Source organism: Podarcis muralis, chromosome 14 (assembly GCF_964188315.1).
Source record: "Podarcis muralis chromosome 14, rPodMur119.hap1.1, whole genome shotgun sequence".
Taxonomy (NCBI): domain Eukaryota; kingdom Metazoa; phylum Chordata; class Lepidosauria; order Squamata; family Lacertidae; genus Podarcis; species Podarcis muralis.
In genome coordinates this window covers 20,482,256-20,554,105 of record NC_135668.1, presented here as the reverse complement: position 1 = coordinate 20,554,105, position 71,850 = coordinate 20,482,256, and the positions used below count along the sequence as shown (strand labels likewise).

The following is a 71,850-nucleotide window of genomic DNA, read 5'->3' as shown; positions in this document are numbered from 1 at the left end:
GAATGAATATTTGAAGCGAATCCTTTATTTGAAGGCCTGCCTGATCTGGAAACCACAGCAGGGGAGTGTGCCGTTGCAAGGGGGTCCTGCTTTCAGGTTGTCCACAGGCATCGAGTTGGCAACTGTGAGAACAAGATGCTGGAATAGATGGGCTATTGGCCTGATCCTGCCGGGCTCTTCTGATGTCCTTAGAATCTGAGAGAGCCTGCTTTGAAAATCCCCACCCAGCCATGAAGCTCGCTGGGTGTCCATGGGACAGTCATTGTCTCTCAGTCTCACCTACCTCACGTATCGTAATAATTAGAATGATTAATAATATACTTTATTTTTAACGTTGGCAGCACAAAAGCTGAACCACTCTGTTCCCCACTCCCTGCAAAACACATTTCCTTCAGGTTTGTATTGTATTATTGTCTGCAGAAGTGTAGCTGTGCATCTCCGGCATGGCTGGTGTTAGTCCTGCTCAGAGTAGACCCATTTTAATTAGTTGAATATTGCCTATTGAAGTTTTGGTGCCAAGGAGGGGAATGAGACAGTTGTGGGGGATGCTTTAGGGGCCAAAATCACATGGCTGGCCTTGGGCACTCAATACACCTAGACCAGCCTTTCTTAACCTGTGGGTCCCCAGATGTTGTTGAACTACAACTCCCATCACCCCTAGATAGCAAGGCCTTAGCTCAGGGATGATGGGAGTTGTAGTCCAACAACATCTGGGGACCCACAAGTTGAGAACAGCTGACTTAGACTAAGGTAGCAGTACCATTTGCTGCTCTACCTTAGCAAAACAAGTTGGGCTATACCCAGCAGTGGCTGGCACCTGCCCATTAGAACTGGTTGGATAAAAGGCAGGGAGGCCAACAGTAGGTGACGCCAGAGCTGATGACAGAGAGAGCCAGCTGATTCTGGTTTTGTCCCCATCCTCCTTCTGAGGCTGATTGAGGACAACTTGCCCAAAGGTCTACCAATGCTGAAGCCAAATAGCTTTCTCCTGTACCTTCTTCCAACTCTCCATTCCTCTTTCCAAATCTGCTTGTTTCTTATGATCTAAATCCCTTCCCCTGACAGCATTGCCCCCTTGCAGACATGGTGGAGTTCCCCATTTTATTCCGCACCAATGTTTTTAAGTGTTGAGGGATAAATACGTCATGTGAGCTTCTCCAGGACTTTGATCCAGTTTCTGGCAGTTACTCCTAGTGTGGCAGCAACAACGGAGGGGAAGAGAGGGGGAGGGGAGATCGAGTCAACTCATCAACAACAAATCTAATTAACCTACAGCATAATCTCTTAATTTGTGGAAAGTCACTGCAGCCACTCAGCTAGAACCAGCCTGTCCACAACACTGGCTGGTGAGCAAATGGCAGCGGCGCAGCCACCGTGAACACTCTGCCCATGCTCAAGTGCCTTCTGTTTGCCCTCAAGTGCTCCCAATTTTGTACAGCTTGTTCCAGTGGCTGCCTCCATCTGGCATCTCTGTGGGAGACATAGCATCAAGCACCGGCCTTTCCCATGTGGTAATCCCTTCTGATTGTATGGCTGTGTGGGTGTTTTGGCTCAGTCTCGCGTCTTTCAGCTTCCAATTTTTATGATCTAGCAATGTGAGTTTTCTGCTCTGGTTTTTTTAGCTAGCTGTTCCCTACCCTCGTACTCTTCTTAGGGTATCTTTCAGCTTCATAGCACGACTCCAGCCATGTGTGGTGTAGTGGTTAAGAGCGGTGGACTCGTAATCTGGGGAACCGGGTTCGCGTCCCCGCTCCTCCACATGCAGCTGCTGGGTGACCCTGGGCCAGTCACACTTCTCTGAAGTCTCTCAGCCCCACTCACCTCACAGAGTGTTTGTTGTGGGGGAGGAAGGGAAAGGAGAATGTTAGCTGCTTTGAGGCTCCTTCGGGTAGTGATAAAGCGGGATATCAAATCCAAACTCTTCTTCTTCTTCAATCAGGAATCACATAGGATGCTGTCGCAATGCTACATACTAGCCAATTCGATTCGGCTATGTGCCGATGCCACTGTACAGAGCCGACTGCAGTAGAATCATAGAATTGTAGACTTGGAAGGGACCCTAAGAGTTATCTAGTCCAATCTCTGCAATTTAGGAATCTCAGCTAAAGTATCCTTGACCAATGGCCATCCAACCTGTGTTTGAAAACCTCCAACGAAGGAAAGTCCACCACCTCACGAGGAAGTCCATCCCATTGTCAAACATCTCTTATCAACCAGTTACACAGTTGGCTCCTCCTTCTGACTTTTGCTTAATGTTTAGAGATAGGGTAGGGTTGGAGTCACATAGCACATGTATGGTGCATTGGGGATGAGGTCCGTGGCATGGCACCAATTCTTCCCAGGTACTTACAGCTCAACATTGGTTTTCCAAAAGAGATGGCATTTTTGGCATATGTATTTATTAGAGGTGGATGAATCCGTCAGTTCCAGTTTCTCTCAGTTTCTCATTGATTTTCCCATCTTAAAATTCAGTTGTCCACATTTCCACAGTGATCTGCAATTGTTTTTGAATCCTCGTGTAAACCCACGAGTATATATCAGTGCAATTTCCTCCCTGAAGCGCACTTTTTAAAAACACAACTTTGACTGATATGCACATTTGTGCAAGCAATTTCCCCAACGTAGTGCGTCTTGGTATGCTCTTTTCACTAATGCATACATTGTTAATGCACGCATTGGTTGGAGAATGGCATTACAACATTCAGAGGAGGGCAATTGTGTTTGTGTATTTGTTCAGAAAGTGCAAATCGAGTCGTTTATGATTAAAATGCAGACAAAATTAAATTTCTCCCCCATCCTTACTTGCTACTTTGGACCATTTTATTTATTTATTTTTTGTAAAAAAAGAGAGAGAAATTTCTTTCCCCGGGAGTCCACTCTTTCTACTCTCTCAACCCCCCTACTGGACCACAACTCCCAACAATCTCTTGCAGTCATCTGACAGCACCTTTTCACTTGCTAGGTAAACTCCTTCCACAGCTAAGCAGGGTCTCTTGCTGATTTGTATTTCTGCGCATGTCATTGACTTGATGTGTAATTAGAACTCCTGAAGCCTGTCTCATGCTTTAATTGCCCTGACAGGGGCCACAGCATATCCGCTTGTTAATTAGTAAACCACAGTCTCCCAGGGGCTCATTGAGAGCTGCCTTAATTGTATTTCAGCTGGAAAGGAGGGATAATTACCCTTCCCTACCTCTGCTGCTTTTCAATCCCTTTTAAAAGAGAGAGAATGAAAGAGGTGCCTTCTCTTTTTTTAAAAAAACAAACAAACACACACACACACACACAAAGATTTTTATTTAATTTACTTTTCCTTTTTCTGCTCCTCGGGTCTCCTTCTATATTCTTTCTTTAACCAACAATACCACAAGCTGAGGTTTCTCTCTCTTCCTCTGTTTGCTCCTTGAAGTTTTCTTCCCCCTTCTCCTTGTTTAAGTCGCAGAAAACAGAAGTCAGGGGGAGGAGTGTTGGGGAAATAACATACGGATGCTTGAAAGCACATCTGAAGAAGATGCTGTCAGGAAGAAACCTTGTATTTATAGGCATGCCCATCTTCATCCATTTAGGCTGAAACCTAGGCCCATTTGCCTGGCAGGAAACCTCACAGGAGCAAATAGGATTTTGCTATTAGAATCTGAGCTGCCCTAGAGTACACATACCCCCCAAAAAAGAGGGGGGGGGACCTGACCGCTGATGATTTGCATAAAATTTGCCTGAGTCCATTTTATATATATAGATGCTGATTTAGTAATAATGGCTTGTATCCAATGTCATAGGCTCCAACATTTCTCCAATGAAAATAGGGGTGTCCTATTTAATAATAATAATAATAATAATAATAATAATAATAATAATAATAATAATAATAATAATTACAGTGGAACCTCGGTTGTCGAACAACCAAGGCGCAATGGGCGGTTGGCAATTTCAATGGAGAAAACAGAGAAACGCGCCTCAGAAGTTGTTCAACTTCTGAGGCGCATTTGAAAACTGAAGCAATTACTTCCAGGTTTTCGGCGTCTGAGAACCAAAACGTTCAGCTTCCAGGACGCTCAAAAACCGAGGTTCCGCTTATGCTAGCAGACATACTGCCTAACCCCTCTTACACTACTGGAAGGGAGGGCAGGAGATCTCTCCCTCCTGCCCCGTGGCAAAGCTGGGTAATGTAACAGGGGTGCCGTCCCTTTGGGGGGGGGGGGTGTTGTTTTCAGTTTGAGGCGAGCAGTTCATCCTGCCTCACGGACTTCAGTCTTTGACTGTTTCACTTCCCCCCCAAAGAGCCAAATGCTGGATCCCTTTTCTGACTCTGACACCAGGTGCTCTACGGGCCTTGCAGCTGCTCCTCTGCCAGCTCCTTGCAAATTACATTCACTGGAGCTCAGCTGGAGCTGACATTGTGAAATAGTTCAATTAGATGAAAATATTTCCTTGGCTATTTAGCTAAAGGCTCGGCAGAGCAGGAACAGCAGAAAAAATAGCTTCTGTCTTTGTGCTGTCCTTTGGGGAGATTATTATTATTGCTGTTATTATTGTAGGGCATCCCGGGGTCAGCTCTGAATGGAGCTGGTAAAAGTCCAGGATCCTAGGCCTACTGCTTACCACGTTTTGGTCTTTCTCTGTTGGTTTGGTCTTTGGAACAGCCAATATTCAGCAGACACAACTACATTCCAAAGTATAAATCCCATTTTAACCAGTTGAGCTGTAACGCTGTTCCACAAAGTACCGTATTTTTTGCTCTATAAGACTCACTTTTGCCCTCCTAAAAAGTAAGGGGAAATGTGCGTGAGTCTTATGGAGTGAATGCAGGTTGCGCAGCTATCCCAGAAGCCAGAACAGGAAGAGGGATCGCTGCTTTTGCTGTGCAGCAATCCCTCTTGCTGTTCTGGCTTCTAAGATTCAGAATATTTTTTTTCTTGTTTTCCTCCTCCAAAAACTAGGTGCGTCTTATGGTCTGGTGCGTCTTACAGAGCGAAAAATACGGTACCTGGGATTTGTAGTTTGGTGAGAGAATCACCTGGACTGATTCAGATTCACTTTATTCCCTTTCCCCAATGTTTCATTGCCTGATTAGGTTCTATGTTTTATGTGATCTTTCGCGCGGGATAAAAAAACGCTTCTGGGAATCTAGCAGAAGTTTAAAGCTCATCTCCATGCTGATTGGGTACGAGGGGAAGTCTGTTTGAAACCCCATAAATCTGGGAAATTGTGGGAGCTTTGTGCAGTCAGTTCCCCTTTATTTTCATGGGCATGTGACAAACTTTCAAATGGTATTCTGGCATACAGTTCTTGCTTGCCGTCTTCATGGGGGAACATAAATGGTAGCGACCTTTCCAATGACATCCACTACTGTGTCACACCACGGATGTGAATGACATTTAGGGGGATGTGGCGATATATGCAGTGCTATTTTTCTAGAAAAAGAGGTGCTAGAACTCTCCATGAACAACACCCTTGTTCTCTCAGAATGGCAATGGTGCCCAACTGAGAGGTGCCCAACTGAGTTCCTATGAGTTCCCCCGATAAAAAGCCCTGGGTATATTGATCAAAGGGACGCAGGTGGCACTGTGGGTTAAACCACAGAGCCTAGGACTTGCCGATCAGAAGGTTGGCGGTTCAAATCCCCGTGACGGGGTGAGCTCCCGTTGCTCGGTCCCTGCTCCTGCCAACCTAGCAGTTCAAAAGCACGTCAAAGTGCAAGTAGATAAATAGGTACCGCTCTGGCGAGAAGGTAAACGGCGTTTCCGTGCACTGCTCTGGTTCACCAGAAGTGGCTTAGTCCAGTGTTTCCCAACCTTGTGCCTCCAGATGTTTTTGGCCTACAACTCCCATCATCCCTGACTAGCAAGACCAGTGGCAAGGGATGATGGGAATTGTAGGCCAAAAACAGCTGGAGGCACAAGGTTGGGAAACACTGGCTTAGTCATGCTAGCCACATGACCCGGAAGCTGTACGCCGGCTCCCTCAGCCAATAAAGCGAGATGAGCACTGCAACCCCAGAGTCAGCCATGACTGGACCTAATGGTCAGGGATCCCTTTACCTATATTGATCAAAAGGCCTCAGGTCCATAATTCAACAGTGTAAAAGAAATTATAGAAATCAAGGCAGAATTGCTACCATTCCAACCAGGAAAACGAATCCAATAATCTCTACATCTGAGTGTACTCCAAAACTTTACTTGCGATCTATAGACCTAACCCTTCCATCAGTTCTTGGCTAAAGGTTCAAGGTTTCAGTAGGCTGGTTTTAATTCTACCTATGGAAAAGGTATGAACTGCCTGTAGAAATCCATTGAGATCTCCCTTCCTCCATAGAAAAGTTTGAGCAGGCATGTTTATGTTCCATTGTTTGCCTCCATTGTTTTGTGATTCCAGTACCACCTGCAAGCCTATCTTGCATTAAGTGGAACATTAAAATAAATAAAAAAGAAGAGGTCGCAGCATTCAGCTTTCTTCATTTGCTTGAGCCCTTGACGGAATTTAGAGGTTGCACAACAGTGGAATCCACTGCACTAGCCGATCCTTGTTGTGCAAGAGTTGTGCAATCTTTTGTGCAACAATCGTTGAAATGTACTTGTGTTTTCTCTTGCACAGTGCCACCAGTGCAAAAAGTATACCGTTAATTAAGTGACTTTAGCTGGGTGCCATATTGGCACTACAAGCCCTTGGTTTTGGCATTCAGCATATACCTAGCAGTTCCATCTCCACAGGGTGAGTTACACCACTGTTTTCACTATTTCACAAGTCCTGGAAACTCACAGGTCCTAGTTGGGTGATTTAGGGTGTGTGCATACCCACCAACATTTCTCCAGTAAAAATAGGGGCGTCCTATTCCATCATCACCATCACCATCACCATCACCATCACCATCATCATTTTATTATTTATACCCTGGTCATCTGACTGGATTGCCCCATCCACTCTGGACAGCTTCCAACAAATATAAAAATACAATAAAACATTAAAAATTAAAAAGCTCCCCTCTACAGGGCTGCCTTCAGATGTCTTCTAAAAGTTGTATAGTTACTTATATCCTTGGCTTGGGGTTATCACATAACTCCATACCCTCCAACATATCTCTGATGAAAATAGGGGCGTCCAGGACATTCCGGGATCAAATCAGAAACTGGGTGGCTTCTGTAAATTCAGGACTCTCCCTGGAAAATAGGGACACTTGGTGGGTCTCTCTCTCTCTGTGTGAATGTAATCTAATTTTCAAACTTCCATACTTCTGTACATGCAAGGAGTCCCCCAATTATGTAGAAACCACTCCCTTACTTTTGCATGAGCCGCCACTCCCCCCTCAACTTTCCCCCTAATTTAAAGGGACTTTAATACCACTGGAATTTGCTACTGGAAAAAAAACATGATAAAGGTGGCAAAAATCAGATGTGGGGATAGGCAGTGTGGGAGAGCTGTTGCCTTCATGCCATTGTTGTTGCATTAATACATTTATTCATCACTTACTGCATAAAATTCCTCAAAGGGACTTACAATGATAAAAGCATACATAACGCAAAAATGTAAAACATATGAGTTGTGGGCTTCCTAGATTTATCTGACTGACCACTATTGGAGACAGGATACAGGGCAAAACCAACCTTTCGTCTGATCTAGAAAGACCGTTCATAGCATCTTGAGATGCCTCCACAACATGCTGCCCCTCCCTTCCCGTATTTGGTGCCTCAAATGAAGATTGCCCTCATCTTTGTGCTGCCAGGAGGGATCAGGTCCCATTTCCGCAATTCTCGCCTCTTTCTCTTTCTCTCTCTGGGCCTTACGGTGGTTTGGTCCATCTGGAGGTGACAGGGAAATGAGAGACGTGAGATACAGTTAAATGTCATCTTTGATGGCTGTCATAGAGCATGTACCTCGAGCCCAGTACGGCACTCAGCATCAAGCAAGGGACAGAGAGCCCCTGCTGCTGTCAGAACATAGTAATTTTATTTCTGCTGGCCCCCCCGCCCATTGCAACTTCCATGACGCATTTTTCTAATGGATATATGCAGGTGAATAACAGCTTTCACCGCTGGGCTGTTAAATTTGAGAGCAAAAATGGATTGGCCCCATAAAGACATTTCAGAATCTTCCACTGCGGATATTGATGTTGTGCATCTGCCAAATATTCAGTACTGTACCCAATATCACTATTTGACAAATTTGTGTATTTGTGTATGCATGAGCTGCTGCCTGTGATAGAGGTATTAGGCAGAATTGGGGTGCATATTATTAATTATAACATCACACCAGTCCTCCAGGGAGCTAATATCCACAGTTTCCTCCTTACTTCCGCTATCCCACTGCCACTTCACATTTTGTCCACACAAGAATCCAGTGAGGTAGGTTATGCTGAGACAGGAATTGGCCTAAGATCATCCACTGAGCTTCTTGGTTGAATGGGGATTTGAACTTGGGTCTGCCTGGTCCTGGTCTGGCCTGGTAACTGCTATGCTTCTCTCTCTCTCTCTCTCTCCTCCCTCTCCCTCCTCCTCCTTCTCTCTCTTTATAGGACCCCTTCAAACATCCTTTTTAAAAATGTGCATTCAAGGTGATTTGGGCTGTGATAAATGTTGTGTCAAAAGGACGCAGGTGGCACTGTGGGTTAAACCACAGAGCCTAGGGCTTGCCGATCAGAAGGTCAGTGGTTCGAATCCCCGCAACGGGGTGAGCTCCTGTTGCTCGGTCCATGCTCCTGCCAACCTAGCAGTTCAAAAACACAAAGTGCAAGTAGATAAATAGGTACCACTCCAGCGGGAAGGTAAACGGCGTTTCCGTGCTCTGCTCTGGTTCGCCAGAAGCGGCTTAGTCATGCTGGCCACATGACCGGGAAGCTGTATGCCGGCTCCCTCGGCATAAAGCGAGATGAGCGCTGCAACCCCAGAGTCGGCCACGGACCTAATGGTCAGGGGTCCCTTTACCTTTACCTAAAAGTTGTGGCAGTTATCTGCGATTCCACTTTCAATACTGTTTGGACCTGCAGAAGTTGCAGGGTGGACGTGCTGTTTTGTTTCCAGTTGGGTGTATAACTTTCTGCTGAAATCCATCAACTTTCCATAACACAAAAAAAAGTTCCAGGTGGTGCTGTCTTTAAAACAAAATAACCCTGCCTTGGTTGTGCTATAGTGCAAGGGTTCCCACCAGATGGCAATAATGCAGTAACATTGGAGCAGCAGTGCTGAGCAACTAATAAAAGCAGAATGATGTGTGGGCGGTTCAGTATAAATTCACCACTAATGTTCTATTTTATGACATCGATGACATATTGCAGAATATACCTGCAAAAAAAAACACCCCACCTCACCAGTCTGGGTGGGTCCATATTGCCAGCATTCCACAGAGGAAAAGAGTGCCTATCTTTTAGTAACCTTATTTTCATGCCAGGGATAATTTGGTGAGCTCCATCGGTAGAGCATGAGACTCTTTAATCTCTGGGTTGTGGGTTTGAACCCCGCGCTAGGCAAAAGATTCCTGCATCGAAAGGGGTTGGGCTAGAATGATCCAATTCTATGATTCTATGACATTGTTGAAAGTTCTTCATGCTGTCCAGGGCACCGCATCCATTTCATGTCCTCCACAGATTGAAAAAGGTTGATAGGTCTTTTGCTTAAGGAGATAGTAGGACACTGGGACGTGGGTGGTGCTGTGGGTTAAACCACAGAGCCTAGGACTTGCCGATCAGAAGGTCGGCAGTTCGAATCCCTGCAACGGGGTGAGCTCCCGTTGCTCGGTCCCAGCTCCTGCCAACCTAGCAGTTCGAAAGCACCTCAAAGTGCGAGTAGATAAATAGGTACCGCTCCGGCGGGAAGGTAAACGGCGTTTCCGTGCACTGCTCTGGTTTGCCAGAAGTGGCTTAGTCATGCTGGCCACATGACCTGGAAGCTGTACGCCGGCTCCCTTGGCCAGTAAAGCGAGATGAGCACCGCAAGCCCAGAGTCAGCCACGACTGGACCTAATGGTCAGGGGTCCCTTTACATGAGTCCTCTGGGGGTATGTATGGAAATTTAAGGAACTGTCATGGGGATCTCAAAATATAAATTTCACAGGGGGAAAACGGATGGTTCTCAGAACTGCCCTAAAACAGGCAAAACACTTCCGCACACTCCAAAACAAAACAAAAAAGCGGGCAGTCAAGAAAAAGGCCAAAAACACCCAAATCAAAAAGTTTTTAAAATGAAGAGGGCAGAGAACTTTGGAGGGTGCAAAGGGAGGGGTGTCCGGGGGTGGGACGGGGACTGGTGTGTACAGACACCACATTGGGGACCCCAGTACTAAGAAAACAACAATGGTTATCAACTGTACCCAGATATGCCTGCAGTGTGCATTACTATCCAGGTTTTGGTGGGCATAAAAATTTGCAAAATGTCAAAGCGTTAAGCGAAAGAGATAAAGCACCCCCTTCTTGACCCCACTTTGGATTTGTCTGCAGGGGGTTTGAACAAGTAGCTGTATTGAAATCCCCCCACCCACCCAATATTTGTAGATTATGCATCCTCGCGCTAAGATGGAGTGTTGTTTTTTCTTAAGCTTTCAGGTATGTAGGATTAAATATCTAATATGGGGGAGGGTGTGATTTGGACAGCTTTTTTTTTTAAGGTGAGATGGCTAAAAGAAACATTTCTGTGGTCTGCTGGAGTGATTTTGATTTGGATCAGGACCACAGCACATGGGGGGGGGGGCTAATTTTTCCTTTCCCAGCAATGATTCTGATCCCAATGGATCAGGGCATGGGGAAGGGGCATGCAGCAATTACATTTAGGGGGATGTTTCCATGGAGACCAATCAGAGTCTCTCCCCCCTTCCCAATATATATATATATAGAGAGAGAGAGAGAGAGAGAGTGGTGCTGCTGCAATTGTGCCAGATCTGAGACTGGAAGAGGAACTGAGGCAGCTGGAGTGGAAAGTCTGATTGGGAAGGGCAGCCGACAACACTTAAAAAAGAAAAAGAATCCATTGTCTGCCACATCCTAAAAAGTAAGTTAAGTCTAACCAGCCCCAAACCTGCAAAATTCTTAGCAATTTTTCTCATCTTATTTCAACCCAACACCTTCCCAACTTTCAAGGTGGTTTCTTAAACCTCTTTCACCAGCCGTGAATGGTCAAAAAGAGCTAGGCTGAAAATAACTGGCTCAGATCTATTTTGAACTAAAACAGAGAAAGAGCCCTCAAACCTTTGGGAGATCTGATCACATGCCAAAACAGAACACTGAAATGCATATTTGTTTAAACAGATGTTTTGTCTTGATGTGCTATTTTTCTGGGATTTTTGTGCAGCAAAATTCTTGGACGGTCCAGAAAAATGCATAATTATATCAAGTTATTGGGGAGTGGGGTTCCCCCCAAATGTATGCACATGCAGATGTGCAAAGGTGCAAATCTACATCAGACATGCAACTTGAAATTCATTTGAAAAATGTTTCTTCCCTCCAAAAATTCTGGGTCCTGTACGTTTGTTGAGGGTTGTAACTCGGGGGTGTGTGGGGGGGTGTAAACTACAGTACCCAGAATTCTTTGAGGAGGAAAATGTGCTTTGAATGTGCTTTAAAAGTATTTTGCATACAGCGCCTGTGTGGGTGCAAGGGAGGATCATGCTGCCTACTGCAGATGGCTGAAGAATCATTTTGGGCACACGCAAATACATATTTTATAGAAATATGTATTTAACTTCCCCATCAATATAAGTGACCATCATTTCTGATTTGTGGAGTGCACCATCTCTCCCTCTCCTGCAAAAAAGAGAGAGAGAATACATCCTTTGCTGAACTGTCTTTATTATTATTTATTTTGTGGGGAAACCTGAGTGTGTAAGGAGAATTACTTGCTCACAGGAGCTCATCCTCCCCCACAACCCACACACTGGGTGTTTCTATGCAACTGGCTTTTCTGGGCATGCCTTCTGACAGGAAGGAAGTGATCCCAGAGACACTTGATTCATGCAGAGATGGAACAGTTGTTCTTATTAAAAGAGGATTAGATGAATTCATGGAGGATAAAGCTATTGATGGCTGCTGCCCACAATGGCTATGTTTTACCTCTGCTGCCAGGGACAGTGTATCTCTGAATTGAAGCTACTGGGAATCACAAGTAGGGAGAATGCTCTCGCACTCAGGCCCTGCTTGGGGGCATTTGGCTGGCCTCTGTGAGATAGGATGCTAGACTAGATGGGTTCGTTTCCCTGATCCAGGCTCCTCTTAATGTTCTTAACGGGTCTTCCTCTAAGGTGGTTGTGCCCAGTGGCGTGTGCTTTTGAATCGACCCTTCCCACTTGTTCCAGAGACTGCGCCAAATTGCCTGTCCGTGATGGAGGCTGATTGGAAATGGTCTCGCCTGTGTGGCACCTTTTTGAGGCTTGAATTATTGTGCTTATTTTCTCAGTAATGCAAGCGCACAGCTCGGGGACTGGTGTGTAGCAGGCATATAGCCCAGTTCTCTTGCAACGAACATCCATTCGCCCCATCTGCTGCAAAGCGTCCCGAATGGAGGATGTGTGTGTCTGAGAGAGAGAGAGATCAGCCCTGCCCCCCCCCCCATTTAGGGATATCAGGGTAAATCTCATTAACAAATGCAATTAACAGAAGGTGGCCTTCCTTTTCCCACCCTAGAAAGAGACGTACGATGTTAAGGGGGTGGGGGAAATATACAACTATTTATTGAACAGCGGGCGCACCCCGGCTTATCACGGCAGACAGGAAATTACAGCTCGGAGCTGTGCGTTCCGCTTATAATAACTTTGGCAATAAAAGGGTTTCGTCGAACGTGGCCAAGCCGGAGCGATAATGAAGCCTGAAAGGCCCATAATTGCAATTCATTCTTCCAAGGTTAAGCCAGTTAAAGGTGTGAGTGGAGCCTTGTGGGAATCGGTCTTTCAGTAGTAGAGGCAGTGAGGCTCCTTTAGGCTGGATCCTTCTGTCTTCAAAGCTTCATGGGGGGCTGGGGAGGCTGGGGGGGGGGACTGGCCCAGGAAAGCAAATGGGTCACTGCCCCATCATCCTCAGTCTGCCTTCAGCGAGCTCCCACCTGCCTGTCTTCTTACTCAAAATCAATCTGGAGGGTGGCCCTGCCTGCCTTCCTCCTCCCCTTTGGTCTCAGGCCACAGCCACACCAGACATTTAAAGCATCAGCACTTCAAACAGTTATTGCTTCCCCAAAAGACTTCTGCAAGCTGTAGTTTGCTAAGGGTGATGAGAGTTGTTGTTGTTGTTTAGTCGTGTCCAACTCTTCGTGACCCCATGGACCAGAGCACGCCAGGCACTTCTGTCCTCCACTGCCTCCTGCAGTTTGATCAAACTCATGCTGGAAGCTTCAAGAACACCATCCAACCATCTCGTCCTCTGTTGTCCCCTTCTCCTTGTGCCCTCCATCTTTCCCAACATCAGGGTCTTTTCCAGGGAGTCTTCTCTTCTCATGAGGTAGCCAAAGTACTGGAGCCTTAGCTTCAGGATCTGTCCTTCCAGTGAGCACTCAGGGCTGATTTCCTTAAGAATGGGTAGGTTTGATCTTCTTGCAGTCCATGGGACTCTCAAGAGTCTCCTCCAGCACCATAATTCAAAAGCATCAATTCTTCGGCGATCAGCCTTCTTTATGGTCCACCTGGAGCAGGAACCGGCAAGCCACTCCAGTATCCCTGCCAAGAAAACTCCATGGACAAAGACAACAGGCATATGAGAGTTGTTAGGAAGCCCCTATTTCCCCGATGGAGCTACAAGTCCAGGAGCAGACTTAACAGACTACAGCTCCCAGAATTCTTGGGGGGAAGCCATGGCTGTTTAAAGTGGTGTCATAGTGCTTTAAATGTATGGTGCCATACCACTCAACTGACCTTTTGGTCTGGCGCTCTGCCACGAACAGCTGACTCATGCAAGAACCCCAGACCATTAGGCGTAGATCAGCAGCGGCGCTCTCCTTGTGCAGCGCCCTCCCATCAGATGTCAAGGAGATGAAAAACTACACAACTTTTAGAAAACATCTGAAGGCAGCCCTCTATCGGGAAGTTTTTTATGTCTGCCATTTTATTATGTTTTTATATGTGCTGGAAACTGCCCAGATGGGTGGGGTAACAACAACAACTATTATTATTATTATGTGGTTATATTTCTTAGGCAAAATTTCCTCTGTTCACCTGCGACAGGGAGATCACCAGATTGCCATTGTCTTGATATTGTTATCCTGCAGAAAGTGGCTAAACACCAGAGAAATTTTTCTGTCACTGACAAAGACCACAGAAGCGAGAGAGGGATAAATATCTAATGCGCTGCGATGCACCAGCTCCGCTGGGCTCTGCAAAGTTAACAATCCCGGCTTCTTGCTAATCGCTTCTCAAGGAGACAAAACGAGACATGTCTAGGCTGGGGCTGAGAAATGAGGCATTTTGGAGTCACATCAGGAACGTGCTGGTATCATTGGAGGCCTCGGCTCACCGCATGGCTTCCCGGGCAAAGAGAAGGCATTGTTATTCAGCATTAGGGCTCTCGGGGACTTTACCTGGAATTACTGATCCACATTCATAAACATGATTGTGTTAATTGTCTGCCAGAACAGTAGCTCTCATCTTCCATTGCCCTCCCTCGCAGCGCTGGGCCATCCGCCACATTCATGTCCCTTTGCACTCCAAATGCTGAGATGTCTTTATTCCACATCTGGCTTTGATTAGAAGAGAAGGCTGGGAATAGTGTGAGAGGGAGGGAGAGAGAGACAGGCAGGTGAAGGCTGTGGAAGGAGCAAAAAGTAAGGAAAGACAATGAAATCAAGAAAGCTACCAGAACAGAAGGGTCATTGATCTCTTGACAGCCTCATGGAGGAGTTCTAAACACCCATTTTTGGTAGCCTTTCCCAACATTTTTGGTCCCTCCCGAAGACGTCAAAAGTGGGAGAATAAATGGATTGTGATCATTGCATTGGTCTTCTTCACCAGCTCCCTAGGATTCAGGATTCAGGACCAAGTTGCTTGTGGTCCACCATAGAGGCTTTTTACACCCAGCTGCCTACGATAATTTGTTGACTGTTGTTGCTTGTTGAGGAAGTCGGCAAGGAGAAGGAGGGGAAAAGATGGAGCAAATGGAACCTTGGATGTAGAAAAGGGGGATCAGAGAGATGAGATGGATAAAAATCTGTTGATCGATGGGTGGTGGGAGAAAGGGAGGGTGTGGTGCCGACAGATGAGAAAGCCCTATGAGAGCAGGGAGAAGAAAGGGGGCTAGTACTGGTTGCAGCGTAGGAAAGAGGGAGAAATTTGATCCAGTTTGCATTCAAAAGCAACCGTACCTAATTTGCACTTTCTGAATCTGTACGTGAACAGGAACCTGGCCATCCTTCGAAATTTCCATCTCTCCAAATTTTGCAGCACAGTTCTCCAGCCATTAAATGCATACAGAAATGCACACACTAGCATAAAGCGTGCATATAAAGGTGTACATTAGTGAAAATAACTTACAAAAAGGCATTATACCAGGGAACATTGATTTGCAGAAATGTGTTTACTAGGCAAAATTGCATACGAAATTAGAAGTAATTTGCACAAACATGCTGCCAGGTTTTGATGAGGACTTTAATAGTAATTATAATTCACAAACTGATGCTAAAATTTTGGGAGCTGAATTGGGAGAATGAGAAACCGAGGGCAACCGAAATCGACCTACGTAGTTGCCCAGCCATATTGCAAAGAGACCAGAAGAGTAGGGAAAGAAAGAGGGCAGAGATGAGGGTACAGAGAGAACATGGGGGACTCAGGATTGCTATCTGAGCTGTTGCACCTTCCTCTGTCCTTGGTGCTTTGAACACGGCAATACCAGTGTTCCAGGCACCCTGGGAAATATAGATTTCCCAGAGCACCTGAGTACAGATACCAGGTGCCACACTCTTCCTCCTCGTCAGACTCTTCAAAAATCTCACTGTCACCCAACTTTTGCATTCAAACCCACCTGTTCTCAAGTAGCCTAAGTCAGACCTCTGGGGAAACAGGTGGTTGATGGAAGTCACGATACCAGCAGAGCTGCAGGATCAGGGCCACAAATTGATTTAGCGTGCATGACCACTTTTTGCATAATTCACGCCCACGTTTTTGATGCAGACAGATGGCCAGGCAGCTGTATTTCCACTTCAAGGTGGAATGGGGAGTGGGGAAGGAAACACCCCAGAGTCCTTATTGGGATATAAAACTGGACAAATCTATCAAGAGATAGCCTGCTGCTGAAAAATAACTCAGAGCAATTCTTAATAAGAAATTACTATCGAGAATCCGGAACAAAAGTGAAGGCTAGCAACAGCAAAAAAAATAAATGAACTAAACTAAAGCGGGGAATGGAATCTTTTGCATTAAAACGTTCCAATTTAAAGCAAATTTGAGGCAATTTATACTTTTCCTTTCCTGTCTAGAAGTGGGTTGGAAAGCAAGTCAGCAGAGGGGCGGGGCGGGGGGAGGGATCAACTTCTCTAGTGTTTCCTTGCATTTGAAACAGCAGCTCTGGAAAACAAACCACGTTTTTTCCACGGTCTGTACGGCATCAAGTAGAGGAAGTGGGTTCGAAACCTGACCCCCGGGAAAGTGGTTGATTAATGATGTAATGCTATACCTGTCTATTCAGAAGTAAGTCCCAATGAGTTCAACGGGGCTTACTCCCAAGGAAGTATTTTTGCCAACCTGGTGTCCTCCAAATGTCTTGGACAGTGAATCCCATCACCCCTGACCATTGGCCATGCTGGCGAATGGGAGTATTAGAGTCCAACAATATTCGGAGTGCTGGAGATTCAGCATCCCTGGCCTAGAGTAATCTCACTGCCATCAGCCCCAGCCAGGACGTTCAGGGATGATGGGAATTATTATCCAAAACATCTGGCGGGCACCAGGTTGATGAAGGCGGGTGTATAGGATTATGGCTGAAACCTTTTTCTGTTCTACATTGCTGATGCATGATAGGAAAATCCCAAAGCAGTTAACAAGAGTGAATTAGGGGTGGGGGGAAACCACCCACCAACAATTAGCAATTAAAAAATATTTTAAAAATAAAGCTGCAATTGAAAGGCAAATCGCAGCAGGGAGAAGCAGCAGCAGAGACGCAGGGTTTTGGGTTCCATTTCTGTAAATTGTCATGGAGATATGAAGACATGAGAGTACCGGGTACTAAGTGTATCTTGATAATTTCCTAATGTGCTATCTATCTATCTATCTATCTATCTATCTATCTATCTATCATCTACCTGGTTTTTTGTGATGGTACTGAGCAGTACGGAATACTGGTTCTTTTTGCTGCCCTTAGCAGCCAATATGTGCTGGCATCTACAAGATGTGAGTAACAACACCTAATCCCACCCCCCCGGGTGCTATTAATTATCTGTATTTGTTTTATAACCAACACTCTCTTTGTGTAAGGGCAGAAGAAGTTCCCAAACTGTGGTCTACAGACCACCAATGGTCCATGAGTTTCAGCCAGGTGGTCTAGGCGTGTCTGTGGGTTTGTGGCCTGATGACGGCCCATGAAATAGTCATATTGATTTTCCATTCATTGTTATTTGAGTGGTTTCTTTTATTCCTTATATATTGCACTTTATTGTACTACAGTTTTAATTTTATGGAATATGGTTGGATAACATGTGTGCATGCCTATGGAGGCACTGTAACAGAAATTATAATCCCGGGGGCCCCAGCTTGGTGTTGGCTCTTAATTTTTTTAATATAAATTTCAACAGTTTACAAATTTAATACAAAATACATACTTTCCCATTAATATTCAACTACTATTTGACTTCCCATCCACCATAGTTTCCCCATAGTTTCTAATATTGCTGCATATTTTAATTATTCTATGCCCTATCCTTTCCACTTACAGTGGTACCTCGGGTTACATACGCTTCAGGTTACAGACTCCGCTAACCCAGAAATAGTACCTTAGGGTAAGAACTTTGCCTCAGGATGAGCACAGAAATCGTGCTCCAGCGGCGCGGTGGCAGCAGGAGGCCCCATTAGCTAAAGTGGTGCTTCAGATTAAGAACAGTTTCAGGCTAAGAACGGACCTCCGGAACAAATTAAGTACTTAACCCGAGGTACCACTGTATTCACAAATGCATATTTACTGCTCTTTTTCATCCAGATCCTACTTGTGCTTTAACATGTTTACAATAACTCTTTTAATATTCTACAAAAGGTTTCCAGTCCTCCTTAAAATCTGCCTCTTCTTGATCGCTAATGTTCACAGCATGGTGGTGGCTTTTGGACACAGCAGCTTCATCTGACATGCTGCCTTGGTCTCTGCCAAAGCCCCATAATTTTTTGAGTCACCCAGTGAGCTCCAAGATTGTTAAGGATTTGAACTCAGCTCTCTCCCTAGCCTGACACTCTGCCCAGCCTTTGCCAGCTCTCTCCAGATGTTTTGGACGGCAGCTCCCATGCCAGCTAGGTCTGATAGCAGTTGTAGGCCCAAACATCTGGAAAGCTCTAGGTTGGCCAAAGATCTCTAGCCACTAGACAACACTGCTTCTCTTTGTTGCAGTACACTGCAGAATGACAGCGCGCCACAACGGATGCAATAATTCTGTCTGTGTTTGGTTGTGTTTTTTTCCAAAAGGTTTGCTTGACACAGTCGACAGCTCCTGCTTTTCCAAAGACAGATCGCTTGAAGGAGAAGCTCGTCTCTCTTGCCTCAGGAATTCTCTCAGGTACATTAGCTGTACTTTTCAGGTCACTGAAGGGGGATATGGCAATATGATGAAAAGGTCAGCAAATGCTACCAACCTGATCTCTCCACGTGAACTGGAACTCGAAGTAACATCAGTGGGCAGGAACGAGGGGAGGGAGGAAGAGTGAGGGAGATGGGCCGGCTCTCAAATTCTTTCCACTCCATAAACTGCTCTTCTGTGCAAGGAAAATCTCCCCCGTGCATGCAGAAAAAATGCAGTGAAACCTCACTCTGTTCTGGGTTTTCTCAAAGTCATTCCCAGTGTCCCCATGATAGTAGGGCTGTCCACATAGCTAGGCTTCAAGATTGCATCTGAAGCTACGATGTCCCTGTGTTTGAGTCAACTCTCCTTTATTTCACTTGGGCTTGTACATAACAGATTTCGGGTAAACTGAGGCCCATCCCATGCCCTGATTTTACTTATTTTTATCTACTGCACTTCTAAGCTGCCTTATAATTAACTTGGGAGCTCCCTGCCTAAATAGGTCTTTCTTTCCCCTTCCTTCATTATCTTTTGCCACTATTATCAACCATGACTTAGCACAAATGTTCTGGAGCAAAGATTGTCCTCTTGCTTCTGTGCTACCCAGGTTTGGCTTACTGTTTCATCCAAACCGGGACTTGTTGTTTGTCTCCTTTCCAAACCACCAGCTATTGCCCAGATTTGTTCTTGGTTCACCACTCATTTTTGTTTTGGGGGAGACAAGCCACCAGCTTGGGTTTTGATGTAATGCTACATGGCTTAACTCCATGGAGCACAGCAGCAGCAGGAGGACCTGAGCTAAAATTCCCAGAGTTCCCTAGGATGAGGGATTGATTGATAAACCACTCTGGGAACACACACAAAACTCCCTAGGTGTAACAGATTTGCTTGCTGCTACAAAGGAAATGAATTTTGGGGATCTCTACATTCACTTCATTTTCAGTGGACAGTGTCTTATTTCATAGCCAGAACGCTCCTTCCAAACAATTTGGCAGAACAACCCAGGGCTTAAGATCCCCCAACAAACGGAACAGGGATAATTACCTCCCTGTGGTTTTGCCATGCATAATAAACAAGATTAGAGCTTTCCTATAGAAAAGAATGACCTTCAGTGGCCTCCTAGGAAGCTAATGTGAAACGTTTTTAAAAGACTCATTAATGGAAGATTAATTAGCTTGGTACTAGGGCTGCAAGGGAAGGAAAATGCTTGGATTTTTTTGAGGTGGTGGCTGTCAGGGAAGAGATTTTATAGCCATGAAATTGGGGGTGGGGTGAAATTGTGGTTTGAAGACAATCGCTCCCTTCAAAAGAATAAACACACCCTTAGGCAGTGGCGTAGCGTGGGTTGTCAGCACCCGGGGCAAGGCAAGTAATTTGCGCCCCCTAACCCGTGGATTTTAGCACTCGAGCCAGGTAGGGGCAGAGAGCTGCGAGTGCGAGCGCGCGCCCCCCAGATGTTGCGCCTGGTGCGGCCGGCCCCCCCTGCACCCCCCACGCTACACTGCCCTTAGGTGGCTAAAATGGGCAAGTCGCAAAGTTTCCAAACTATTGGGCTACAGTCAAATTTCAAAAAGGTGGGAACTTTTGGTGATTGAAATGGTGGAAGAGTGAGAGAAAATGCATTAAATGTTGACAGTTGTATCCAATTCAGGGCCAATTTTGACCCACTTAGCTTGTGGCACTGGCAGAAATTTCTTGCGCAAGGGAAAAGGCAAGCACATCGCAGAAGATCGTTGTGCAACAGATTGCACAACGAGGATCAGCTGTTGCAAAAGGGAAAATAGAAGTACATTACCAAAGATTGTTGTGCAACAGATTGTACAACAAAAATCAGCTGTTGTGCAACAAGCTTCTGCTAGCATAGCTGTTAGATTGGATCACTTTGTTGCGCAATCTTCAAACTCTGCGGGGGCTCTTGCGCTAGCAGATGGAGAACAGTGGATACGGCCCCGAGGCCTATAAGAGATCGGCAGGAAAAATCCAGATTTGAGAGTTTATTGCAAACCTCTTTGGGCATCAGGAGTGGAAATACATTAGACATCTGATGGGAAATGAGCTGATTGGCACTTCTGCACCAACATGCCGATTGGAATGCAATTCTCTTTCAGATTTTGCCATTCTCCAAATTTTGCAATGCAGTTCTCAACTCCCAAAAGGTACAAAAATGCATTGAAATGTGCATTTTCAAATATATTTAGAAGTATGGACATTCAATTAAAATTTCCACGTGCATTTTTTTGGGAGGAAAGTGATTAATGCAGAAACAGGATAAATAAATGCATAGGAAATTGACATGGAGTAGAAATGAGATTGAGCCATGCCTATGGAAAGGTGGCAAATATCATGAGGGAAATGTAAGCTGATAAGTTAATGTATATAACAACTGGTTGTTGTGCAAATTCCCCAAGTCTTGTGGAGAATGTACACATAATCCACCCATGAAGAGGGCATTGTGCTGTGATGTTATTTTTGTGCATATGACAAATGCTTAAAGTAAGTTCAAAAAGGGGGTTAATATTCATTTTGATATGGCGACCACACACCTAATTTCTGGAGAGGGTGTTAAGATAAATTTTGGGTTCTGATTCCGGTGAATGTGTGTAGTGGGGAGCAGAATCGTGTCCATGCTCCGTTCTGCGGACCCAGTGATGAGTAGTCAGAATGTTGGCCCAAGACATGTGGGGACCAGAGGCAGAGCAACAAATGTTTCCCCTCCTCCAGTCAAGATACAGACTGGCCATGTTATATTGGCACAAAAAGCACATAGAAAATCCCACAAGTATCATCCTAGTAATAAAAATACAGTAAATTTTTTTAAATAAAAAAAAGCAATATGCTGCTCAAAATCAGCCACCTGAGGCAGCTGCCTCACTATTCCTAATGGTAGAGCCAGCCTGATGCTGGAATGGGAGGGCGGGTTATTGGCCATTCAACCACTGAAGCACACTAGATTAGGTAAGATAAAAGGTAAAGCATCCTTGGACGGTTAAATCCAATCAAAGGCAATTATGAGGTGCGGCGCTCATCTTGTTTCAGGCCGAGGGAGCTGGCGTTTGTCCATAGATAGTCTTTTGGGTCATGTGGCCAGCATGACTAAACCTCTTCTGGTGCAACAGGACACCGTGACGAAAACCAGAGTGCACAGAAAAGCCGTTTACCTTCCCACTGCAGCGGTACCTATTTATCTACTTGCACTGGTGTGCTTTCGAACTGCTACGTTAGCAGGAGCTGGGACTGAGCAACTGGAGCTCACCCCGTCGCAGGGATTCGAACCACCGACCTTCTGATCAGCAAGTCCAAGAGGCTCAGTGGTTTAGAGTCTAGACCAGAGCGCCACCCGCTCCCTCTACACTTACACTAGGTTACCTTGAGGCAGTCACTATCATCTACTGCACAAGATTGTTGAGAGAATGAAATAAAAAGGCAAGGTAGGCTAAATGTGAAATAAATATGCATACAATTGGACACATGTAGCTTCCGTAATAGAGGTAATTGGGAGACCCCACTTTCTGCCATGTTCCTGGTTGTGTGGAGATAGCTTCCATGTGTGCAGTTGGCACACTCTGAGACTCTATTCATGCCTTTTGCTAGATGCATACAGAATTCACCAGCAACACTTACAGAACTGACCCTTTAGTTATGCACGGAATGATTTCTGCTGTTGCCCTCCCAACAAGACATACAGTGGTACCTCGGGTTAAGTACTTAATTCGTACCGGAGGTCCGTTCTTAACCTGAAGTTGTTCTTAACCTGAAGCACCACTTTAGCAAATGGGACCTCCTGCTGCTGCCGCGCGCCAAAACACAATTTCTGTTCTCATCCTGAAGCAAAGTTCTTAACCCGAGGTACTATTTCTGGGTTAACGGAGTTTGTAACCTGAAGCGTATGTAACCTGAAGCATATGTAACCTGAGGTACCACTGTACTGCATTTCTGCTTTAAGTTATAGTTATTTTTCCAAATGTCCATCTATCCATAATGTTAGACAAATTTCATGCAAATCTGTCTTTTCTGTTATTGACGATAATACATTTTCTCTTTTTTTGGTGCTACATGAGTGACTCTTACTGGAGCCTGGAGTTCCTTGGTATAAGAACCTTTTCTTCCCCATCACATTCCTCAAGAGGAAAGGGGGGAAAGGAAGGACTGATGGTATTCCAGGTGGGTCTCATCCAACTTCAGTCTTCCTAGTATGGATGGTTGAGCTACTGACTGGGCATCCTGCATTTCTGTTGGGCATTGTTCTGTTTACAAAGAAATGCTTATACCACTCTTCACCCAAAGGGTAGTCTACACCATAAAAAACCCAATGTACCATACATGTAACATAACAAAACATCCGTAAAGTGCAAAAGTCAAAAAACAGTTGTGTCAATACAATTCATAATAAGCAACAACATCAAATTGTTCATATATTATTTCAGGCGCTGATCTCGTAATCTGAAAGCTTTCTGGAAGGAGGTGTGTCTTGATCCTTTTTCTTAAAATAAAAATAAATAAAAAAATGGTGTGGTTAGTGTATTCCACACACGTGGTGCCACTACTGAAAAGGTCATGCCAGAAGCCCAGGCACTAGGTGCACATCATTCCGCACAGGGACCACCAGTTTGGCCTCGTCTGGTGAACCTGAAGATCTGAGACGCTGAGGAGTCAGCATTGTGGGGAATGAATCCCACATGAAACACACTTGCCCTGCTCCTTATGGAAGACTAGTGATTTTGTTGTTCTTTATCTCATGACAACAAGTCACAGTCTGCCTTACGAAGCCTGGCTTCTGCTTCAGTGATGTCACAGAAACCCCTCAACTCTGTCTATGGTCCCGTTAAGCTTTCCATCGTCGTCTTTGCACACAGTGTTCATGCGGGATGCATAGCAGATGCATGAAGGATGCTGAGTCACCTCCTGTTCCTCTTGTTTCTGATCACCTCCGTCGTTGCTTTTGTGAGCGCTTGAGAGGAAAGCAATGAGAGGGCAGGTCCGAAATGCATTTTGCCGTCTGCCCAAAGGAGAAAACGTTGGCAGCTCTCACCAAAAGTTTCTGCAGAACAGGACGACGCCAGAATTCAGTGCCAGGTGAGTTAGCAGCTAAGCCAATAGCTGCAGGGATGGGGAACCCTTTTTCGAGGGCCACCTTCCCATCTTGGCAGTCTTCTGGAGGCCACATGCCAGTGTTGGGCAGAGCCAGAAGGAAAAGGGGGCAAAGCGATCAGTGTAATTTTGGCTAGTATTTGTATCCACACACCCCTTTCTTCCCTTCCCTTCAGGCAAGATAGATGCATTAGAGTTCAAGGACACATTCAAGCTAGGCAGAAACAGGGATGGTGTGCAGCAGGGAGGGCGTGGCCTTGGGAGATGACATCACAGAAAAGGGGTGTGGCCTGGAGAGAGTCCCAAGGACCAGGCAGAGGTCTGGAGGGCCACAGGGCTCCTGAACCTGAGGTTGTCCATCCTTGCAATTGTGCACGCTGAAGTAGTAGGAACCAACTCACTAGCAAAATAAGCACGCTTGGACAGCTGCCTGAGGCCAGACCCTGACAGGACGCAGCAGCATTGATGCCTTTCTTAGGTCTCTCCCCCCCCCCCCCACACACACACCAGCCAGCCAGTGTCAGAGCAGCACCAGGCAGCTGAGTCTAACTGCCATTTTAATTTCCCACAATGCCCCTGATGTAGCATCACACTGGGGCTTTGTGGGAAATTAAAATGGCGGCCCTCACCCATCTGATTCTGCTAAGAGCATGGTTGCCTGCTGAGCACTGAGATCATCTGGAGGACCACTGTGTTACAGAGGCCCAAATGTCTTCCACTAGAAGTCAGGCATTTAGGGACACCAGCCCCATGCTGTGAAAACACTCTTGCAGAAGAGTTGCAGCAGAAGCATCCTCACTTTTGACTTTCAGACATTTCTTTATGTAGACACTGCATTGTGTAGCTGTGTTTTGAGCAGCCAGCAATTTAATTATCTTTAACTATATGAATATATCTAAAGAGCTTTAGATTTTGTTTTGTTTTTTTGCTGGTTTTAAAGCATGTGTTCTATTTTGTTGTAAATTACTTTGAGCTATTCTTGTTTAAAAAAAACTAATGTGTTTACTAAATTACATGCACATCCACACACACAAATATAGATTCATCTACACAGCACAAGCAACCAAGGCCTTACTTTCAATTCTCAGAGAGAGAAATACAAGAGTTATCATGCATCTCCCAGCCTCCTCCTTTTCCAGAAGCACATCCACCTTCCCTGGTCTATCTGTGATCTCTTCCCCTCTCTCCGTCTCAACCCCACTTGTCTGAGCAGAGAGGAGAAAGCAATCTGATATCGCTCCTCACCGTCTTTTGCAACTGCCCTGCCTCCTATCATCCCCACTGCCAAAGAAACCAGCAGGTGTCTGGTCCGTATTAGAAATCTTATTTGCACAAGAGGAAAAGTGCAAATTAACATCTCTCCTCTTCTCCACGCTGGACTTCCAGGGGGTTGGGGGACAGAGGGAGGACACAGGTTGAGAATTTTGGCACAATGGAAAGCTTCCAAAATTAATGAGGAGTGACCAGGTGGGAGGGGAAGAGACAACAGGCAGCAGAAAAGAAGATGCTGTTGCAGCTAAGAACCATTTCATTTGTGACCTTAGCTAGCTCTCTTAAATAATAATAGAACGAATGATGAAGGAGGCGATGGTTTGCCATAAGGAAGGGCTGTAGCTCCATAGGAGAGTAAATGCTTTGAATGCAGATGGTGCTGTGTTCCGTACCAATCATCTCCCAGTAGGAATGGGACAAACTTCTCTGCCTGGAACCCTGGAAAGCCACTGCCGATGGGTGCAAGAGGGGGTGGAGTCATTCTGAGAAGAGGTAGAGCTGAGAAGAGAGGCGGAGCCTGAGAGGAGTGGCTAGGGGTACAACTTGAAAGCTTGCTGGACTGCACCCAGCCCACAAGCTGCCTGTGTTATGGGCTACATGTGGCTCCATCTGGCATGCAGGCCAACAATTCCCTACCCTGGTGCAGGAAAGAATGAGCTACATAGACTAGTGGACTGACTCTGCACAAGGCAAAAGTCCTATGTTTTTAACACGCTGTTGATGATGCTGCCTGGTTGTTGCTCACCTGTGATGGGGACTTTTTGGTGGCAGCTCCCCATTTGTGGAATGCTCCCCGTGGTGAGGTGCATCCATTTCCCTTAATACTAACATTCAGGAGAAATTTTAAAACATCCCTGCTTGTTGGCAGAGATAGACTGTCCCTGGCCAACTTTTTAGTTGTGAGAATATGTGACTTGTTTGCATTTTAAAAATAATTTAAAATGCATTCACTTATGGGTTTTTTGGGGGTGGGTTTTTTGTTGTTGTTATTGTCCTGGGCTCTCTCTTCTGGGAAGAAGGAGGGGGTGGAAATTTAAGGGAATTAAAAATCTTCTTCTTCTTTGGAGATCACACATAGCCAAGTAAGATTGTCTTCCATAAATAAGGTTTTAACAATGAGTCCGTAAGTGACTGTGGAGGCCAATTCTGCATCTACACGTCCTTCCATAGTGGGGAAATTAGTTTCCGGGCATCAGTTGATCACAGTGTGGATTTGCCAAGTGTGCTTTCCTCTTAGCACATTTCTCCCTTGCGTCCTGAGTTCGAGTGTCTTCAAAGCCCATGACACCTTTGGTAAAGGTTGTTCTCCAGTTGGAGCGCTCTCAGGCAAGTGTTTCCCAATTGTTGGTGTTTATACTACATTTTTAAAAATTTGCCTTGAGACAGTCTTTGAACCTCTTTTGTTGACCACCAGCATTACGCTTTCCATTTTTAAGTTTGGAATAGAGTAGTTGCTTTGGAAAACGATACTCAGACAGAAGCCTCCCTTTTCAGACAAGAAATCTGTATTCTGAAATTGCCCCCCCCCCCCCAAAAAAAACCCCTCCTCTGGTGAGAAATAGATGAAACACAAAATAATAGATTTCCCTGAGCCTGAATCCATAGACCAGCAGTCCTTAGCTTGAGGGGGTACAGGAAGCGAGGGGGATCAGAGGCAGCGAGTTGTTGTCTAACTTGAAAGTTGGATCTTCTCAGCATCGAGACAGACATGTCCTGTGCAGGGCAAGATGGGGAACAGCAAGCCATCAGACTAATTTGCCGGGGTTCTTCCCTTTGAAGAGCTGGCGGAAGCCATCCGTCAGACTATCCTGCCTCTGTCCCCCGCTAGCCAAGCCACAGGGCAGGGGCGTTGGCTTTAATGCAAAGTCTGTGCATGTGGCCTGGAGCATCCAGAAACTGCCCTCTGCTGGGGGACCGAGAAGGCAGGAAGAGACAGGAAGAGCTCACGCACCATCGCAACCAATTTCCAACCCTTCTGATGCAGACAGAGCTGCTAATGAAAAGCCCTTCCAGAGAGGGAGAGCATGCTGTGTGCTGAAACCATGTGCTCAGGAGTTTGAGCAAACACACAGATTCTGTTAAAGGGCCAAGAAGACACTGCTGTTGTTAGTTAAAGCTATTCCCTGCCCCCCTTTTCTTTTCATTCCTAGTTAAGGTTGGGGAAAGAGCTGTAGCTCCCTGATATAGCATCACCACTTGCACGCAGAACATCCTGGATTCAGTCCCAAGCACATCCAGGTAGAGCTGGGAAAGAGCTTATGTTTTTACTGGCCCTGCTCTTATATGTCTTCATTAGCAAACCCAGTACAGTGGTACCTCGGGTTACAGACGCTTCATGTTACAGACGCTTCAGGTTACAGACTCCACTAACCCAGAAATTGTACCTCGGGTTAAGAAATTTGCTTCAGGATGAGAACAGAAATTGCGCGGCAGCGGGAGGCCCCATTAGCTAAAGTGGTACCTCAGGTTAAGAACAGTTTCAGGTTAAGAATGGACCTCCAGAACGAATTAAGTTCTTAACCCGAGGTACCACTGTATGAGGAATTTAAGGAGGTGACGTTCTTCCCAACACTGTTGAGTTTCATGCCTGGAAAAACTTTCCCTCTTTAATTCCTTGCACATCAGGCTGCTCTTAAGAACAGCAGGAGCTTTTCCTAGAAAAACAAGTTGTTGACTGTAGTTGTGGGAAATGCAGGGCCACCCCCCCCCCCAACTTGTGTATTTTGCATTGACACAATAATAATGCATTAGCAATGGGTTTATACTGGAGCTTCTGTGCTGCATTCCAGTTTATTAGTTGTTCTGGGATTCTCCCCCAAGCCTGCCCACCCCTCATTTAGGGAGGGTGGGAGAGGGAGGATTAATTTGCGAACAAATTGTTCAGATATTGCAAATACATTGTTGGCAACTGTTTTGTTTTCTGTTTTTACTTATTGGATTCTCCCAGAATCCATATTAAAGGGTTGAATGCAGGATGGCATTGGGGGGGGGGGGGAGAGCATGCATGAGCAACAATTATCCCACAACAAGTTCATCTTGGATCCCCCACTGACTCTCTGCAGAACAACAGTAAATGCAGCAAAGGCTCTTAAAGCTACAGCTCTTTACACACTTCTTTGGGAGTAAGTCCCATTAAACAAAGGGACACGGGTAGTGCTGTGGGTTAAGCCACAGAGCCTAGGACTTGCCAATCAGAAGGTTGGCGGTTCAAATCCCCGCGACGGGGTGAGCTCCCGTTGCTCGGCCCCTGCTCCTGCCAACCTAGCAGTTCGAAAGCACGTCAAAGTGCAAGTAGATAAATAGGTACCGCTCCGGCGGGAAGGTAAAGGGCGTTTCTGTGTGCTGCTCTCGTTCGCCAGAAGCGGCTTAGTCATGCTGGCCACATGACCCGGAAGCTGTATGCCAGCTCCCTCGGCCAATAAAGCGAGATGAGCGCCGCAACCCCAGAGTCGGCCATGACTGGACCTAATGGTCAGGGGTCCCTTTACCCATTAAACAAAGTGGGTCTTTTCTTACCGAGTAAACATGTCTAGGATTGCCCTGTTAAACTACTGTTATTAAATATTTGCAATTTACTTCTGAATATACCCAATAGGGGTGGGTGTAAACATTGAAAATAACACACACATCAGCCTGAATGTGCACATACATGAACAACCTTGCCCTCAAAGTCTAAAATGGCAGAAGTGGACTTACAGCACTTTTATCTTAGTTTACAGATAGAAAAGGGTTAGTCTCATGAAATATTTTCGGCAAGTTTTCCACTCTTCTGACATTGCACCCTGTCCCAGGGCCACTATTCATTTGTTTATATCTAAATACCATTGTTTTCCTCCCCATTTTAATCCTCACAACAACCTGTGAGGTAGGTTAGGCTGAGAGACAGTGGCTGGCCCAAGGTCACCCAGTGAGCTTCACAGCTGAGTGGTGATCCCTTGTCTCCCTGGTAATATTCCTACATTAACACAGGATGTGCTTTGCGTATTCAGGCAAACCACTTCCACAAAGGAAAAGGTGTGAGTCACCCTGAGTTATTATTGCATGCATGAGCATTTCGTTTTTGTTAATAATTTTTATTGTTTTGCTTTACGTACCTCCATAGAAAGTTTCCATCCAAAGTTCAAACTAAGACTAAAAATGAATACATAAAAATACATAATAACTAAATATCTTTCCCTCCACCAATTACCCATGATTATTACTCTGAATTATCAAACCTAGGCACTCTATAGTCTTTTGAGTTGACTTCCGTCCACCACCTCAATTTGAGTCATTCTTTTCTTTCCTTAACTGCCTTCTTTATATGTTTTTCATTTCTTGGTATTAACTTATTTAATTATGATAACTGTTTTGTCTTTTGCAAAAATTAATCAAAGCATAGTGAAGGTTTTATTTGAGAACAATGTTTTTCTAGGTGATTTTTATAACACTCCCAGTCCTTACTGAACCTTTGGCTTGTTCTTTTCCTAATTATTTCTGTCATTTTAGCCAGCTCCATGTATTCAAATAACTTTCTTTGCCACTCTTCCTTTGTTGGAATCTCTTCCCCCTTCCATTTTTTGGCAATAAGTATTCTTGCTGCTGTAGAGGCATATAAAAATATCCTTATAGCTTGGGGTATCTGATGATAGTAAACCCAAGAGAAATGCTTCAGCTTTTTGACGAAAGTTTGTTTGAACTTTTTTTTTCAATTCTTCATAAATACTATCCCAAAAGTTTCTAACTTTCTTACATCCCCACCACATATGTAACATTGTCCCTTCTACCTGCTTACACCTCCAACATGTATTTGAGTTTGTTTTGTACAACTTTGCTAGTTTACTAGGTGTTAAATACCACCTGTAAAACATATTCATAATACTTTCGTTTAGTATGTAGCACGCCATAAATTTTAAATCTCTGATCCACAAATTTTCCCATGCGTCCATCTGTATCATATGCCCAAAATCTTTTGCCCATTTAATCATGACTTCTTTTACCTCTTCAACTTTTACTTCCCAATCAAGTACTGTAATAATCTATACATTTTGGATAACACTTTGCTTCTATTTTGTATTAATTATTTTTCTAGTTTTGAATTTTCTGTTGTGAATCCATTTTCCTTATCTAATTTAAAGGTTTCATTCAATTGATAATATTGCAGCTAGTCTGTCACATAATGCTAAATTTCTTCAAATTTCTTTAACTTCAATTAATTTGCCTCCTCTTCCAATAATTCTTTGTATGTTGCCCAATTCTTTTCCACATTTTTTTTCTTTACTGAAATGGCTTCTAATGGTGAAAGCCACCAGGGGTTTTCCTGTATGTATTTAGCCCATACTGCGTATAGTGCTTTCCTTATTATATGGTTCAAAAAGCCCCAGTGAACCTCCACCTTTCCATAGCATAAATAGGTGCAGCACCCAAATCTGTTGCCCCATCCTTCCAAATCAAATAGTTCCGTATTTTGCAGAACTAACCATTCTTTTAACCAGCATAGACATGATGCCTCATAATAGATCTTCAATCTGGCAGGGCAAAACCTCCTCTTTCTTTAATGTCTATAAGTAACTTATGTTTTGTTCTTTTGCCAGATGTAGTTTGATAAGTCTCTCTTCCATTCTTTGAAGCAACCTGCCCCGCCTATCACTAGGATCGCCTGAAATAGGAACAATATTTTGGGCAGCACATTCCTTTTTATTGTGGAGATTCTCCCCCAAAATGAGAGCTTCAATCTGTCCCATTTTAATATTTCTCTTTTAATCTCTTTCCATGTCCTTATGTAATTATCATTGTCTAAATTTATGTCTTTTGCAGGCATGCACGTGCATTTTGCTATATGAAAGACTGTCAACTTTTAAAAGCATTTAAACAGCCATGCTGCTTATAGTAGTGCGACACTGAGAAATGCAACTAGTTAAGGTCACAGCCACACCATAGGGCTTCTCCGAAAGAATCCTGGGAAGTGTAGTTTAACCCTCACAGAGTTATTATTCATAGCACCTGTAACGAAATCTGGTTCTGCAGATTCTTTGGGGAACACCATGGTGTGAATGTGAGCATCTTGAGGCATGCCGTTGAAACAAGTTTAAGTTGCTTCATTTCTATGCATAAGGCTTCTGTTAAGACACAGGAGCAGGACCGGCAAAAGTGTTGACAACCTTATTTGAGTGAGCACATACACTCTCTGGGAAGCCTTGAACCATCAGTTTCCCCGTACACTCATATGCCGTGAAACATACACGTGTGCAGTTGTCACGTGGGACAATCTATACTTGGGTGTTCTGCACGCCTAGTGCCTAAGCACAAAGTGCCACTAGTGTAAGAACTTTTGTTACATCGAAAATAAGCCCAGCGTTCCCTGAAAACTTTTTGCATGCAAATGGAAATATGGAACGTCTGAATCCAACCGATGGGGGGTAGTTTATCCTGAGCCAGTTCTTAAGAAAGGGAATAATGCCGGGAGAAAGCTGCAAGGCTAAATACACGAGAGACGCGGGTGGAACTGTGGACGCGGGTGGCGCTGTGGGTTAAACCACAGAGCCTAGGACTTGCCGATCAGAAGGTCAGCGGTTCGAATCCCCGCGACAGGGTGAGCTCCCGTTGCTCAGTCCCTGCTCCTGCCAGCCTAGCAGTTTGAAAGCACATCAAAGTGCAAGAGGATAAATAGGTACCGCTCCAGCGGGGAGGTAAATGGCATTTCCGTGCGCTGCTCTGGTTCGCCAGGCCACATGACCCATGTGGCCAATAAAGCGAGATGAGCGCCGCAACCCCAGAGTCGGCCACGACTGGACCTAGTGGTCAGGGGTCCCTTTACCTTTACCTCCCTATTGCACTTAGTGGGGTTTACTTCCAAGTAAACCAGGGCAAGCTTGGGATGCACTGCTAGAATCCTATGCACAATTTTCATGGTGACTAGCAGCCCGATCTTCTCCACCTTTGCTCAGAGAAGTCCTATGGGTCCTACTCCCAGGATTGCAACCGTAAACTCCCATTAGACTCAGAGAGCTTTCCGACAAAGAGGAAAGAAATAAAGATTACAATCAGGCTGCCCTGTACATAATTACGCGGGGGTTAAAATCCAGCCTCTTAAAACTGGACGCAAGCGGCATCCGACTTGAAGGGCGACTTCCTTGCTCGCGGACAGCGAGGCGCCAGCCAGCAGCCATCCCAAGCCCCGCCCATTTATGCAGATAGCCTCTCCACCGTCTTGGCTAAGGCAGCCAATCAGAGGTAGGGGGCGCGTCCGAAGCGCAGGACTTGCCCGGGCATGCGAGAGTCGCCAGATCAGCCTTTGCTTCCGGGAGCGACACGTGGGGATCGGGCTTGCTTAGGTAAGGGGGAAATCGGCAAAAGGGTGGGGCGGGACACATCCTTAAAAGTTGGGGGTCGAGGAAGTAACTGAAGGCAAGTGAAAAAGTGGGGCTTTAGGAGGCCTTGGGAAGTTCCCAGGCCCCGTGAGGGGGTATTATAAAAGATGGTCCGCATACCTATTTTGGATTCCCCATTATCTATTTTTAGAAGGGGGAATAATTTAAGTGAAACTGGGCTAAATCGGAGTGGGACTTGTAGATTTCATAAGCTGTTTTTTAGCTGAGTAGTGGTCTGATTGAACTTTTTCCTTTTTCGGGCCTTGATAACAGGGTTTGTTGCTCTTTTAAGTTTTCAAAATGTTACATTTATTTTTTCTTCCTTTGGGCTGATTTTAATTGTGAGTTGCCTTGGACGGGTATTTGCCCATAAAGCAGCCTAAAATGGTTAAAGTAAATAAATAAAACTCCCCCCCACCCCATCCCACCTCACCATATGGGAAGGAGGAAAGTTGGGGGGGGGCATGTAGTTCCTTATGCTGTCCTTATTTGTTTATTTATTCAATTTGTATACAATCCTTCACCCGAAGATCACAGGGCTGCTCACAAGGTAAAAATACAAAATGAGACCACACAATTCAAAATAAAACAATAACCCCCCCCCTCCTCCTCACAGTAGCCAACCAGATACTAATAAGAGGAAGCTGCCTTACTGATAATAGGAAGCAGGTTCATCTAGTATTGTCTGCACTGACTGGCAGCAGGAATTCAGCATCACATAATCAAGCTTACAGGTTCATCGATGCAAAAAATCTGCTCCTGGTCCCCCTGCTCCCTAGCATTCTTTTTTCAGCCATTTTAAAGGGCTGGGCAGAAATGCTTCCTGATATACTTCAGATTACTTAGGGATATGGGACGTGGGTGGCGCTGTGGGTTAAACCACAGAGCCTAGGGCTTGCCAATCAGAAGGTTGGCAGTTTGAATCCCTGCGATGGGGTGAGCTCCCGTTGCTTGGTCCCTGCTCCTTCCAACCTAGCAGTTTGAAAGCACGCCAAAGTGCAAGTAGATAAATAGGTACTGCTCTGGCAGGAAGGTAAACGGCGTTTCCGTGCTCAGCTCCGGTTCGCCAGAAGTGGCTTAGTCTTGCTGGCCACATGACCCGGAAGCTGTACGCCGGTTCCCTCGGCCAATAAAGCGAGATGAGCGCCGCAACCCCAGAGTCGATCACGACTGGACGTAATGGTCAGGGGTCCCTTTACCTTTTTACTTAGGGATATAGCAGTAGATTCCCATCTACCTGTTTCGCACCCCAGCCTAGGGAAGTAACATTGTCAATTATCTTCCAAAAGCAGGGGCTGTCTTGTGGTGGCCTCAGAGTTATGTAATGCTCTCCTGTGGATAGTTCTTCTTTGGCCTCTCTCTGTAGGCACGTGAAGATTGCACACACATACCCTCATAAGGCACTGAAAGCTAGGTTCTGTTTGTTAACATTTGTTACTCATATGTAGCTTTAATTTATTGTTTTATAGTGTTTATAAATGGGTTTATTTTATGTTACAATATGAACACATTGTTGTTGAAAGGTGGACCAGATACCTTTCATGGGATCATAAGACCAGAAATATTTTTAAAATAAATAGAACAATACAATAAAGTTTACTTACTATCTACATTGATCAGGATTGTCGCCGTTTTTAAGCTAAAGACCCAACATCAATTTAAATCATTTTCTTTTTCCTCTTTTTTTTTTTGCCTTTTATTGGCTTTGCTTTTTAAGATTATAAACCTGAGAGCAGAGCTTCCACCACCCAGCAATTGTAGGCACTTTGTAAGTAAGAAATAAATAAATATATAGAAGAATTATGTTTTTAAAAAATCTCAGATGAGGTTTGGGGCAACTGAGGCAGGAAAAATAAACCGACCTTTCGGAAAGGATAGGGTTCAATATATTTCTGAATGATTAAAATGAGCCGGCAAGACCACTACCACCCCTTGCAGGGATTACCAGAGGTCATTGGCATGATCAAGACCATACTAGAACCCTGTGGTCCTTCTGCTGTTGTACTGGCACAACTGCCATCACCCCCAACCATTGGCTAGCTCATTGGGGCTGTTGGGAACTGTAGTACAGCCAAGATCTGGAGAGCCACAGGTACCTCATCCCTCGCCTAGGACAATCTTACCAGCCTTGGTCAGCATGTCCAGGGAGTGATGTGAATTGTCTGGGGAGGAGTCCTTGGGTGAAGGCATTCTTTCCAAATGTCTTTTGCTGGACAACCTGAAAACTTTCCCTCAGGGTGGATTTGATTTAAATCAAATCGATTTAAATCACAATTTAAATCACTAGTCAGTAAGACATGGTTTAAATCAGTAAGACTCAATTTAAATCATTTTTTTATTTTTTACAGAAAGACTCATTCTTGCTGGTAATATTCTTAATATGTACAACCAGATGAAGGTTTCATTTTTGGAATAATAAATTTTTGAGAGTCTTTTTTACAGTTATATCAAAAATTACTGATTTGGTTACACTATTAGAAATACATTGACAGATAATTTTGAAATTATTGTGAGATTTAATAAGTTGACTGTTTATATTTAGGCAACTTTTCTGCTGTACTTTATTGGCAGGAGAAAAAATAATCATTAATAGCAATTTAAATGTAGTTAAATTTAGTTAACCAAAACAATAACATTATAGCATATGTATCCATGTTTGTTAACTGATGTGGTTAAACAATTTTTTTAAAAAAAACCTTAGAGTTTTAGCACACATGAAAAACAAATCCTTGTTTCCTGATGAATAGCCTTTCGACTATAATGAAACTTAAATAGAAAACTATCTTTAGAAATACTTTTCTTCCAAAAGCATTTTATTTTTAAAATCTAATCTAAATTTTTAAAATCCAATTAAGAAAAAATCTTTGATTTTTATCCACCCTGCTTTCCCTGTTCCTGAGTGGAGAGGCGGGATATCACCATCCCACAAGGAGATAGCGCCTTATTTGCTCTCCCCACCATGCCCCTCTCTGTCTTCTCGTGTTTGGGTCAGCCTTTCCACCCAACCTCCCATTCCCTAAGTCTCCCACATCATCTTCTTCTTCTTTTAAATAACTTTTAATTCAAAATTAAAACAAAACATATTATCCAGAAACATATTATCCTTATTCCCCCCCCCCCATTTTTCCTCCCTCCCCCCACAGAACCCACCCCCCACCCCCGACTTCCCTCAGTTCCAGTCTTTGATTTCTCTAAAAATGCTGTTTTCTGCATGTTACACAGTTGTAAAAAGGTAAAGGTAAAGGTACCCCTGCCCATCAGGGCCAGTCGTGTCCGGCTCTAGGGTTGTGCGCCCATCTCACTTAAGAGGCCAGGGGCCAGCGCTGTCCGGAGACACTTCCGGGTCACGTGGCCAGCGTGACAAAGCTACATCTGGCGAGCCAGCGCAGCCCACGGAAACGCCGTTTACCTTCCCGCTAGAAAGCGGTCCCTATTTATCTACTTGCACCCGGGGGTGCTTTCAAACTGCTAGGTTGGCAGGCGCTGGGACCGAGCAACGGGAGCACACCCCGCCGCGGGGATTCAAACCGCCGACCTTTCGATCGGCAAGTCCTAGGCACTGAGGCTTTTACCCACAGCGCCATAGATCCTCAAACTATATAGCTGATTATTATCAATAAAAAGTTTGTGAATGTTTATGCAAAACCAGCTAAGGAGTCCAGTTCGCTTTGTTGCGTCTTCAAATACTTTGTAAAGGGTCCCCATTTAATCTTTAAAGTCACAGTTATCCTTGTCCCGTAGCTTGTATGTCAGTTTTGCCAGTTCTGCATAGTCCATCAATTTTTCTTGCCATGATTCTTTAGTTGGGGTTTCTTCTTTCGTCAGGATGCCGTCTACCACCAGCTGCTCGCCAGGTGGGATAACTCCGGCGCAAGCGGTCCAGGTGGGTAACTTGGGGATGGATGATGAGCAGGACCTTGGGTGCCTCTGCCCTAAATGGGGTCCGGGTCACGACAAAGGTTCCCGGGATGCCGAAACCTCCAGCCAGAAAAAAAAGAAGAGCCGCCGATACCAGCGGTTTATGGCGCGGAGGGCAGTGGAGCAGAGAGGACTGCAGGGAAAGCCCCTGCCGACGACTTCAGGCAGCTCAGAAATGGGTGGTGCGCTGAGATCCTTGCCCTGTGAAGCCAGCCCTTGCGGCCAGTTGTTCCAGGAGGATGTAGCAGGGGCTCCTAGGGAACCTTGCCTGCTCTGTCCGGTTGCACCAGGCGCTTCAGTGAACCCAGTCAGGTGGCCGACATCTTCCCAAAGTCTCAAGGATCAAGTAGCCTCCCCTGGCGGGAAGGGCGCCGGTTCCTTATCCCGTGCGACGCCCAGGAAATGTGTGGCGCTTGACTGCGAAATGGTGGGCACGGGCCCCGCTGGGAGGACCAGCGAGTTGGCGCGGTGCACAGTCGTGAACTACGACGGGGACGTCATCTACGACAAATACGTCCGGCCGGAGCTCCCGATTGTCGACTACAGGACTCGGTGGAGCGGGATCACCCGGCGACACATGGAAAAGGCCACTCCTTTTAAGGTTGCACGGAGCGAGGTAAGCAAAGGAGGGAGAAGAGGGGTTGAGGATTGGAATCCATGCAACTGGAGAATTAGATGCTTGCTGCAGAATTAGTGTGGTCTAGTGGCGAGAGGGTCAGACTAGGACCCAGGAGATGGCAGTCAAATCCATGAAATTCCATGAAGGCTGCTGCTGCTGCTTTTTTGACAAAAATTGCAAACTGATGTGGAAAATGCAGAGAACTGAACTTCCAAGATTTGAAAAATGAGAAACTAAGAATCAGTGTGGTATAGTGGTTAGAGTGTTGGACTAAGACCTAGGAAGCCAGGGGTTAAATCCCTGCTTGGCTGTGAAGTTCACTGGGTGATCTTGGACCAGTCACTGCCCCTCAGCCTAATTTACCTCACAGGGTTGTTGTAGGGATTAAATGAGATATTAATAATAATAATTTATTGTTTATACCCCGCCCATCTGGCTGGGTTTCCCCAGACACTCTGGGTGGCTCCCAATAGAATATTATTATTAATAATAAAAAAGTGAACATCAAACATTAAAAACTTCCCTTAAACAGGGCTGCCTTCAGATGTCTTCTAAAAGTCTGATAGTTGTTTATTTCTTTGACATCTGATGGGAGGGTGTTCTGCAGGGCGGGAGCCACTACCGAGAAGGCCCTCTGCCTGGTTCCCTGCAACCTCACTTCTCGCAGGGAGGGAACTGCCAAAATGCCCTCGGAGCTGGACCTCAGTGTCCGGGCTGAATGATGGGGGTGGAGACGCTCCTTCAAGTATACTGGGCCGAGGAGGGAACCATGTATGCCAGCTTGAGCTCCTTGGAGGAAACAGGGAGATATAAATGCAACTAAATAAATAATGTTATCGCTACTAATAAGCACCTGTATTCCTTAGATACTGCACTGTACATTTAAGAAGAAGGAACGATCATGTCCGCCAGCTTGCAGTAGCCTAGAAGGATTCGGAAAAGCACAAGCCGGTTTTAGGAACATAGGAAGCTGCTGAAAAATGAGTCAGACCGTCGGTCCATCTAGCTCAGTATTGTTTGCACTGGTTGTCAGAGGGTTTCAGGCAAGGGGCATTTCCAGCCCTACCTGGAGCTGCAGGCACCTTCTGTGTGCACCCTTAAACTGTAGTTCCTGGACTCTTTAAACATTGGTATGATACTGCTTTCAATGTCTCGTGCAGGTGGGGCCCATCTCCCACTTCATCCCTTATTCCCAACATGCACACACCTGCACCTGACGTTCAAGAGACCCTCCAAAATGACATGGGGTGTTTGGGCCGGGACTCCAGTTTGTGATCTGCAATAATCTTGTGGGCTCTTGCCCAATCGCACCTTTTGCAACTACTTCAAACCTTCGGTTTCCCCGCAACACTGACACCTCTGGATTTTTTTGTCGCTCACCCTAATTTGGCTCCACTTCTCTTGGCACTCAGCACCTGAGTTTGCTATTAAAGAAAGTGATACATTTTAACCTTCCTACTTTATTGCGTCCTTCAAAATTACAATCGAGAAAATTTAAAAGCTCGTAATGCTCCCCTCACCCTTGTCGCTCGTTCTTTGAAGGCTAATGGTGCCTAGGTTAATTAGTACATCTTTACCAGTTCGTTTCAAGTCTCTGAATACAAGCCTTTTAATGTTGCATTTGATTGGCTTACCACATTTCACAGGGGTCGGTTCCAGGTGAATAATTGCTGGCTACCTGTCTGTTGCAAAATGCTCTGTTCTCTTGTCTCCATTCCTGGGTTTGTATTTGCTGGCTGAACTTATCCACTTCCTTTCTGTTGATGTTTTAACACGTGCCCCCCCCCCCCGGTGTGCTATGGCTGGGCATGCCACTATCAGAAGATCAGGGTTTAATTTTTTTTATAGTTGTGTCCCATTGATAAAACCCAACAGCATTGCTAATGGGTTGTGGTATACCTTGTGCTTTGTAATTTGCACAGATTTTGAGTCCAAAAGGTTTTGCGCTTTTTGTACAGAGCCATCGGGAATACAGTCATACCTTGGAAGTCAAACAGCTTAGTTCCCGAACGTTTTGGCTCCCGAATGTCGCAAACCCAGAAGTGAGTGTTCCGGTTTGCAAACTATTTTTGGAAGCCGAATGGATGACGGGGCTTCCTGCAGCCAACCAGAAGCCGTGCTTTGGTTTTTGAACATTTTGGAAGTCTTAACGGACTTCTGGAATGGATTTTGTTCGCCTTCCAAGGTTAGTGTGATGGTTCTAGGGGTTGCTTGTGTGTAAATCAACGCCACCCTTGGCTGGTTGCCTTAGTGAACCCTTTCTGTCTGGACAGCCACGCGCCCGTGGCTGTCTCAATCGCTGGGAGAATCCGTTAGTGGGCGTTTCTTGAACTTCTTCCAGCAAAGAAGCTCTTTGACGCCTAGTCTCCGCCTACTTTCTCTGCGCGGAAGCCTTCTGCGCAGGGAGGGTGTGGGCATCAGAGGACCCATGCTCTCCCCGCTGGTCCCCGGCGAGGAGTCTTGGAGCCACCTCGCCGATTCCCCCATCTGCCCCCCTTCTCCACTGGTGCTACGCTGATTTCCTTCCCCAGAAGACGTGCTGCTTCTCTCCCTCCCGGGACGCTCTTCGGAATCCCTCTGGAGCCCTCCCTCTCCCTCTGGCTCCGATGGCAGTTCCCTGACAGTTAGGGTATTATGATATCATCCTTTATTAATCGCCTTCTAAAACAACGTTTCAACGTGCTTTATGTGTAAGATAAATGAAAACAGAAAAATGAAAAGTCCGTTGGAAAGTTTGGTTCCTTCCAGAAAGTGCAGATAGGGGGTGCCTTTTAGTATCTCAACAGGAATGCTCTTCCACAGAATAGGAACCTTCCCCTTGTGTATAGCTGTACAGATTTTCATATTATTGTTATTTTTACATTTATAGCCCACCTTTCCTCCAAGGAGCTTAAGGGAGTGTACATAGTTCTCCCTGCCATTTCATCCTCCCAGTAACTCTGTGAGGCAGGTTACGTTGAGAGGGAGTGACTGACCTAAGGTCATACTCACTGACCCATCATGGCTGAGCGGGGATTTGAACCCTGGTCTCCCAGGTCCTAGTCCATCACTCTCACCGTTACACCATACTGGATCTCTTTATTTTTTCTGTCAGTTTGTATTGTCATAGTCTCACTATCACAATTCGCTTTGTAGCGGGTGTTCAGACCCCCATAGGAAATGGGCCAGGATGAAGAATTTAATGGCTCTCATATCCACAGGAGAAAAATCAATAGATAGGTTTGTTGTACTTTTGATACAAGCTTCTTTTTACAGTACAGTGCTACCTCAGGTAACATACACTTCAGGTTACAGACTCCGCTAACCCAGAAATACTACCTCAGGTTAAGAACTTTGCTTCAGGATGAGAACAGAAATCTTGCAATGGTGGCGCAGCGGCAGCAGGAGGCCCCATTAGCTAAAGTGGGGCTTCAGGTTAAGAACAGTTTCAGGTTAAGAACAGACCTCCGGAATGAATTAAGTACTTAACCTGAGGTACCACTGTATTTATTCTTCTTTTCACATAGAAATCTTCAAATCGGATCTCTTCTCCTAGACCTAGTCCCAGGCTAAAGAATCCCATTCAGCCTCTGCCCCAGACCCACTAACTGCTGTAGCTCACAAATCCCCAGGATTCCAAGCAAATATCCCCTCAAATCCAGTCACGCTACATAACATGGTTTGAAACACTTTTAAAATATTTCTGACCCACTTATGTTCAGTCCTTTAAAAACGCAGGGCACGGCCTATCCTCGCCATCTTCCTAAGGCCCTCTATGGCGGCAGGTAGCTAAACGGCCTCTTAATTCTCGCAGATCCTACAGATCGTGAGGGACAAGATAGTGGTGGGGCATGCCATCCACAACGACTTCCGAGCCTTGAAATATTTTCACCCCCATGCCTGGACACGGGACACGAGTCGGAGCCCCCTGCTGAGGAAGAAGATGGGGCTCCCTATGAAAGCCAGCGTCTCTCTCAAGAGCCTGGCTAGTGAGCTGCTACACAAGAATATTCAGGTAATTTAAGGAGATGCCTTCCTCTCTCAGATCCAGATCCAAGTACTCTTGGAGGGAACTCTATTTTTGAGATCCATTTCAGTCGGGCTTTAGGTCCAGTTTTGGCACAGAAACTGCTTTGATTGACCTGTATGATGACTCCTGTCAGGAGAGAGACAGGGAAAACATGTCTCTGTTAATTCTCTTTAACCTCTTGGCAGCATTCTGTGCCATCAGCCACGGTTTCCTCCTGGAGCGGCTGTCTGAATTGGGGTGGGCAGCAGTGCTTTGCAGTGCCTCTTGACCAACCTTGGTGGTCATCTCCAGGGGGGTCATGCTTGGGTCCTGTGGAACCTGCCTTCAATGTGGGGTTCCTCAGGGTTCGATCTTATCCCCTAATTATCTTACTGTGGAATGCTCTCCCCAGGGAGATGCACCTGGACCCTTCATTGCATATTTTTAAGTGCCAGACAAAAATCATTCCTCTTCTCCCAGGCGTTTGGATAATCGAACAATCCATGGCTTTTTAAACTGGGGGCAGGGTATTATTTTGTTTGTCACTATGTTATGTATTTTTATATTTATAAACCTCCGTGTTGGTCCTCTGATGAACGGCGGGAAAGAAATTATTAAATAAATTAACTTGTTAGGCAACCCTGATAGGATTCAGAGATAGAGTTGTACTGCCGTTGAGCACAAAGGTTCATTTCCACTATCATGGGTTATCTTCCTATATACATAAAAAGGCAAGGCTGTCATCATGCAGTCCCCTGTTGGAGGATTTGTAGTGCTGCATCACAGTCCTGGATTTGCACGAAGACAGGGCAAAGGAGGCGAGCAAAGGAGAAGTCGGGTTTGGAGATGTTTGAACAACATCATAGGTTTAAGTAAAGCAGGGGTGGAGGGACACTGAGGGGCTGTGAGGATGTGGTGGAGGGGTTGAAGGAGCTGGGAGGATATTGGGGATGTTGGATGAAGTGGTAAATGGAGGGATTGAGGTTGGCGGGGTGAGCAGGGATGAGAACCCCAGTAGTAGAATTCAGTGCTATTGGACTGGCTATGATGTACTTCTTAAATAGGAAAACTTAGGATTGTTCACTGCAAATATATACTTTATAAGAAGTTGGTAGGAGTGGTTGGCTTTGGTCAATGCTGCTAGATGGCACATCTTGAGGACTAGAATCTTACACACAGTTTGGTTGTTGTTTTTCTCCTTTCCCATCTGTTAGGTTAGCCGAAATGGACATTCATCAGTAGAAGATGCTCAGACGTCTATGGAGCTTTACAGATTGGTGGAGGTACAATGGGAACAGACACTGGCCAGTAGCCTCCCGCCAAGCCTTCCAAACAGCCCTCCAGATAGCAGCTGGGAGAGTGTTTGCTACATGGATGACCAGTATTGGCCCAAGGACTTTGACGCAGGCTGCACATGAAGGTGCAAACTCTAGAACAGCTTTCCCCAACCTGGTGCCTTCAGGTGATCTTAACTCTATCACGACTAGTGGTGAGGGACAATGGGAGTTGTGGTTCAAAAGATCTGGAAGGCACCAGGGGCAGGGATGGTGCTCTAGAATGTGTACTCTGGACTGTCACTTGAGGAGTGAGGAGGTCATGATTCTGAACCTAATGTAGCAACTTTATTTATTGCCAAATTGCACAACCCAAGAATACACAATTCTACTGGTGATGAGAGGACTTCTGTGTTCTTCATTTGATCGAAAGGGGCTTTCTTTAGGATTCTTCTTCTGAAGTAAGAAAAGGGGAAATCTTCCAAAAAGATAAACTGCCTATACTGGCCCTTTAGTTTGTTTTGACCATAGAGAAGAGGTTGACCCTAGATGATGATGGTGATAATTTATTATTTATACCCCACCCATCTGGCTGGGTTTCCCCAGCCACTCTGGGCAGCTCCCAACAGAATATTAAAAACATGATAAAACATCTAACATTAAAAACTTAGCATCTGATGGGAGGGCACCACTACTGAGAAGGCCCTCTTCTGCCTGGTTCCCTGAAACTTCGCTTCTCACAGTGAGGGAACTGCCAGAAGGCCCTCGGAGCTGGACCTCAGTGTCTGGGCTGAACAATGTGGGTGGAGACACTCCTTCAGGTATACTGGGCTGAGGCTGTTGAGGGCTTTAAAGGTCAGCACCAACCCTTTGAATTGTGCTCAGAAACGTACTAGGAGCCAATATGGGTGTTATGTGGTTTCAACGGCCGCTTCCAGTCACCAGTCTAGCTTCTGCATTCTGGATTAGTTGTAGTTTCTGGGTCACCTTCAAAGGTAGCCCCACATAGAGCACATTGCAGTAGTCCAAGCAGGATATAACTAGAGCATGCACCACTCTGGCGAGACAGTCCACGGGCAGGTAGGGTCTCAGCCTGCGTACCAGATGGAGCTGGTAGATTGCTGCCCTGGACAGAATTGACCTGCGCCTCCATGGACAGCTGCGAGTCCAAAATGACTCCCAGGCTGCGCACCTGGGAGAAGAGAGAAGAGGTCAGCAACATACTGTCCTGTAGATTATATACACCCACCAAGGCCTTTTCTTTCCCCATTGACCCTTTTCTTTCGGAAAACCTACAGGTAAGTTGCACGACAAGGTGGGATTGAACAGTGGGATTTGGTGGAGTGGGTGCACCTCTGAGGCCCATAGGTTGCTGGTCCCCACCATAGAGACCTAAACACAGATTTCCTATCTTAATTACAAGGGTGAGTTAGAACTAAGCTCTGATTTATTATTGCAAAAGGGTTTGGACACTTGATTAGTGTGCGAAGCCACAACTGGTTCCTGTACCATTTTTCCTCTACATGCAAGCAATCCAAAATCTCATCGGGAATGTTCTTGCACAGGGAGATGTAGCATGAACCGATAGCTCATGGGTGCATCTAGAAGCGATTTCTGTGACGTTAATAGCTGGGGAAATTGCTGGTGTGGCCAGCCATATCTGTGACCGACTGATTTGCACACCTTAAATTTTCCTTGAATGTGCATGGACAAAGAGTGTTCTGGGCTACTTGTGCAATTTGCAGCAGGCATTTTTGTGGGTTTTCCCTTTTGTACAAGCAGTAGTTGAGGTCATAAAGCTGTCCTTGATTGCATTCTGCCTGAAAATACAGGATTGCAGGACTGGATGTCCCTTGCGGATAATGAGCACATAGACACACTATGCACATTGAAAATATGGTATCAGAGAAGAGCTGTAGTCTTACCTTCTCCTTAATATGGTTTTTTAAAAAAAGAAAAGTGTAAGGAACATGCAACGCCCCTGCTAGTGGTATGAAATGGCACAGTCCAGGACTCAAGTTTCATTGCTTTATCTGCTGTTGGTGAGAACAGAGACCGGACTTAGCTTTCCCACTGTTCCATATTGTTACCAAACTGCTCTTGTGAACATAGACCTGGGACCAATAGCCAGTTCCCCATGCTGATTACTTAAGAACCTGTGGCCTTCCAGATGTTAGACTCCATCTGCCATCATCCTTGACCATTGGTCATGCTGGCTGGCGCTGATGGGAGTTGGAGTCCCTGCAATATCTGGAGGACCAGAGTTTTACACATCCCTGACTTAAGAGCAATACTAGGCCCCAAAGCAATTCCCCTTCCTGCAAAGACCTTATGCCCTAGTCCTTTGCAGATCTTTCACAGCGTCATGGTTCGTTCCTGCCAATAAGGACTGGAGCATTTTAAGGCTCTTCCCAGCACTCCCCCTTTGCTAGGACTCTCTTATAGTAGAATATTTTTTCAGCAGCGGCTGGAGGTCTTTGCTTTCTGCAGATCCTGGCTCAGGAACAGCACCATATGTTAAGAGCAATGTCTCCTTTGTTTCTTGAGCTTCTGGGACATCAAGATAGCGGAAGCTCTTGCCGTATCCCATGCAGGACCTGTCTGCCACACATCACAGCGGTCTGCAGCTCTCAAGCTAACTAATAGCTGTGCCTTCTGCACCGGATTGCAGGTAGCGCCTTGCTTTTGATGCAGCTTCCAGCTGGCTGGACTTAACAGGCAGCACACCTGGCTTGCTATCAGATGGACAGCTGGCACAGAAAACACACTGGGCTTGCCATCAGACAGGAGATTGCTGGCTCTTTCCTGGCACAGGGCACAAGCCGTTTGAGATTCCTTTGTGTTCTGAGTGATGCTGGACATCTAAGCCCTTGCAAAGACTACCCGCCCTCCCCAGCCTTCTGTGACTGGGCTGCTGCTGATAGATGAACAAGTACTTTGCTTCCCTTTGTAGTGAGGAGGGTCTCATCCGCAGTATTATTTGGAGCCCAAACTTGTTTTTCTGCTGCTTCTCCACGGCCTCCTGAGGTCTAGCACCTTGCAGAGGGGTTGGCTTCAGAATAATTGCTTTTGGAGACCATATTGAGCTCCCTGGAGGAAAGATGGGACGCAAATGGAAGCAATAATAATAATAATAATAATAATAATAATAATAATAATAATAATAATAATTACTCTGGGAAATTGTGAGCATTTTACAGCAATTCTTGCAAAAGCCCAGATGGGTGTCACACCCTCCCCCCCAAAAAACCCCACCGTTCTTCCTAATAGTAATAATGATAATAGTAAGCTTAAATAAGGGAAGTGTCACCTTCCTGACCCTCCCTGCTTCATCAGATTTGTAGTTTTCAGACGCCACATCCCAATCAGTGTCGCTTTCCAGTGCTGAGGGAAGAGAATTATTCCTGATTAGATTCATTGGTTGCTGGTTCTCTGACTGACTGTCATTTAAAAACATACATTGTACCATTAAAAACCAATAGGAAACGTTAGCATTGTCCTACAAGCACATACAATTCACATTCACACACTCCTTCATTAGCACGCTAACAGGAGAACAAAATTGGCTCAGTCCACCTAAAGCCAGGGGATGAAAGGTAAGTCTTGCCATATGCCCAAAAGATGACAGTGAAGGCGCCAGACAGACCTCCCTTAGGAGAGCATTCCACAGATGAGGAGCCACAACTGAAAAGGCCCTTTCCATTGCCACCAGCCACCAAGTCTCCTTTGGAGGGGAGGCCTATAGATGGGCCTCGAAAGAACATCTGAGGCTCCAGGTAAGTTCATACCAGGACAGGAGTTCCTTTCCTGACACTGATGGGGAGCCACAACTGTCTAAACCACTGAGCCTCTTAGGCTTGCCGATTGGAAGGTCAGCGGTTCGAATCTCCTTGATGGAGTGAGCTCCCATTGCTCTGCCCCAGTTTCTGCCAACCTAGCCGTTTGAAGCATGCTAGTGCAAGTAGATAAATAGGTACCACTGTGATGGGAAGGTAAATGGCATTTCCGTCCGCTCTGGCTTCTGTCACAGTGTCCTGTTGCACCAGAAGCGGTTTAGTCATGCTGGCCACAGGACCGAGAAAGCTGTCTGTGGACAAACGCCGGCTCCCTCGGCTTGAAAAGTGAGATGAGCACCGCAACCCCATAGTCACCTTTGACTGGACTTAACTGTCCAGGGGTCCTTTACCTTTTTAGTTTTTCACCATAAACTTCAAAGGTAAAACAGGGCAGACCCGCAGGATACATGCAAAGCACATGGGGACTGTAGTTTCCCTATCCACACTTAGAAACCACAGTCTTCTTGGCTACAGTTTCCAGGATTATTGGAGGTGCAAGTCATGTTTTAAATATCTGTGTGGAGTTGCTCACAGTCATGTCAAATTTTCCCACCGCATCTAAGGAAGGGGTAGCTAACTGGCCCTCCAGATGGTAAAAGTAAAGGGACCCCTGACCATTAGGTCCAGTCGTGACCGACTCTGGGGTTGCGGCGCTCATCTCGCTTTATTGTCCGAGGGAGCCGGCGTACAGCTTTCGGGTCATGTGCCCAGCATGACTAAGCCACTTCTGGAGAACGAGAGCAGCGCACGGAAACGCCGTTTATCTTCCCACCGAAGCGGTACCTATTTATCTACTTGCACTTTGACGTGCTTTCGAACTGCTAGGTTGGCAGGAGCTGGGACCGAGCAATGGGAGCTCACCCCGTCGCGGGGATTCGAACCGCCGACCTTCTGATCGGCAAGTCCTAGGCTCTGTGGTTTAACCCACCGTGCCACCTGCAACTCCCAAAATGCCTCTGCTTTGCATGCAGAAAGTCCACATTCAATCCCTGACATCTCCTGGTTGGATCAGGAGAGAAATCTTTCTGAAAACCCAGAGAGCCTCTGTCCGTCTGTGTAGACAATACTGAGCTAGATGGACCGCTGGTCTGACTCATTATAAGGCAGCTTCCTATGTTCATTCACCATTTGTCAAGATGTATTCTTCCACCCTCTTCCTTGCGCTTCCCTCCATGGTGCTTTCCACAGTGGGTGGGCTGGGGAAAACTGTGCCTCCAGCGAGGTTGCCCCAGCTGCCTGATTCTCAGCCTTGCTGCTTCTGAAAATATCTTTACAGACAGCAGGGAGGCTTCCTTGCTTGCTCCCTCCCTCGAAGCTGCCTCACCCGCCCCGCAAATAATCGTCTGGCGCAGTTGTGGAAATGATGGTAGCCTTCCTTGAAGCGAAACACTCATCGGGGAAGGACATGCAGAGATGACGTTTCAAAATGCCAGCGAAATGTATTATCATTTCTAAAGATGTGACTCACTTAATGATTAGCTTTCCAGTGGGGGAAGAAAAGGGAAAGCAAGCCTCCCGTGGGCTGCAAAAGCATCAGATGTTTTTCGTTCTGCAAACAGAGTAGTTAAATCGCGAGTCCCTCTTGGTCTCTAACTGGATGGATTCTGCAAGCCTCGGAGGTCTGTGTAGGATTGGGCCTTCCTAAGCCCCTGAGTTCCTTGGCCCCTCGATAAGCACATTTCATTCATTTTTTTTTTTTTTACGTAACAAAATACCCATACCACTTGATTGTAAGAATACCTTCTAAGCAGTTTACAAGAAATTATAAAAGTCTATGCGAACACAACTGTGAATGAAATAAAGCCAAGAATTAGCAATATATAATCACCGGTACTAGGAATCATAAGATGTGAAAAAGCAGGGAATCCATTTTATTGTGGGATCAGCCCTTGGAATGCTGAGATTCTTCACTAGCAAGGGAGGTGTACTGAAGTACCTGCACTTTATTCTCCGAGGCGCACAGCTTCTTAGCTCATGGTTTCACGCCATGCCTTCAGAACTTCTCTGCTACCCCTAGGCCTGATGCTTTCCCTACAGCTTGGCTGCCCTTTCTCTCTTTCAGCATTGACACCAAAGAGGAACTCCTTCCACCGTCTCCTTAGATAAGACTCTGCTCAGGAACGAGATCAAACGGTTTGTTTATTGCATTTGTCCCATATTTCCCCCCCAAGGAGTTGGCGTACATGGTTCTCCCCACTATTCATTTAATCCTCACAACGACCCCATGAGATAGGATGGTCTGAGAGCAGGGCTGGATTTAGGTTTGATGAGGCCCTAAGCCATCGGTAGGCAAACTAAGGCCCGGGGCCTGGATCCGGCCCGCGAATGGTACGGGAATCTGCATGTTTTTACATGAGTAGAATGTGTCCTTTTATTTAAATTGCATCCCTGGGTTATTTGTGGGGCATAGGAATTGGTTCATTATTTTTTTTCAAAATATAGTCTGGGCCCCCACAAGCTCTCAGGGACAGTGGACTGGCCCCCTGCTGAAAAAGTTTGCTGACCCCTGCCCTAAGCTACTGAAGGTAATGGGGCCCTTTATATGTCCAGCTGTCCTATGTCAACAACAAATTGCCACTGTTTTTGTGTTGAATATATACTATATGGTAATTTATGGAGCTAATAGGTCCATACACAAAACAAAACACTGTTGCTGTATGTAGGTTTTATTTGTTTTTTATATTAAGGAAATGTACATCCAGATTTTTTTCCTTTAATTTTTTTTTGGGGGGGGCCCCAAGAGAGTGGGGCCCTATAGCTTATATATAAATCCGGCACTGTCTGAGAGGCAGCGGCTGGCCCAAGTTCACCCAGTGAGCATCATGGTTCAATGGGGATTTGAACCCTGATCTCTCAAGTCCTGGTCCTGCCTTTCTCAACCTTGGATCCCTAGGTGTTGGACCACAACTTCCATCATGGCCATTGGTAGGATTATGGGAGTTGTAGTTCAAAAACATGTAGAAGCACAAAGTAGAGAAAGGCTGCTCTAACCACTGTGCTACACTGGCCCTTACACTGTTGCATTCTCCCACTCCCCCTCTGCTTCTTCGGCCACCCTGAATCCAAAGAATTATTATTATTATTTAAATGAAACCCTGGAGAGCTGCTACTGTCAAGAATACTGAGCTATATGAAGCCTGCAGTGGGTCTGGGGGTTAACCTGAAGGTTGGTGGTTCGAGCCCACCCAAGGACTAGATGACCCTCAAGGTCCCTTCCAGCTCTACAATTCTGTGATTATAGGTGGAGCAACGGTCTGGCTTAAAACAAGGCAGCTTCCTATAGATCACTCATTCATTCACACACACACACACCCTCTTACAATTTTCGAACAGCTCCTGTTTTTGTACAGAGAGTCAAAGCAAGTCAATTTTGTGTGTGTGTGTATGTTTTACATTGAGCTGAGCAGATGGGGAAACTCTGCTGGTTCTTTGCAATTATTTCCAACAAGTTTGCAAACTCAAGTTTTCAGAAGCATGTTTCCGCCTCGCTCGACATTCTCTTACCAGCAGCACGCTCGTCAATACAGAGCTGGATTTCTGAAAGGGCGTTTGAAACGAGGACGCTCTCAATCGATGGCTGCTAATCAGAAGTGTCTATGAAGTTGGGGCCCCAAAGCGCCAGGGAGCCCCCACTGGCACAATACAAAGGTGAGCCATTATCACCCCCAGAGCTGGGAGAGATGTCACCTCGCCACCATCACTTGTGACCCATTTCCAGCAAAAACAGGTTTTTTTCCTGTACGCTGAAAAGCCGAGGGGTGTCCTATCATTCAGAGCCACAGTATCCTCAGACCCAGCCCAAGATGTTTTGCTAGCCTGGGGCAAAGGACGAGATAGAAGCTGTCGCTGTTAACCCCATTAGTGGAGAGTGCTGTTGTATCTCAGGTCCTGCGTGCTAGCTTCCCAAAGGCATCCGGCTTTCCGCTTTGAGTACAGGATGCTGAGCTAGATAGGCCATTGGCCTGATCCAGTTCATATTATGTTCATGACCCCTCTGCCCTCCTTTCCATGCATAGAAAACCAAAGGATTGGCAGCTGAATCATTCAATGCAACCAGCTAGCTTAAGGGTCTCAGGGCAGGAAGAAGGGACACAGAGCTCTGTCCTTTACTGCTGGAAATTAGGAAGCTGCCTTAGCGTTAGGAAGCTGTCAGACCATTGGTCCACCTTAGATCAGTATCACCTGCACAGACTGGCAGCCTCTTTGTCGCAAATATTAATACAGTGGTACCTCGGGTTAGGGACGCGGGTGGCACTGTGGGTTAAACCACAGAGCCTAGGACTTGCAAATCAGAAGGTTGGCGGTTCGAATCCCCGCAACGGGGTGAGCTCCCATTGCTCGGTCCCTGCTCCTGCCAACCTAGCAGTTCGAAAGCACGTCAAAGTGCAAGTAGATAAATAGGTACCACTCCGGCGGGAAGGTAAACGGTGTTTCCGTGCACTGCTCTGCTTCACCAGAAGTGGCTTAGTCATGCTGGCCACATGACCCGGAAACTGTACGCCGGCTCCCTCAGCCAATAAAGCGAGATGAGCGCCACAATGCCAGAGTCAGCCACGACTGGACCTAATGGTCAGGGGTCCCTTTACCCTTTACCTTTACCTTGGGTTAAGTACTTAATTCGTTCCAGAGGCCCGTTCTTAACCTGAAACTGTTCTTAACTTGAAGCACCACTTTAGCTAATGGGGCCTCCTGCTGCCGCCGCACCGCTGGAGCAAGATTTCTGTTCTCATCCTCAAGCAAAGTTCTTAACCCGAGGTACTATTTCTGGGTGAGCGGAGTCTGTAACCTGAAGCGTTTGTAACCTGAAGCATATGTAACCCGAGGTACCACTGTATAGCACAGTTTGAACTGGAAATGTAAGAACTGGCTCCTTTTGGAAGCAATTGTTGTCCAAGCCCATACAAATATTACAGTTGTACCTTGGAAGTCGAATGGAATCTGTTCCGGAAGTCTGTTCGACTTCCAAAACGTTTGGAAACCAATGTGCGTTTTCTGATTGGCTGAAGGAAGCTCCTGCAGCCAATCGGAAGCCACGCCGGTCATTTGGATTCCAAAGAACGTTCACAAACCGGAACACTCATTTCCAAGTTTGCAGCATTCGGGAGCCAAAGTGTCTGAGTACCCAGGCGTTTGGGATCCAAGGTACGACTGTGTTCAAATTTTCACTAGCAGAACTCTTCAAAACAAAACAGAATAGTACATCCAAAACATCCATACAATGTCTTCTGCTGTCCAGCGCAGGCTCACCATCTTGGGACTGGAAGGGCAGAAGTCAGGGAGCCTACCAGTAGAGGGAGCCAGAGTCAGTGACAGGCAGAGCCAGGTAAATCTGTCTGATGTTGTCTGCAACTGTCTGCCTGATAAATGGAACACTGAAACTAAGGAGGAGGAAGCTGACAGACAGTACATCCCCCAGGCTGGTTGAGAGTAACAAGACAGGCAGGTGGGGGCTGGTGGAGGGCAGACTGAGTTAGGTAGGGTCGTGCCCCATTCACCCTCATGGATCAGCCTCCAGTTGGTGAGTCTTTTGCTGATGGGTTGCCCAGTGCCGATCCCCGAATCCAAACCCAGCGGTATTCATCATCCAGTGAAAAGTTTCACATGATTATTTCGACCAGTCACAATGCTGAAGGCACAGGATCAGTCCTGGTCAGTTGGCAACCTTAGCAACTGTTGTACCCAAAGTTAGTCCTACCCAGACTAGACCCTCTGAATTTAATGGATGTGACCTATTAGGTCTATGAATTTCATTGCACCTACTCTGAGTTAAAGGGACGCGGGTGGCGCTGTAGCTTAAACCTCAGAGCCTAGGAATTGCCGATCAGAAGGTCGGCGATTCGAATCCCCACGACGGGGTGAGCTCCCATTGCTCGGTCCCTGCTCCTGCCAACCTAGCAGTTCGAAAGCATATCAAAGTGCAAGTAGATAAATAGGTACCACTCCAGTGGGAAGGTAAACGGTGTTTCTGTGCGCTGCTCTGGTTTGCCAGAAGCGGCTTAGTCATGCTGGCCACATGACCCGGAAGCTGTACGCTGGATCCCTCAGCCAATAAAGCGACATGAGTGCCGCAACCCCAGAGTCGGCCACAACTGGACCTAATGGTCAGGGGTCCCTTTACCTTTACCTTACTCTGAGTTAAAACCTAGTTGGACACAACTCAATATATAGTGGGATAAATTACAGGGGTGATAATGCTAGCTTGCTTTATAGGGATGTTGTTAGAACTGTACCAAGCTAATCCATATGTAGTGCCCTGTGCATCTGAAAGCAGCAGCAACAACAAAAGAGGCATCATGGAAATATGGTTTAATTTGTGCAGAAGTGTCCAAGTCACAGATCTGAGTTTTTGTTAGCACATAATTTGACTGCCCTGACAGAGAACATATTTTTTTCTAAGTGCAAAGTAGATACCACCCTCATTTTTCATCCACATTATTTTTTATTATTTTTTCAGATTATTACGAATCAAACCAAATTAAATTAATTTAATAGAATTTCTTAAAATCATGTTTTCTGCTCCTGTTTTGAACATATGTGAAGGAGCGTGAGGGAGCAGGTGCTTTTCCGACTCATTTCCCTCAGACCTGCCTAATAAAATAGCATGGTAATTTCCTTTTTGTAGTGAGGGCACCCTGAACTTCAGCTTGGAAAGGTTTCGACTGCCATCGGGTTTAATGCATGCAGCTTTTGTGCTCAAGGCTTTCGACGGTCTGATCTCTATTGCAGGTGGCTGAGCCCTTCTGCTAATTCAAGCCTTGAGATGCATACAGTATCTCGGAGCGGAATGCGCTGGTAAATGTTTTGTGAGCGCTGGGTTGTGCTTAGCAAGATGGGCAGGCTGCGATGGGTGACTATTAGTCTCCTGTGAACTGATCTACGGCTCCTGGAAAGTATGGGGAAGTCTGAGGCTAGAACCTGCAAAAAACAACGATTACACCTAAGAAGCAAAAGCAATTGCTCATGATACATATAATTGGGTTCTGTATGCCATGGGAAGGGTCATATCACGATGAACACACCTTCATTAAGAGCACGAGAAGAGCCAATGTCCCATCAAACCCTGCATCCTATAATGTTATAGACTTCTATCACATCAGCCCTTACTTTCCTCTGAACGGAAAGTCCCAAATGCTGCAACCTTTCCTCACTGGGGAGTCCAAAGGTGGCACACCCCACCAGTGGCATGCAATGAAATATTTTGTAGGGGAACATTTAGGGCCAGAGGTGCCAGATTTCAAGGGCAATTGGGGTGGAGGGTGATGTTGCCTGCATGAGCATCACACATTCCTCCTCCTGGGACCGCCTCTCCTGGTATGCCCCATGGAGGACCTTAAGGTCCACAAATAACAACACTTTGGAATTCCAGAGCTGCAAAGTGGTTAGATTGGTCTCAGCTAAGGCCAAGGCCTTTTCAGTACTGGCCCCGACTTGGTGGAATGCTCTGTCACAAGACACCAGGGCCCTGCGGGATTTGACATCTTTCCACAGGGCCTACAAGACGGAGCTGTTCCACCTGGCCTTTGGTTTGGACTCAGTCTGAGCCTTATGTTTCCCTCCCCTGATGGTTTTGATTTATGGGCTACTACTAAAATGAGGGGGACGCGGGTGGCACTGTGGGTTAAACCACAGAGCCTAGGACTTGTCCATAAGAAGGTCGGTGGTTCGAATCCCCACGACGGGGTGAGCTCCCGTTGCTCGGTCCCTGCTTCTGCCAACCTAGCAGTTTGAAAGCACATCAAAGTGCAAGTAGATAAATAGGTACTGCTCTGGCGGGAAGGTAAACGGCGTTTCCGTGCGCTGCTCTGGTTTACCAGAAGCGGCTTAGTCATGCTGGCCACATGACCCAGAAGCTGTACGCTGGCTCCCTCGGCCAATAAAGCGAGATGAGCGCTGCAACCCCAGAGTCAGCCATGACTGGACCTAATGGTCAGGGGTCCCTTTACCTTTACCTTACTAAAATGAGGCTGCATTTTAAATTGTATTTTAACCTGTATTTTAATTAACTTTTTTTCTATTACGTTTTATTGTAATTTTATTGGTGTTAGCCGCCCTGAGCCTGGTTCTGGCCCGGGAGGGTGGGGTATAAATAAAAAAATATATTATTATTATTATTATTTACTAAGCTTGGCAGAAGCTTCCCGGGCTTTGGGAAGGAGGAGCCAGACTTTAATACTTGAATACTCTAATTTACCAGGAACATATAGGGGACTAGCTTAGTCTACTGACTGCATGCCATTGCATCCCATTTTGCTGCTTGAGGAGAAAAGGCAAGTGCGCCACCCTGTCTCTGCCTCCACTGCCGGTGGAGAAGTGGTGCCGGTATCAACTCTGATTTGTGGCAAGATCTCGCGAGAGAGGTTGCAGAGCGGGCAGGATGCTTGTGGGAGCGCTGCCTGAGGCAGCTGCTTAACCCTGCCTCATAGGTGGGCCAGGTCTGAGGGAGGCAATTTATCCCCTTGGTCATTTTGGTTTCCCCCACGGATTAGGGCCACCCCTATATTAGATAAATAGGGACCGCTTACTGGCGGGAAGGTAAATGGCGTTTCCGTGTGCGGCTCTGGCTCGCCAGATGCAGCTTGTCACGCTGGCCACGTGACCCGGAAGTGTCTCCGGACAGCGCTGGCCCCTGGCCTCTTAAGTGAGATGGGCGCACAACCCTAGAGTCTGGCAAGACTGGCCCATACGGGCAGGGGTACCTTTACCTTTACCTATATTAAATGGGGAGTAGAGAGAGAGAAATGCAGGCTGGCATTTTGTCGCCAACCGCGTTGTGTGTGTACTGCAAGGGTTACCAAGCACCTTCGATGGAGCGTGCTTAAAAGCTCGCTGATCATACAAAGATCAGAAGAGCATTTTGGAGACAGGGCTTGTGGGCTTACCGCTGCCACTAATTTAAGCCTTTGTGTGTCCATGTGAATGCCTGGGCAGGACTTCTAAAACAAAAGCCTGCCAGAATCAAAAAGGGCTTCAGTAACTGGCGAGACGCGGGTGGCGCTGTGGGTTAAACCACAGAGCCTAGGACTTGACGATCAGAAGGTTAGCAGTTTGAATCCCTGCGACGGGGTGAGCTCCCATTGGTCAGTCCCTGCTCCTGCCAACCTAGCAGTTCGAAAGCACAAAGTGCAAGTAGGAAGTAGCAAGTAGCTCTGGTTCACCAGAAGCAGCTTAGTCATGCTGGCCACATGACCTGGAAGCTGTATGCCGGCTCCCTTGGCCAATAAAGCGAGATGAGTGCCGCAACCCCAGAGTCGGCCACAACTGGAGCTAACAGTCAGGGGTCCCTTTACCTTTAACTGGCGAGAAACAGGAAGGGAAGTGACCAAGGCATTCCTTAATCTGCAGCCCTGAGAAGCCAGGGGGAGGGATGTAGCTCAGTGGTAGCACATGTACCTTGCATGCAGAGGGTCCCAGGCTGGTATAAAATCCCATCTGAAGCCAGAGAGCCACTGCTAGTCAATGTAGACAATATTAAGCTAGATGTCCCAATGGTCTGAGTTGGGATCAGGTGGCTTCCTAGGTTCCTAGGGCCCTATGTCCTGCCCCAGCATGCTTCCAGATGGGCTAGGAATGGCTCAGAGCTCCAGGCCAGAACAGAGGAGGCAGGGACCAGGGCAGGCATCAGCAGTTGCCCCTGTCAAAGTGCTGAGGCACTGGCAAGTCAGCGCCAAGGATGTCAGGCGCTGATGCCAACCCTGCCCCATGCGTGTTCACTGCACTGGCTCTCAGCAGGGATCTGCATTAACAAGCCACAAGATTGCTTGTGTTTGACCACAAAAAGCAGGGCACCTCTATTCCTAATTTATTGTTTCCTCTGCAGTATCAAGTGCATTGCTTGACCAGATGACTAAAATTGATTTGCATGAATATGCATTGATTTTTATGCAAATATCGATGCTCTTTGGGTTTGCGCGCACAGGGCAGTTTCCTAGATATTTGTTAATAATGAAAGGGAACAAAGGTGGGCGAAAGGAGCTTTTATCATCCAGAAATATTGCCGCAGCTGCTGGGGCTGATAACTGGCGATGATGTCACGGAAGTGACATTTCTTTCCCCACCAATGAGGGAAGGCTGGCTGGTACACATTCATTTGCTTTCTGTCTAGCAACAACCTTCTTCGTGAGAAACAGGCAATGTTTCGAGTTGAGGCTTCAACCCAGCGTTTCACGGTGAAAGAAAAGCTTGCAAAACAATAAAACAATAAAAAATGAATTTGCTTGTGGAAGATGATTCCTTGAACTTATAGTCACCTCTGGCAGCTGTTGTGTTGCCGCCACAATTTTCTTAGGAAGTCAAAAGAAAGGCGTAAGCAGTAGGGACATCAAGGCATCCTATTGTCTGTGGCTTCTGTTTTGCAGAAGAAGAACCGCAGATCCTTATCGCGTTCATCCCCACAACCTCCATCTTTGCCTGTGTAATCTTGCTTAACTTTCTAGCACCTCTTGCCGTCCCAAGTGCTATTCCCAAAGGGTGTGTGCTGATAACAAACCTCATCAAACCTAAAGGACAGAGAAACCCTGTGGTCTGGCTTCACATCCTAGGTGATCCACCGCTACTTTAAACATACTGTTCCTGGATAATGGCCTGGCCATACTTTTTCTCAGGGAAATGACCCAGAAAGACTGGTTGATGCTGTCTCAATGGGAGCTAACAGTTTGAAACAGCTAGAGAACTCTTTCAAGCAGGGTTTTTTGTGCGAGTGCGGGGTGGGGGGGATGAAAGAAGCTTCTCGGAAGGTAGCACATGCAGAGAAACACATAAAGAGGAGGGAGCAGGTAGAATTAGAGAGTTGAAAGGGGACTCAAAGGTCATCTATCCCAACCCCAAGTACTACAGCTCTCGAGTCTGCTGTCTGAGGCCAGGGGCAGACTTTGGACATTCAAATTTCAGTGATGCCCCGTGTGAGGCAAAAAATGTGCCCCCCCTCGCCTTCTGTTCTGCTCAGTTCACTATGTCGTAGTTGGACTAGGACCTGGGGGAGCATAAGAACAGAAGACGAGCCCTCCTGGATCAAGCCAATCACTTATCTCAGGCATCCCCAAACTTGGCCCTCCAGACGTTTTGGGACTACAGCTCCCATGATCCCTAGCTAACAGGACCAGTGGTCAGGGATGATGGGAATTGTAGTCCCAAAACACCTGGAGGGCTGAGTTTGGGGATGTCTGGCTTATCTAGTCCAGCCTGCCCACCTGCAATTCCCAGTGGAGGTAGAACAATAGCCATCATGGCTACTAGCCATTGATAGCCTTGCCCTCCATGAATCTGTCTCATCCTCTTTCAAAGCCATCCAAGTTAGTGGCCATCCCTGACTCCTGTGGGAGTGAGTTCCATAGTTTAACTATGTGCTGTGTGAAGAAGCACTTTATTTCATGTGCCCCGAATCTTCCAACGTGGATCTTTGATGGATGTCCATGAGCTCTAGAGTTGTGATGGAGAAAAACTTTTCTGTATTCACTTTCTCACCAGATGACCTTGGACCTTATACTGTCTCTCAGCCTAACCCACTTCACAGAGTCTTGAGGATAAAAGGGTGGGTGGGTGGGAAACCCACAAATGCTAACTTGGACCTGCTGGTGTAGCTCAGTCGGTAGAGCATGAGTCGCTTAATCCCAGGGTTGTGGGTTTGAGCCCCACATTGGGGGCTCAGGGGATTGGGCTAGATAATGCTTTTGGTTCCCTCTCCAAGTCTACAATTCTATAATAAATCTATAACATGAGCTCCTTGGAGGAAAGAATATAAACAGAATATAATAACAATATAACAATAACAACAACAATAATAATAATTTATTATTTATATTCGTCCATCTGGCTGGATTTTCCCAGCCACTCTGGGCGGCTTCCAATAAAATAGTCCTTCAGATATTAAAAGCTTCCCTAAACAGGGCTGCCTTCAGATGTCTTCTAAAAGTCTGGTAGTTGTTTTTTCCTTTGACATCTGGTGGGAGGGTGTTCCACAGGGCAGGTGCCACTACCAAGAAGGCCCTCTTCCTGGTTCCCTGTAACTTCGCTTTTCACAGTGAGGGAACCGCCAGAAGGCCCTTGGAGCTGGACGATGGGGGTGGAGACGCTCCTTCAGATATACTGGACCGAGGCCGTTTAGGGCTTTAAAGGTCAGCACCAACACTTTGAATTTTGCTCGAAAATGTACTGGGAGCCAATGTAGGTCTTTCAAGATCAGTGTTATGGGGTCTCGGCAGCAGCTCCCAGTCACCAGTCTAGCTGCCGCATTCTGGATTAGTTGTAGTTTCCGGGTTACCTTCAAAGGTAGCCCCACGTAGAGTGCATTGCAGTAATCCAAGCAGGAGATAACCAGAGCATGCACCAATCTGGCGAGATGGTCTGTGGGCAGGTAGGGTCTCAGCCTGCACACCAGATGGAGCTGGTAAACGGCTGCCCTGGACACAGAATTGACCTGTGCCTTCATGGACAGCTGTGAGTCCAAAATGACTCCCAGGCTGCGCACCTTGTCCTTCAGGGGCACAGTTACCCCATTCAGGACCAGGGAGTCCTCCACACCTGCCCGTCTCCTGTCCTCCAAAAACAGTACAGTGGTACCTCGGGTTAAGAACTTAATGCATTCTAGAGGTCCGTTCTTAACCTGAAACTGTTCTTAACCTAAGGTTCCACTTTAGCTAATGGGGGCCTCTCGCTGCTGCCGTGCCACTACCACATGATTTCTGTTCTTATCCTGAAGCAAAGTTCTTAACCCGAGGTACTATTTCTGGGTTAGTGGAGTCTGTAACCTGAAGCATCTGTAATCCGAGGTACCACTCTCTTTTCAGGATTCAACCTCAATCTGTTAGCCACCATCCATCCTCCAACCACCTCCAGACACACGACTCTGGGGTTTTGTTTTTTATTGAATTGTGTCTATCATGCATAGCTGTGAATGATATTGGACCATAGAGAAGTCAGTACACTATCTTTTGGGGGAACAAACCAAATCTGAAGTGATTACACCAGTCTTGTTCTTCTGTCATGGTGCTAGGAGATTCCTCCAGCATATGTAAGTCTTTAATGAAATGCAGAAACTGAACATGAGGTCCAAACCGCCTCCTTTCTCAAAGCCGTTCTCATTCCTGATCTAGCCATTCATCCCTGACTTCCCCTAAATAAAACGATGATTGTCTGTGCTCTCTGCTGATGTTTAAAGAAACATCCGCCCACATTTGAGAGTCAAGTCACTTCCCCAAATTCGAAACCACCGACTGCATCTATTTATTATATTTTGACCAGGCGCGGATGTGGGGCTGCAAACTGATGTAGCATTTGCAGAGTGATTTTATTTTTCACATTTTACCAGTTGAAGGTACTGGAGAACGACATGGAATGTGAAGCAATTTCCTCTTCACCTAGACACACGCACAAGCATGCATGCCCCTGGCTGCTTATAAACCACACATCCTCCTGCCCAATGCATTTTTTTAAAAAAAGAAAAGGAAAAATTAGGGAGCTTTATTCACTGTCTTGGGCACCCAGAGAAAGTGTAATAGATGCGTTGCAAGCATCAAATGGATAAGGTGAGCAACCGCTTGTTGCTATGTGTGCATGGCAGTGAGTGGAGCCTCGCTGACTTCTGATTGGTTTAAAATGGATCCCGGTGAACCAATGGAAGGCACTGGTGTGTCCTAGTAACAACATTTCCCTAATGAACACCAAGACATTATGGCTCTATCTGGGAAATCAAGGGAGGCAAGTTCCTCAGAGAGAAAGAACTGGGTCCTGCATTGACAAAATCGAGTGTTTTAAGAAAGCAGGAGCACGAGGATAACAACATTGTGCAAGTGCTTTTGTGAAAAATAAAAATAAAAAATATATAGACTCCTCCTCCCTTGTCTGCTTTTCTTATTCTTTCACTACTTAGGATTCAGGACTAGGTTTGCCAACATTTTTTACCAGAAATGCTCCTGTTTTTACCAGCACTTGCTGTTGTCATTAGGCGAAGACACTGTTTATTTCTGTGCTGTAAAAAAGGGGGCTCAACTGTTCATTTCTGCAGAGCCGGTTGTTGTTGAAGTCGGTCCGGTTTAAAATTAAATAAACAAACAAACCCCACCCACAATTTGATGGTTGTTACTGTTTCCTTTTTTAAAAAAAAGTCTCAGCATCTTGGAAGAAAGGTTGCCACCTTTTTCCAGTCGCTGCTGCTGTGTCTTTTAAAAAATAAAATTAACAATCAGCATGACAACACCAACATGAAGCAGGTGAAGTTTTATTTTTTTATCACCAATCTCAATGCAAGGCTTCAAGCTGACCCTTCAGGTAAAGTACTGAACAAAAAACCCCCTAAGTGTGTTAGAACATTTTCTGTGGTTACTTGGATACCTCAGACTTAACCAGAATAATGTCAGGAATCAACAATATGCGTACGCTTTTTAAAGCAAAGGGAACTGTACCTCTTCAATTTTCGATCAACCTAACAATAACCTTTATTCCAACCCAGGTCAGGGCATCTGTGTATCTATGGCTGTGTACACACTAACCCGTTTTTGGCACAAAATCCTTAAACTGCAATTGTTCCCGCTCATCCTTAAAATGCCTCTTTTTATCTATATTGATTCTTGATCCTGCCATCCACAAGGGCAGTTGTGGCCCCTTGATAAGTGTGTGAAAACTCTCCTTGAATAGGTTTCCCCCTTATTGTGATCCTGGTATACACTCACCCACAACATCGATGGAATGTCTCAGGCCACTTACACCTGTTTTTAAAAGGACACACTGCATGGTAATGCAGAATAAATCTGCAGTGAGCTTTTATTTTCAGAACAAAAACAGTTTCTCGAGAAGCACTTTTGGGGGACAACCAAAAATATGCAATAGATCTCGACTGTGTGGACAACATAGAAACAAGTACTCAGTCTCCGGTGGTACTTAACCCCAGTGAAATTAGCAAAAATGTATAGAACAAGTACCAATATATGCTGGAAATGCAAAGGAAAAGAGGGTACCTTTTATCATATGTAGTGGAATTGTAATGTAATAAAAACATTCTGGTAAATGATATATAATGAAATGAAAAAATGTTTAAATTAACCTTTGCTAAAAAACAAACAAACACCAGAAGCTTTTTTATTAGGAATTATAGGTACTGAGATCAGAAGAAACTGTTCATGTATGCTACAACGGCCGCTCGGATGTTGCTAGCCCAGAGATGGAAGGAAGAAACAACCCCGACCAAAGAAGAATGGCAAATCAAGGTGATGGACTATGCCGAAATGGCGAAATTAACTGGGAAGCTCAGGGACCAAGAAGACAAGAAATTTTTAAAAGAATGGGAAATGTTTATAATGTATATATAAAATCATTGCAAACAGGTCAAAACATTAGCAGGATTTTAAATGCACTTGTAATGTGACAGAAAGTATAGATAACTTAGGAAGATGAAAAATTGGAGAAGTATTAATATGGAGTTGAAAATAGAATTAAGAGGACCTATGGATGGGATGGGGGGAAGTCAAGAGATTCAGAGTAATCTCATTATGTGGAATTTGTATGATCTTTTGATGTAAGTTCTCCCCCCTTCCCCTTTCCCCCCTTTTCTTTATTTCTGAAAATCAAATAAAAAAATATTAAAGAGAAACAAGTACTCAGTCTCCATGGATTCTAGAATAAATCATGTGCCTGCAGCCTTTCGGTCTGCCTATCTAACTATCCATCCATCCATCCCATATTTTGTTGTTCCCCAAAGGAATTTGTTGTTCCTCAGGATTATGCATGTACAAGACTAGATTAAGGGTGAGAAAGGGAAGTGGCATGCACAAATAAATAAGAATAAAGTCATCAAACAAGAGATTCAAAATAAACCCATGTTTTCCACTGAAAGAGAAAATCTCCCAACCTAAATCATTCACTGCCTGATTTTGCCAAACATCCCTCCTTTTCCTGGCTTTGTCTGTAGGCGGGGCATGGGATGAGGGCGAGCTCCGCAACATATGTGAGTAACAAAATTAATGAATAGCAAAACAGACAAGGGCTGCTTCCAGCCTGTTGCTATTTTTCAGGTGGAATTCAGTTACAGCACAGTCAGGTTGCAGAAATTAAAGTGGATTCAGAGCTCCTGGGCAGCAAACCCACTGACTCATGCACCCGCACCCATAAGAAATCAGACCTTTTGCAGTAAGAAAAGTGATGGGGATATACACTGTAAAATGTGCAATAACAATTGCTCGATGCAACAGCAGATAAGCTCTCCGTAAACAAATAGAAATGAATGCTCGGCAAACCGTGGGTGTCATATCACCTCCCTGAACACAAATCAGGACGAATGCTCAGTAAACAGGCTGTATGGCAGCTACCAGGGTATTCGATAATGAAAACAAATGGAGTAACGAAATATAGAGAGGGGAGGATCTTGCTATTATTGTGCCCTGCCGAATTGCAGTTATGATGATTTCTTGGTAGACCATGCCATGGCAACCAGAAAGCTCCGTACATTTACCCTGCCAAAGGGCAGCACCATAGTTTCAGCCTGCTCCTTATTTTGTCCACAACAGCCCAGCCTTCCACAGCTCGGGTCTGCTTGCATTTGCGAGAAACCTGAATGGACCATTTTGCACATGGAACTTTTTGTTTGCAGCATGGTGCTCTAAAAATGGCTTCTCCGGGGTTCCTTTTTCAGTCTGAGAGATGAAACAAATTGGCTGGGCATCCTATGGCGATGGCAGCTGGGAGGGTAGGCTGAGAACGAACATAGCAGAAGAACCTCAGCAAGCGAGGCAGACCTGCTATGCTAGATTTGAAGCAGGTGGGCCACTGTTGCTTTCCGGGAAGGAGAGAAGAAGGGCGAAGCAGAGGGGAGGTCAGCACAGTGCAAACACAATGGCAGGAACATCAGATTGACTCTGCTGGTGTTTGCGCACCGTGCTGAGCTCCCCACCACCCTCCTGGTAAGCAACAGTGGCCCACCTGACAGGAAGCTAGAGTAGGGGCTCTGCCTCTCCATCCTCTTCAGCAAGTTGCTTCAGACCAATCGGATGCTGCCCAAGCAGGGCCGAGGAGCAAGGGCAGGAGAGTTGTATCAGTGGTCTAGCTCCCACAACACATTGGTTATTCACTCATTCATGTTGTTGCTTGCACTCCGATCCCCGAGTGGCAAGAGATTCCAGGGGTTCCAGTTCTTACCCAGGGTTTGCAGACCCTCCAAGTCTTCCTATTTTCTAGCGACAGTCCTGGATTCACAGAAGCTGTTGTGGTTTCTAATTTGATCCCAGAACGTCCTGTGTTTCCTTAGGACGTCCCTACTCTTATCAGAAAATTGTGGGATATTTCTCTATTTTCATCAGAGTAATGTTGGAGGGTATGGGTTTGATTTCCTTGGAATGGATGGCAGAGGAGACTGTACTGTCTCTAGGATATATGGTTTGTTAAGGGTGCTGAAAGTTGTTAGGTAAAAGGGTAAAGGGGACCCCTGACCGTTAGGTCCAGTCGTGACCAACACTGGGGTTGCGGCACTCATCTCGCTTTATTGACCGAGGAAGCTGGCGTACAGCATGACTAAGCCGCTTCTGGCAAACCAGAGCAGCGCACGGAAACACCGTTTACCTTCTTGCCAGAGCGGTACCTATTTATCTACTTGCACTTTGATGTGCTTTCGAACTGCTAGGTTGGCAGGAGTTGTTAGGATACCCGTATTCCCTTCACAGAGTTTTAATTCCTAGAGTTCCCAAGAAAGAAGTATTGATAGTTACACCACTCCGCGAATTGTAGCTCTGTGAGTGGAATAACAACTCTCAGCACCCATAAAAAAGACTACGGATCTCAGGATTTTTTGGGGAAAGCCAAGACTGTTAAAGCAGTAGGATGGTGCTTTAAGTGTATGGTATAGGTGCGGCCTGAAAGGGATGCAAAAAAAGATTTCTGGCTTCACTGCAAATCAGGAGAGAAATTCTGCTGGCTTGAGAGAGTGGGGAAATGTATATTTATAGCTATCTGTTTTTAATTGCATTAATGTGCTGTAAGTTTTATTGGTCTGTGCCCTCGATGAACAATACATTCATACTCATCATGGGAGCTGTATGCCACTTCCATGATCAGAAGCAGCATGTTGGTCTCTCATTGTCCGTTGCTGGGGAACAGGAACAGGAGGGTGGAGTTATTCATGTCCTACCTGTGGGTTTCAGAGCAGGCAGTCCCTGTGTGAACCAGGATGCTGGACTAGGTAGGCTTTTGGTCTTATTCAGCAGGGTGGTTCTTAGGTTCTTATGCTCATAAGAACTAGCCTTTTCAATTTCAAATCCTTTTCTTCTTCTTTTTGCTTCTCATTTATAAAGACTGTGCTTTCATTATTAGCCACTGGGGGGAAGCCTTTGGCTGCTTATTAGCGGCACACACATGTCTTGGGCATCCAAGGGCCATTTTTAAGTATTGAACCAGTTGCTCTGGACATGCAAATTTCACAGAAACTGGTTCCTCTCTCTCTCTCTCTCTCTCTCTCTCTCTCTCTCTCTCTCTCTCTCTCTGTGTGTGTGTGTGTGTGTGTGTGTGTGTGTCACACAGAGAGACAAACATTCTGCAGCACAAATGCTGAATTTTGTAACTTGCCTTCACTGGGATCATCTTCTTAATTGCCACAGCAACCCTCACTGCCAGGTTCCACAACAGATCCATGTGCTAAATCAATGTGGGGAAGGGTACCTTGAAAGTAGAATTGTATAAAACCAGGACTGCATAAAAGGAATTACCCATACCTTTAGAGTTAAGGTGGCCAACTCATCTATTTGACAGAGGACAATCCTCCATTTGAATGACAGCTGGAGGACAATTCCTCTGTCTTAAGCAGCTGTCTGTTTGAAGGGTTATCTTGTCCAAGTCCAGTTTAAAGAAAAAGAACTCTAAGAAGGGGAAGCAGGGGGTATTGAGGTTGCTCAGAACCTGTTGTTGTTGTTGTTAGAATTTATATCTGGCCTTTTTATGGAAAAAATTCAGGGGGGTGACCCACTGCCTCCCTCCCCAAACGGCATACCTGACCACCACTGAAAAGGTGGATCAGCGCCAACCAGGCAGCCCCTGATGGTGGCGCCACCAACAAGGTCTCACCTGCCAGTCGTAGGCTCCAAGATGTTTGGTATTGGGCAAGGCGTTCCTTTAGGTCCTTGGGTCCATTTGGGGATTTATATGCTAATATCAACACCTTGGATTTTGCCTAATTGCTCAATGGTAGTGTCAAGTTGTGGGTGAACATATCAGACGACACAGCGATTCTTCAAACAGCTCTTGTTTATTCAGAGGCCAGAACAGAACTGAACTGAAGGGTTCAGTCAGCCTGCTTATATAGAGCTCCAGTACAACGTTACTGTCGCAACTTTCTAAAACTATCCAATCACTGAACGTCACTTTCGATCCTTCATTTGCATAACTATCTACAGTATCCCCCTGCTGGCCCGGGTGAGAACTTCAGTACATAACAGGTAGCACCTGGACAGGTTGGTTAAAAGGAAGTTGAGATCGGATAGTCAGGAGCATCATATCTCTCCAGTACCCTTGGGGGTAGTCCAAAACCATAACAATGAATGTTCCGCTAAGAATGTACCGATCAGCAAAGGTACCACCGCATCCAAGAGGATGCCAGTGTAATAAATGAGCAGAGTCAAGGAAGCTAAAAGAGGCAAGAAGGCTTCCTTCAGAAAACAGCAAGTCTTGCCCAAACAAGGAGAACAAAAAGGAACACAAACTTTGGCAAAAGAAATGCAAGCAAAGAGTCAAGGGGGAGGACGACAAGGAGGGAGAGCAGGAAAGGCCTTGAAATTCTGTCCATGAACAATTACTATTTATTTAAAAGCATTTCTCTACTGCTGAATGTTTTTTTTTAAAAAAAAATATCTCTAGGCAGCATGCAATCAATCTATTGTTTAAAAACAACCTCATACCAGTGAAACAGCGGCGTAAAAGCACACAAAAGTGAATAAAATGGAGATCCAGAAGATTTAAACACATAAAACAGGGTGCAATCTTATGGGTCAGGGAAAGCCTGGGCAAAAAGATAAGCCTTTGCTGGTGGTTGATGTTTCACTTATGGTAGAGGAAAGGTATTCCAAAGAACGGGCAACAGCAGAAAATGCCCATTTTGGGGTCACTGCCCTCTGATATTCTTCAGGGCGTGGTACCACAAGTAGAATTTCCTCAGATGATCTAAGTGATCTTAGAATACCCTCCAACAATTCTCTGATGTCCTATTTAATAATAATAATAATAATAATAATAATAATAATAATAATAATAACACCCTACCCATCTGACTGGGTTACTCCAGCCACTTCAGGCAGTTAACATAATAAAACATCAAACATTAAAAATAACTTTCCTATAGAGGCTCCAATATTATGGCTACCTCATGAGAAGAGAAGATTCCCAGGAAAAGACCCTGATGTTGGGAAAGATGGAGGGCACAAGGAGAAGGGGACGACAGAGGACGAGATGGTTGGATGGTGTTCTCAAAGCTACCAGCATGAGTTTGACCAAACTGCGGGAGGCGGTGGAGGACAGGGGTGCCTGGCGTGCTCTGGTCCATGGGGTCACGAAGAGTTGGACACGACTAAATGACTAAACAACAACAAATAGAGGGCTGCCTTCATATGTCTTCTAAAGGTTGTTGTTGTTGTTTAGTCATTTAGTCGTGTCCGACTCTTTGTGACCCCATGGACCAGAGCACGCCAGGCACTTCTGTCTTCCACTGCCTCCTGCAGTTTGGTCAGATTCATGTTTGTGGCTTCGAGAACACTGTCCAACCATCTTGTCCTCTGTTGTCCCTTGGCTCGGTGGTCACATAATTCCATACCCGCCAATGTTTTTCCAATGAAAATAGGGATGCCCTACCATACCCTCCAACATTCCTCCGATGGCAATAGGGACACCTAAGGAAAAGCGGGACATTCTGGGATCAAATCAGAAACCAGGACGGCTTCTGTAAATCTGGGACTGTCCCTGAAAAATAGGGACACTTGGAGGGTCTGTCTTAAAGGTCAATACAGGGGGAGGTGGTCTTGCAGGTATTCTGTTCGGGGCTTGAACATGGCCTGGTAGCTGATTGACAGCCAGTGCAGTTCCTCAGGAAAGGTGTAACTTGCACCCATCTCAGCAACCTGACCTCAGCATCCCAGTTAGCCCTGGAAGCAGACTGAGCATAGATTCAAACCACCTGGCCACAGCTTCCCTATACTGGTGAGATGCATTTGGTTCCAATTCAAACTGCAGCATTTATTTTTAAATTTGCACCGATATGTATAAGTTAGCATACGCAAGTATGTGTCCTCTTTTTTGTGGGTGATGTAAATCCTCTCATTTTTAGCAATGCATATCCGGCTCTCTCGCTTTAGGAATTTCCCTGGCCCCTTCCTGTCCGTTAAGAAACCATGTTCTGTTTTTAGGATTGTATGGAAAAGCTTTTGTGGTTCATGTTCTCCACGCATTTTGCAAAGGAAAAACCCCAATAAGCTAAAAACAGCACATTCCGTTGCAATTTAAAAAATAAAAAAACACCCACAGGCAGGACAGGTCAACTCAGCTTGTTTACCTATTGATATGAGAGGTAAATAACCAAGAAATGGAAACGACCAAAGTTGGGGTTATGCGGGGCAATGTTGGGGGTACCACTTTAGGAAAATGTTTGGCTGCGTCAGAGAAAAATGAGTCTAAAAATGAGCCACTCTCTTTCCTCACCCTCCCAGTTAATTGAATATAACTTCTATTTTTGAATCATACCTGCTCACTCCCACAATGAATAAATCTGGGCTGTTTTAACTTCTGAACAGCCTTGTGCTGTCCTGATATGCACTTTCTAGAGGAGTGAAACACTTTAAAAAAAAACCTTGGTTATGAGTGACACATGAGGAAGACAGACCTTAGTATTATAAACGAGGAATAACGGAGAAATTCAGCCTTTATAAATTCCACTGCAAACTGACCTGATCCATATGGGCTAATGTCCAGATCTGACCTCAGTTTCTTCATCATCTTTCACACATTAAGAAGGTTCTGACGTAATTCTCACCTAAATATATATATTTAGAAAGCATTTAAAATGTATACTTTGGGAGAAAATGTCTTTAGAAATGCATGCTTTGAGAGAAAGAAACAACTGTTTATAAATAATTGTTTGGAGAGAAAATATACTTTTAAAAATCAGGTTTTGAGAGGAAACATGTTTCAAAACATGGATGTAAATAAATATTGAAATGTGGATTTTCATGCAAATTAAAAATATTCACAGATTAATACAGAAACAGTATGCCATGGACATATGTATGAATTTATTTGATAGTATAACACCTCGAAAATGACTGATTTATTCTAGTTTAATCACCGGGACACTTGTAAAAAGCCATTTACAGAATCTAGAGATACCAGTTTGGAGATGATAGATGATAGATAGATAGATAGATAGATAGATAGATAGATAGATAGATAGATAGATAGATGATAGATGGATAGATAGATAGATAGATGATAGATAGATAGATAGATAGATAGATAGATAGATAGATAGATAGATATAGATAGATAGAAAGATAGATAGATAGAGATAAATATGAAATACAAGGCCAATTTAAAGTTGACAATAACCTTAGTTTAATGTAAATTACTGTTCACAGCACAGGGGGGTAACTGATAGTACGAGGTTAAAAGATCACATTTGGTGCTAAATATATTTCAGTATGGACCTTTAACTTTTTCACACTTTGCAAAGATTTGGAGATTTTTAACAGTGGAAACCTGGGTTGCATCCTTGCCATATTTTTAGAGTTTTTGAAATGAATCTATAAAGTAAATCATTATTTGCATTTTTTTTAAAAACAACCAAACCTGACTGCACAGGAAATGACCCCCTGTGGGATGATGTAGAGACCCCTAATTCTATACTCATTCACTTTTTCCTTCCATTCAAATCCTCCTAAAGATAAGCACATTTTGAAGGACATAACCTGATACATCAGCATAGTACAGCTGCTGTGTAAAATTCAAATTTTCACTATATTGTGATTTCCTTGGACTCCCAGAATATTTTGAGCATATTTCATACCCACCCCATTACTTTAATTGGGGGTTAAGTGATTCCCTTTTAAATAAAGCAAAAACTGTCAACTAAAGCTCACAAATATGGGAGAGGTCTGAAGGCTGCCCCTCTTTGTAGCAAGAGAATATCAATTAGCACAGGTATTAGAGGGTCCTTCAAAACATATTTTCATACCTCTTTGGGGCCACTCCCAAAGCATTGATGAGTTGAAATAACAAATGAATGGGGAGGAGCTGGTGGCAATTTAGAAACAAACAAACCCCACTATCTTTTCACTTTCCTGATTGTTATATTAGCACCTCGGTTACTAGGAACGTTGAGCGAATTTAACCGGGCTGCAGATGGGATCTGGGTAAAAGGATGTTTCAAGCTGAGGGTTTATGAAAACTCTTTTCATGAGCAACACAGAAGGTTGGCTGTTCCCAGGAGCAGGGCCTTTAAACTCTCTCTCTTTCTCCCACCTCCCCATGTGGGTTGGTTCTGCGCTTGAAATATGCCCAGTTCGCGGTGAACAAGACAACCCGGAGGAAGGAATTTACAGCGGCGGTTCAAATTTGGCAGCAGCTGGAGGCGTGGCTGAAGGCGAGAGGAGTTAGGAGCAGCCTGGGCTGGTGGGGAGAGGGTGTCTCATCAACGCCAGCACTGTAACTTCGTGACGGTGCCAGGTTTGCTCTGTGGCCACAGGACCTTCCAGAAGTCCAGCTCAAGCACAGATGTTCCCATTGTACATCGAGCCGAAGAACCTTTTTGGAAAAACTCAAAAATGCTTCACCTCTCAGTCTGCCTCGTTGGGATTCCCCCCCCCCCCCCCGCATTAGCACCATCGCTGAAATAACGCACATGGAGAGCTGAGAGAAAAGAAATCCTGACCACACTTTACTGAGGGAACTGGACAAAAACAGTGTATAATTTGAGGAGAAAGGAGCAGAGAGGTTTTGCCGTTCTTACTTCCTGCCTTGGTGCATGGCCAGGAAAACATTCGGCCAAACCTACAGTGGAAAAACTCCTTCAGAACTACACAGTTGATCAGAACATGCACTACCTCGGTAAACATCATGACACTTGACCTCCACAATCCCATCTTGGCTAGTTGACTTTAGCACTAACGGAATTAACCCTTAAGTTGCACACAAGATGATCTCTGCTGTTGCACTTCCAACGCCCCTCTCTGAAATAACAGCAGGAAAGGCTTTTCCCTCCCTTCAGCATTCCTTGTTGGGTCCCCAAAGTTATTCAACTGCCTTTTCATTTTAAAAATGCTGACCCTCTCCCCTCTACAGGGGAAAATAATACTTGACGAGGCAAACAAGATTAAAGCAGAAAGGGGCAGCGCTTTGAGGCATAAGGAAGCAAGGGGGCTTGAGAGCACGGATTCAAACTCTTTGCTGGGTGCATAATCGCCAAGCGTCCCTATTTTCGAGGGACAATCCCAGAATTACGAAAGCCACCCACTTCTGATTTGATCCTGAAATGTCCCTATTTCCCCTATCAGGGCCACTGCCATTGAGCTTGGGGATGAGCGTGAGTCAGTGCTTGTCCTCAGCAATGGTGGTGGCAGCAAGGGAAGCTGTGAGGGAAAATCTCGTTCCCTTTCCATGGCCTCTCCATGGCTGCTGCCACCGCCGGCCTGCTCCCTTGGGCAGTTTGCAGTGGTTGCTGGAGAGTGGGAGAAGAGGAGAGGCTGCGACAGATGCCAAGGCCCAGCCAGTTCTGAGGTGCAGGCAGAGAGCAGTGTGGTAGAAACACTCTGTAAGGGACAAAAAATGGGGCTCGAGGAGGGTCAGTTGCAGGGTGGAGTGAGAAATGTCCCTATTTTCATCTGAGGAATGTTGGAGGCATGAAGGTGGCATACTCCCCCCCCCCCAAGATGTTTAATTGGTTTCCACATTTATCACATAGGAAAAAAAGAAAACATTACAAAACACACAACAAGAAAAGAAAAAAGAGAAAGAAAAACAAAAAACAGAATTCTTACTTCAAATCTCTAATTCCCGTTACATTGATAACTGACTTCCTCAAATCCCCTCTAACTGAATTTCATTATAACCCCTGTATAGCAGTTCTCCAAATTCATATTTCTAATAATATTCACTCCTTTCATTTACTATCCTTCTCTTTTATTAATATTCTAATCCTTAATATTTACTACCACCTATTCTTATGGGGACGCGGGTGGCGCTGTGGGTAAAACCTCAGCGCCTAGGACTTGCCGATCGTATGGTCGGCGGTTCGAATCCCCGCGGCGGGGTGAGCTCCCGTCTTTCGGTCCCAGCTCCTGCCCACCTAGCAGTTCGAAAGCACCCCTAAGTGCAAGTAGATAAATAAGTACCACTTTATAGCAGGAAGGTAAATGGCGTTTCCGTGTGCTGCGCTGGTGCTGGCTCGCCAGAGCAGCTTCGTCACGCTGGCCACGTGACCTGGAAGTGTCTCCGGACAGCGCTGGCCCCCGGCCTCTTAAGTGAGATGGGCGCACAACCCTAGAGTTGGACACGACTGGCCCGTATGGGCAGGCATACCTTTACCTTTACTATTCTTATTCTACCCCTAAGTCTATATGTTACTTTCAATAATTTTCTAATTATCTTATATCACACTATTTAGCTAAATATTCTTTAAATTTCTTCCAATCTTCTTGTGTCTCCTCTTCCTTCTGGTATGAAGGTGGCATACCTGGACTACTGCCATGCGCTCAACATGGGGCTACCTTTGAAGGTGACCCGGAAACCACAACTAATTCAGAATGTGGCAGCTAGACTGGTGACTGGGAGCTGCTGCCAAGATCACACAACACCGGTCCTGAAAGACCTACATTGGCTCCCAGTATGTTTCCGAGCACAATTCAAAGTGTTGG

General features: G+C 45.6%; 1 protein-coding gene across 2 annotated transcripts; it reads left to right on the top strand.

The window, feature by feature from the left end:
* The first annotated feature begins 32,207 nt into the window (after positions 1-32,207).
* AEN (apoptosis enhancing nuclease) lies at positions 32,208-42,553 on the top strand. 2 transcript variants are annotated; one of them, XR_013390650.1, is made up of 4 exons: positions 32,208-32,320; positions 36,182-36,890; positions 38,816-39,078; positions 40,687-40,804. XR_013390650.1 is itself a non-coding variant. In XM_077918903.1 (4 exons), exons 2-4 carry the CDS (start codon positions 36,183-36,185, stop codon positions 42,297-42,299), a joined length of 1,113 nt encoding a protein of 370 aa, XP_077775029.1. In that variant the 5' UTR covers positions 32,209-32,320; position 36,182; the 3' UTR covers positions 42,300-42,553. The 2 variants fall into 2 exon arrangements, 1 of the variants encoding a protein (XP_077775029.1); XM_077918903.1 differs by lacking the exon at positions 38,816-39,078 and adding an exon at positions 42,096-42,553 and having other exon boundaries at positions 32,209-32,320; positions 40,687-40,887.
* Positions 42,554-71,850: the final 29,297 nt, after the last annotated feature.

What these genes read in the sequence shown, in the direction of transcription:
- AEN (XM_077918903.1), top strand. Translation starts at nt 36,183, where the DNA reads ATGCCGTCTACCACCAGCTGCTCGCCAGGTGGGATAACTCCGGCGCAA. An exon ending in TTAAGGTTGCACGGAGCGAG is followed by an intron (nt 36,891 to 40,686) that starts GTAAGCAAAGGA and finishes TAATTCTCGCAG; the next exon opens with ATCCTACAGATCGTGAGGGA. An exon ending in TGCTACACAAGAATATTCAG is followed by an intron (nt 40,888 to 42,095) that starts GTAATTTAAGGA and finishes CCCATCTGTTAG; the next exon opens with GTTAGCCGAAATGGACATTC.